Below are 72089 nucleotides of genomic sequence, written 5' to 3' on the forward strand. Positions count from 1 at the left end.
GTTTCCTTCCTCCTCCCACAAACATGTCGGAAGGTGGACTATGGTAAATTACCCCTAGGTGTCAATGAATGTATAATGAATGTATACTTGCTCCCAGTATTCCCAGGAGAGACTCTGAAACCACCATAATCCTAAGCAGGATAAAGCGTTTACTGAAGATAGATGAATGAATGAATGAATGAACAGTTTCTTTGTTGAAAAACACTTGTCACATCAACAGTGAACAAGGCAGCCACAAGTCAGTGGCTGCTGGAAAAATTAAAAGTAACAGCAACAAAACAGTGCAGTGGACTGAATAATGATACATATATGTATGCATAATTTTTTTTCTATTGCAGTTTATAACTTCTTTCCCTTTCTCCTGTTCCTATCAAAAAGTGCATAAATAACTGATTCATTCATGCATTTTGTCTGTAGCTTTAAGCAAGCTGGTTACTGTTGAGAGAAATGACATGAATTGACTGTCATATGAAATATTTTAAGCAATATCAATATATATAATTTACTATTTACCATGGCTGGTTGTAGTTGGTGTAGTAGTTTTGTATGTAGTAAGATTTGCAGATGTTGGTGTGGCTTTGGTGCTGAAGATGCTCTTTGCTGTAGTCATTGTAGTTGTTGTTGTGGTTGTAACTTGGGGAGTTCCTGGGAATGTAATAGAAACATTTTTAATTCATTATTATTTGAAATATATAAATTTAAATAAACAAGGTTGTTGGAGAAATTTGGCTACTGGGAGGGGGACATATTGATGCTAGTCAGATCGGGGAGGATAAGGATAGTGCTCTCTTGCAAAGATAGTCTGAAAAACTGTATTTAATTAATCCTTTCTCATGTCTTTTAACAGCATTAAATTTTAATCTGTTGGTCATAAATAACTGATTCATTTATGCATTTTGTCTGTAGCTTTAAGCAAGCTGGTTTCTGTTGAGAGAAATGACATGAATTGACTGTCATATGAAATATTTTAAGCAATATCAATATATAATTTACTATTTACCATGGTTGATTGTAGTTGGTGTAGTAGTTTTGTCTGTAGTAAGATTTGCAGATGTTGTTGTTGCTTTGGTGCTGAAGATGCTCTTTGCTGTAGTCATTGTAGTTGTTGTTGTGGTTGTAACTTGGGGAGTTCCTGGGAATGTATAGAAACATTTTTAATTCATTATTATTTGAAATATATAAATTTAAATAAACAAGGTTGTTGAAGTAATTTTGCCCCTGGGAGGGGGACATATTGATGCTAGGCAGATCAGGAAGGATAAGGATAGTGCTCTCTTGCAAAGATAGTGTGAAAAACTGTATTTAATTAAACATTTCTCATGTCTTTTAACAGCATTAAATTTTAATCTGTTGGTCATAAATAACTGATTCATTTATGCATTTTGTCTGTAGCTTTAAGCAAGCTGGTTTCTGGTGGGAGAAATGACATGAATTGACTGTCATATGAAATATTTTAAGCAATATCAATATATATAATTTACTATTTACCATGGCTGGTTGTAGTTGGTGTAGTAGTTTTGTATGTAGTAAGATTTGCAGATGTTGGTGTGGCTTTGGTGCTGAAGATGCTCTTTGCTGTAGTCATTGTAGGTGTTGTTGTGGTTGTAACTTGGGGAGTTCCTGGGAATGTAATAGAAACATTTTTAATTCATTATTATTTGAAATATATAAATTTAAATAAACAAGGTTGTTGGAGAAATTTGGCTACTGGGAGGGGGACATATTGATGCTAGTCAGATCAGGAAGGATAAGGATAGTGCTCTCTTGCAAAGATAGTGTGAAAAACTGTATTTAATTAATCATTTCTCATGTCTTTTAACAGCATTAAATTTTAATCTGTTGGTCATAAATAACTGATTCATTTATGCATTTTGTCTGTAGCTTTAAGCAAGCTGGTTTCTGTTGAGAGAAATGACATGAATTGACTGTCATATGAAATATTTTAAGCAATATCAATATATAATTTACTATTTACCATGGTTGATTGTAGTTGGTGTAGTAGTTTTGTCTGTAGTAAGATTTGCAGATGTTGTTGTTGCTTTGGTGCTGAAGATGCTCTTTGCTGTAGTCATTGTAGTTGTTGTTGTGGTTGTAACTTGGGGAGTTCCTGGGAATATAATAGAAACATTTTTTAATTCATTATTATTTGAAATGTATAAATTTAAATAAACAAGGTTGTTGGAGAAATTTGGCTACTGGGAGGGGAACACATTGATGCTAGTCAGATCGGGGAGGATAAGGATAGTGCTCTCTTGCAAAGACAGTGTGAAAACTGTATTTAATTAAACATTTCTCATGTCGTTTAACAGCACTAATTATTAATCTGTCACAATAAAGGACAGCACAGTGGCACAGCGGGTATCATTGCTGCCTCACAGCTCCAGTGTTTGGGTGCTTGGGCTACTGCCTGTGAGTAATTTTGCATGTTTTCCATACATCTGCAAGGGTTTCCTCTGTATTCTCTGGTTTCCTGCTGCCTCCTAAAACATGCAGGTATGTGGATTAGCTATGCCAAACTGCCCCTACGTGTCAATCAGTGTATAAATGTGTGTCCACATGGTACCCACATGGAATTGCTCCCAATATTCCCAGGATAGGCTCCAGATCCACCACAACACTGACCAGGATAAAGCGGTTGAATGGATGAATTGATGAATGAATGAATGAATGAATGAATAGTCATAAATACATTAAAAAAAAAAAACACTACCACCACCAGCATCAACAACGGCAGAACAAAAACAACTGGAACAGTGCTGAAAAACACTGCAATCTTCTCAAAAATAGGATAGCAAAACATTATGGTGTTATCTGACACAGGCATGCAAAGGAAACATCTGATTTTTATGTTCTGTATGAAAGTTTGGTATAGTGACATGATATGCCTTTATAATCCCTCAACACTTGCAGAACCCTCTAAAACTACCAAATGTCCCATCAGCAGTAGACAGGGCAACTTCAAGTCAGTGGCTGCTGGAAAACAACAAAACATGGCAGCAGGTGAAATAATATGATACATATACTGTATGTATAATTTCTTTCACTATTGAATATTAAAACTTCTCTTTCTTTATCCCTTTTGTATCAAAAACCCCATAAATTACTGACTCATTTATGTATCATGACCCATGTAGAAGCTTTAAAACTATCCTACATTAACTTCTTAGCAAATCTTCACACAATTCTGAAGTCTAGCCCGAATTACCGGCTTTGCATATATACTGTAGATGTTTAAAGTAATATTTTAACATTTTTTTCAACCAAACTCTATTCCCTGCATATACACTATATCATACATGGGATGTACTGGAACACATTTAAACAGGAAGCTGTGTAGTTCTTATACTCCATTAATAAGGATCTTAGGAAGTTGTTCAGGTGTAACCTATTCAGCTTTTTAACAGAGAAGGTATACAATAAAGTGTAATTCTTCTTCTTTATGCTTTTCTGTTGCTTTGTGGTATTTATTCAGTCAGACCCACAGGATTATATTGTTTACAAATACACAATTTCTTCTCCCTGAAAAAGCAGTCTCATCTCTGAAAGAATAAAGGATACACATGAGCTAAGCTGGAGCACTTTTTTAATATTACTCAGTGTGACCACAAGAGGATGGGTTTTCAGGTACTTAATCTCACGTTTAATGCAGGTTTGACTGTAGTCTGGGCAGCAGTCCCCAAACTTCACACAGGCCTCATCACAGAAACAACCTCTATTGCAGAGATTATTCATCCCCTTGCAGCATAGTACTGTGGGTTCTGAGCATCTAGCTGTAACACACACAATTATAAACAGAATTTATTATTAATTAGGAGCAGAAGTTTAAGGGTTTAAGGGAAAAATTGGGACAAGGCCCATGTCTCTGTTACTAAAGTAACAGTTTGTGCATACAGAAAATCTTACCCTAAGTAAAAGTAAATGAAAGCTTATGCCAGTTAGCATGACATAATGCTAACAGCCATACTGTTTCATTCACCAGATTAATTTTTTTCATTACCTGATTAAGTTTGATGATGGCCAATCCCAATGCACAATTTTAACGGTTTTTGGATTACAATGTAGCTGCATTTCATATCTGGAATTGCAGTCAATTCCACTGAATGAAACAGCAAATGACATTACTGGCAAGTGCAAGAAGCATTTTTTCATGCCGTCACCCAAAAGGCAAAACAATTTAGAAAGGAAGCTTTGAAGTTTAGGGTTAGGGTTAGAAACCTAGGGTTAGGGTTAGGGTTAGGGTAATTATCGTTAATTAAGAGTGAGGCACTTTTCATGAAGAAAACACATAAGGAACAATTCATATTGTTCTTCATATGTAACTGTTTTTGTTCCATGTGATTTCCTCTTGGTCCTACGTCATAGCATAATACAATGAGTGTCATTGATGGAAACAGGTGTTTAGCTTAGATTACTCACATTATTGTGTAGCATTGTGTTTCATCTGTGTAATCTAAGGAATCTGACACCATAGATTAACATGTCTCTATTCAAATGTCAAGAGTCAGGTATCATCTTTCCATGTTTTTTGTCTCCTGACACTTATTTTCTGTTAAATTCAGCTGAAATACTGTATGAAATATTTGTTAATAGTTTATTTTGAATAGAGTTTACTATTTATTTGAACACTTTTTACATTATGCTTGAACTGTTCAAGATTCTTAATGTGAATGTTTATCCTTATCTAGAAAATCTAGTAAGTGTACATAGTGCTTTATAACAGTGTTATGAATGTCAAATTTATTACTTTACTTTGAGGGCCTGAAAATCATTAATTCACCTAACAAAGATGAAAATTGTGAAATTGTATTGGAATAGTGCTTGGTAGCAGTGGATTGTTCATAGACAGTGTCTCAAAGGTTCTAGAATGTCATGTTAATAAAGACAAACAAATAACTTTAAAGAATAAAAAAAATTAAAGATTATTACATCTCAAATAATAACCATAGAATGATCATTGAGATGACTTCTCCTCATGTGAAGACAAAGTCATAACATAAACTTACATAGATCCCACAACAGTACCCAATACAACCATTATATAGCCAATTACGTAGGTAAAAATAAAGTACTAAATTAAGTGTTACCAAATATTTACCCAGTCAGCAATGTAGCATAGTGTTAAAATTGAACGGATAAGCACATGGCAGGATTAATGTCTCACAACTTAACAGTTTTTAAATTGTCATTATGTCAACTGTGCATATAATATTGCAGTCAATATGCACTGATGTAGTTAGCACGTGATTATTTAATATAAAATAATAACTATAGTTGTGGTCATACATTTACATACACCTTGTAGAATCTGCAAAATGTTAATAATAAAAAAAAGAAAGGAGAGGGATCACAGAAATTGCATTTTTGGTTTTTATTTAGTACTGCCCTGAATAAGCTATTTCACATAACGGATGTTTACATATAGTCCCTAAGACAAAATAATAACTGAATTTACACAAATGAACCGGTTCATCAGTTTACACATGCTTGATTCTTAATACTGTGTATTGTTACCTGGATGATCAACGACTGTTCTTTTGTTTTGTGACAGTTGTTCATGAGTTCCTTGTTTATCCTGCCCACTAAACTGCTCACCAAATTTTGAACAGGATGATCAGTGTAAATTGTTATTATTTTGTCTTCTGGGAAACATGTAAATATCTTATGTAGCTTATAAATGCAGTACTAAATGAAAAAAAATAATGAATAACAAAATAATAACAATTTACACTGATCAACCTGTTCAAAAGTTTAAATCCTCCTGGCTCTTAATGTAGTGTGTTGCCCTCTTGAGCACAAGTGAATGTTTGCACCTTTAGAAATAGTTGTGTATAAGTTACTCAATTGTCCTCAGTGTGAATAGATGGATCTCATCATCATATAGCCACTGTTGGAAAGGGGTCAAATATGCAGAAGATGCTGGAAAAGCAAAGAATGTGCAGGACCTGGAGGATTTTTCTGAAGAACAGTGGGCAGTTTAACTGCTCAGGACAAACAAGGGACTCATAAACAACTATCACAAAACATAAAAACAGTCACTGATCATCCAGGTTACAACACAAAGTATTAAGAATCAAGTGTAACTTTTGAACTGGTTCATTTGTGTAAATTCAGTTAACATTTTGTCTTGTGGACTATAGGTAAAAATATTTTAATTGAAATAGCTTATTCAGGGCAGTACTAAATGAAAAACAAAATGCAATTTTTATGATCCTTCTTTTTTTTTTTAAATTATCAACATTTTGCAGATTCTGCAAGGTGTATGTAAATCTATGACCACAACTTCACAAACAGGGTTTCTCAATTACAGTTATGGAAAGCTTAATAATTAGGTCATGAATTGGATCATGAATGAATAATCTTAAAGATATTAAAGTATTAATTCATATCACTTACCTATAGTTTACACAGGCTATAATGCCATGTTAACATAGCACACACTTCTTTTTTCAAAGCACTTTTTATATGTATAAATAGTCAGACTTTACCTGATGCCTGGTGTTCTTGTTCTCTAAACAAAAGCAGCAGGAGTATCTCAAAGCGTATCATTCTCATCCTTCTGACCAGCAACCCAAACTAGGTATATGTGTATTTAGTGTGTGTGTGTGATGTACAGAGTTTAGGGCATCATGAGTAACAAACACTTTATTCTTCCCCATGTTTCCCAATTCCTCATCATCAGCATATGCTGTTTTGAGGGTGGATCCAGTTTCCTGCCAGCTCGCTATGCCGGTTCTACCAAAAGTTTGTCAGACGCCTAATGATTATTGAGTCACATTATGTCTGTAATGTTAACCCACAACAATGCAAGAAATGTTGAAGTACATATGAATGAGGAAATCCCTTGCTAGTAGTAAAACTGTGATGAAATCCCCAATGGCACATTCAGCTAAAGTGCAGAATAATCATAAATGTTTTTGTTGTAATAGGCAAACATTACCCTTCAAAAATCATAATGTGAGATATGAGGTTGTATCTCACATTTATGATCTTTGGATTGGCCTTGGTTCTGTTCTGTTAACAAGGTCTTATCATTTATGGTGTGTGTGTATATAGGGACTGTATATTTAGAAATAAATACCCTGTATTTCTGGAGACCCGGTGTAAAAAACAATGACCTACAGTACATATTTTGAGCCCATTTATCTTGCAAAAACCTAGCAATTAACTGGTGAGATGACTTAACTATTTTTGAACAGGGAAATCAACAAACTGTGTTAAACTCTGGCCTCCAGGACTTATAGAATACATTAGTGTAACATTAATAGGCCAGAAAAATGTTTGGCTAACGTATGCATGCTGCCAACTTTAATAGGGGCAGTAGTTAGTCATTTGATCTCTAGTTATTTGTCATTTATTAATTGTCCATTTAGTAATAAATTTTTAAACTGCCATAGTTTGTATCTTACACATGACATTTATGATCATTGGAAAGGCTTCACATGTGTCCTACTAATAATTAGGTGATACCATTTACGGTGTATGAAGGTACTTTGAACCCTAGCAATATATCTAGCAAACAGGGAACAGGGAAGTCACCAAGCTGTGCTGAACTCTTGGCCTCCATGACTTTTATTGCACAGGACGTTTGTCATATTTTAGTTTATTGTCAATCAGCCAAAACATTTAAGAAAAGTGTTTGGCTAGCATGAATGCATGCTGCCAACTTTTATAAGTGCAGCAGCTCTTTGAAGATGAACTAGAATTAATAATCTTAAATATATTATTGTATTAATTCATATAACTTATCTATAGTCTACATAGGATATAATGTTATGTTAGCATAGCTCATACATCTGTTTTGGAAAAAATGCTTCCAGAACAATTTTTTTATGTATAAATAGTCAGACGTTACCTGATGTCTGGTGTGCTTGTAGTGTGCAGCAGGAGTATCTAAAAACATATCATTCTCATCTTCCTGACCAGCAACCCAAACTAGGTACATGTGTATTTAGTGCATGTGAGATGTACAGAGTTTAGGGCATCATGAGTAACAAACACTTTATTCTTCATGCTGCCAACTTTTATAAGCACAGCAGTTTTTGATCTCAAGTTATTTGATAGATTTGATTAAATTTTGTCACATTTATTAGCTGTCCATTTAGCAATGTGAACAAAGGTCAAACTGAACTCCATGTCCTTGCTCTTTTTTCCTTTAAGCTCTAAGAGTCTATGCTCGATACCATCTGTATTATGGACAGTATACATTGAAGAAACATAATAATCCAATATGCTGGCACATTTCATTCCTAATACAATTAAAATGTACCATTCTTCAGGGTGGGAAGCACAGTGGTGCAATGGGTAGCATCCCATCCCTTTGTCCCATCATAAATTCTCCTGCCTTGTGCCCAGTTTTCCTATACAAAAGCACCTCATCCTTAAAAGAATTTGAGTTGACCATATTTTAATCTCAACTCTTTTAAGACTGACGTTTGTGACACTCTGAATGTGATAAACATGAATTGGTAAGTCTAATATGCTTACACTGCAATTGCTCGTCATAGAGTTTCTTCAGTTGCTATTTTTAATCACATTCTTAAGAAAAACGTTTCCTTAATTTCCAAACAGTTTTGAAGTATATTAGTCGTTAGCCCTTTTTTCCCTGGCTGTGATGTGGCGAGATTATTTTATGTATTTTGGACTCTTTTATCTGCCTTTTTTGTGAGTTCTCTTTGGTGGAGTCTACTCTGCTATCACCTGGCCCAGGATTTATGTTCCTTTGTGGATGTGGATTATTATTTGGAGAAAGACACTTATGAGCTCAGTCTTAATATTGGTCTGCTGCGACGTAAGTGCTACATTCATCGGAGTTCAGGACACGGGTATGTTCATTCATTGTCTTCTGCTATCTCTGTTCCGGTGTTTTGACGTTAAACTGAAAGACTGTCTTCTGCTGGTATCTTAATAACTTGTCATCGCTGCCCCGCTTGGAGAATTCTTTGTCTCCAGGGCCTTCAAGTTTGGGTAAACTGGTGCTATTCAATGCATGCTCTGTAAATAACAAGGCTTTGTCTTTATCAGATATCATCACAGAAAAAAAATTGACTTTTTTGTCTTAACTGAAACTTGGCACAAACAAAATGACTCACTGGTAGGGATGGGGGTATTATTGTGATACATAATTCGAAATACAGTATCAGCCTTGTGTCCGTATTGAGGTTTACTTCGTTTGAATGTCTCGTTTTAAGTGAGTTTACTGATCTGTTGTCTATGTTGTGTTCCAAGTTCAAGAGAATTCTTATTTTGGGGGATTTGGGGGACCAAAATAACTCAGTTACTTTCTGTCATTACTGAAATGTTTCAATCTTTTTCAGGCTGTCAGTGGTCCTACTCACAACATAGGGCACACATTAGATTTGGTCATTACAAATTATTCTTCTGTGTCTCAGCTATTATCTGTTGATATTGGACTGATCATTTAACTGTTTTTTTCAACTGACTCGCTCAGTCATTTCCTCTTCTCGTACTGTAAATTTTCAGTAGTAGAAATCCTCATTGAGCTGTTTTTCCTTTTCTGAGCCTCTTGATGACAAAATTTCTCTGATAAATGATGTTCTGGTTTCTAATTTGGAATCTTATTCTACTCTTAAATCTCGAAATATTTCCTCATCATGCTCTGCTCCGTGGTATAATGGCAATCTAGGCTCTATGAAGGAGTGTAAGTGGCGTCTTTCTGGCTTGAATATTTTTTATCAAGCATGGTAAGTTTGCTTATCTGAATAAAGAGCAGCAACTGAATCTGGCAGATCTGTTTATTTTTCTCAAATTATTCATGATAATCAAAGCAATCCTAGACATCTCTTTCTGACCATAAATAGATGACTTAAGGTTGACTGTACCACCACCTTGCCTGTCTCACAACAATTCAACAATTGAAAAAAACGATTTTCTTGATTCTTTTAGTTCTAAAATTGATAATATTCATAACTCATCCTTATTACTCCAAATTCCTCTTCTGTTTCTTCTTTCAGTTTGTCCAGTTTCTCTGGTGCCCCTCTCTTAAATTTCTCTCAACTTGATTCTGTTTTACTCAGTAAAGAGGTGTCAGGTATGAAAGCTACTACTAGCATACTCTACCCTCTTCACACTAGCTTATTTAAATTTTGTCAGGTATGAAAGCTACTACTAGCATACTCTACCCTCTTCACACTAGCTTATTTAAATTTTGTCAGGTATGAAAGCTACTACTAGCATACTCTACCCTCTTCACACTAGCTTATTTAAATCTTGTCAGGTATGAAAGCTACTACTAGCATACTCTACCCTCTTCACACTAGCTTATTTAAATCTTGTCAGGTATGAAAGCTACTACTAGCATACTCTACCCTCTTCACACTAGCTTATTTAAATCTTGTCAGGTATGAAAGCTACTACTAGCATACTCGATCCTCTTCCAGCTTTTCTTAGCAAAATAAATGATTCCCTGTGTACTGGTGTTGTGCCAGCAGCATTTAGAATTGCTGCTGTTACGCCAGTCCTAAAAAATCAAAATGTTGATTTGGACAACTTGGATAATCTTCATCCTGTCTCTACTCTACCTATCTCTACCTTTCCTTGTAAAAAATCCTGAAGCGTGTCGTTGCTTCTCAATTACGCAAACACCTTACTGTTAACAATCTTTTTGAGGCTTTTCAGTCTGGTTTTTGTAACGTTCATTGTACAGAAGCCACTCCGGTTAAAGTCACTAATGGTTTGTTAATAACATCCGATTCTGGCTCTTTCTGGTCTTATTTTGCTTGATCTAAGTGTAGCTTTCGATACTGTTGATCATAATCTCTTACTTTCAAGACTTGAAACTGTCTTTGGTGTCACCGAGATTGCCTTAAGCTGGTTTAAATCTTATCTCACTGCTCATAAGCAGTTTCTCTCCATTTCTCTCCAGTTTTAGGTCTAAGATTAGTCCTGTCTGCTTTGATGTCCCCCAAGGTTCAATTTTGGCCCCTTTACTTTTTAGAATTTATATTTTTCCTCTTGGCCACCTTTTAAAATCCCCTGGTTTACATTTTTATGTGGATGACACAAATTTATATCCACTCAAAAAATGGTCGAAATGTGGCAGTTCCCTCCATATTAGATCATGGATGTATCATAGTTTTCTCTATATGAACAGTAATAAGACTCTCTAAAGCGAGCCTTTTAACTCTATCAATTGATGGTTCAGTTTTGGAGTTTCAAACGAAATCGAAAAAAAAAAAAAAAAGAAAAAATCTAGGCGTTATATTTGATGCAGGCTTGACTTTCTATCCACATGTGCAGAATACTGACGAATTATCTTTTTTTCATCTCAGAAATATTGAAAGACTTCGTCCTATGTTATCTTTCACTGTGGCTGAAAAACAGATTAATACTTTCGTTTTCTCCCCCATCGATTTCTGTAAGACACTTCTTGTGGGGATATAAAAATGTTCACACTAAACAAATTACAATATGTTTAAAACTCAGCAGCTAGAATTCTGACTAGCGAAAGGACAAGTGATCACATTACGCTGATTCTTGAATCCTTACACTGACTTCCTGTCAGATTTCGAGTTGATTTTAAAATTCTCATGCTTACGTATAAAGCTCTGCATGGACTAGCTCCCCAGTATTTGTCTGAGCTCTTAACACAATACACCCCAAAACGTAACCTTTTTCTTCTCAGTCAAGTCTTTTAGTTGTCCCTCAGACTCGTTTACGATCCATAGGTGATAGGGCTTTCTCTTCTCATGCTCCTAAACTATGGATTTCACTTCTAGCTGATATCAGACACACACAGACATTAGGTATTTTTAAATCTTATCTTAAAACATACTTTTTTAGGTTTGTCTTTACTTGACTGTTGAATTAATTTGAGTGTTGATATGTATGCTTATTTTTTATGACTAGTATTTATACATGATTGTGTTTTTTATGTAAAGCACCTTGAGAAGCTACTTTTAAGAAGGCACTATGTAAAATAAAGTTTTTTATTATTATTATTACTGTTATTGTTATTGTTATTATGTCCATCAAGAAACACATGTCAGTGTCACTATCTCCTATGCCACTACTAACTATGATCTGCTCAGTGGAGTTCCTGAAGTTATCACTCACCTTCTAATCAGGCTGTAAAGCCAGTCGTATAATGACCTTATGATGCAATAGATACAGTATAACCCTAATGAAACTCCTATTATGTACTATTAAATACAGTGTGTAAGCATATAACTAACTATTCTGAATTTAGACTACTAACTATGATAACACCACTGGCACGATATTAACATTAATAAGCCACACTAAATTAAATACAACTAAAACTATTTTATATGGCTACATGTGTCTTTAGGTATAGGTAACCAAAAACAGGTTCATGATTAGCTAAGGGCTAATTCACACTAGCCAACATTCAATGGAGTCAACTAGCTTAGCTCTCGTAACTAGTTAGCGCTTATCATAGTTTCCATAATAGTTTGCTTATAAATACATATTTGGACACAAATTACAAAGATACCATTTAGCTAATTGTTTACATCAGAGTGTCTATTGGACTAAATAGGATTGCTATTGCTTTTAATGACTGCCATTTATGCTCTGCATTTTCCACATATACTCCAGTAGCGTTAGCACTGTATGGAGTATGGAACAGTAACACATGATTCACATATTGTCTTTTTACCATATTCAAATAATGTTTTCCTGATAACTGTATCCAGTCACGTATTTATTGAAAATTATAACGTAATCACATTATAATTCACTGTAGATTCCATGCTATGCTCGCGGCTAATGGCGGCCATGTTTGTTGCTGTTTCTCAGCCGCACTCCCATGGTGCCTTGCGAGGTAGCTTTAGCATTTAGCTTACAACTTATCCCAGAAAGAGCTCTCTCTCTCTCTCTCTCTTTTGGCAGCTTTTATTAAAAGTTGCTCCTCTTTTTTTTTTTGACTTCAACATCAACGATTGTGCCAGTGCTTGCGTTTTCAGATGTTTCAGAGTGGACGAGCAGTTTCTGGAAAACCTTTGAAAACACCAGCGTAGATGCATCAGCAATGAACGAATGAACACTTCAGGGTCAGAAGGATTGTAGCGTAATATTCGACAATACCATCTTTTTGCATATGGTATAGGCATGTTTTCTATATGTACACACACATGCCAAATACCAAGTGACACTGCCCTCTAGTGAAGATTCTGTGTGTTGTACCACTGATAATTAAACAAATAAAAATAATTTTTTAAAAATGAATTATCTACCATGTCTGTTTAAATATTATTGACTTTATGGCTTGTCCCAACTAATCAGTCATCTCTTTTAACTAATTAAAATCTTGATTAAACTGGCTGCTTCAGCTTGTAAAAAGTCTAGTGCCATCTGATCTTGTGGTCTTTGAGATACCAGTTCCATCAACCTTCAATGTTTTGCTCTGGCAGTTTCCACAGTCTCTCTTGGTGGTCTTTGGATCTTTTCTTTTGGCTGTGTCTCAATCACTTAGCTGCCACCTTTTCGTTGTTGTGCTTGGTCACACTTTTGGGCTGTCATTCCTTGAATACCACCTATCTGGCAAATGTTCTCTTTCCCAGTTCCCAGCTGCTGTCCTGCTGTGGTTTCAGAATGGGTTCCCCTTGGTTTCCAAAATAATCACAAATTATTTTTAAGTCATGTTCATGTGAGCCAGGGCTTCAACTCAACCTACAGTATATGTTGGTAAACAAGCAATATAAATGGCCAAGGAAAGCACAAGACCTTTTTGTTCTTTCAGTCTGACAAACCTTGTATGAAATGGTCATACAGCCAATCAGCTCTCAATGCTCAATGCTCAATCAGCCCTAGTCTCCCAGGAAAAAAAAGTTCACATGCAACTTATTTGCAGCACCTTCTATATGATGAATATTAAGGTTCTGTCAAGTATATGATGCATAGCAATGTATCACAATTTACTCAAATGCTCTGTATGCCATGTTCTGTAGCAGAGTAATTTAATCATGCCCACCACTACCACTACTTGGTTTCAATAAGACCTATATGTATAAATAATTTAACTTCTTTTTTAAAACATATTTTAGGGCTGGCTTAGGGGTTAACACATTTACCTTGCACCTCTGGAGTTGGGGGCTTGAGTCCTGCCTCCACCCTGTGGTGCACGGAGTTTGCATGCTCTCCCTTTGCTTGGGGGGTTTCTTCCCACAGTCCAAAGACACGCGTTGTAGGCTGATTGGCATTTCCACACTGTCCGTAGTGTGTAAATGTGTGCATGATTGTGCCCTGCCATAGGTTGGGACCTTATCCATGTCATACCCTGGCTTGTGCACCAAGTTCCCTTGGATATGCTCCAGGCCCAGAGGAAACCCCCGAAGCACAGGGAGTACATGCAAACTCCACACACACAGGCGGAGGCAGGAACAAGCTAACTAGGCTGATTGAAATCCGTAATGTCAAATCACAGACAAAAATGTCCCTTGCATACAATAATGACTTTTTGTTTTCTCTTATTTTATATTAAATTTAACATGAAAATAAATAAATCTATTAAAGTCACTTTGGACCTAGTGATGTCAAACCCAGTATTGAAAGATAGAGAAAAATGTCCATGGTAACTACAATCTTTATTCCCCTACTATCTTTATTCCCCTAAGTAAAAATTATTATAATAATAATAATAATTACTGGAAGTAGTAAAAGTGCAAATACTCATATTAAATTTAAAGTTACGGTACAACTTTAAATTCAAATTGCTAGTTTTGAAGTAGGTAATCAAAACTATAAAATGTAATCTATAAGAAAGAATTGCAGATGGGAAAGAAGTCTGCACCTCAATCTCACACTGCTTTTGGTTACTGGCAGTTAATTAGTGCACATTACAACAAGAAACCAAGGAACATGAGCAAATAGTATCTAAATATAAGGAACTATTGAAAGCTATTACTCTATATGCCTGAATTATCTAACTTCCACACTAATAGCAGTCATGATACAAATTGGCTAAGTAAATGCAGATTGTAAATAGATACCAAGTCACATGCACTGTTTGTACATTGAAGGAGACATTGTGAATGCATGCATGTGTACGAACATAAAATAGACAAATAAAATGTAGCAGTTTATGTAGAAATGTAGAAAGGAATATATCAAGCAATCATTCACCATCTGTTAGAGTTTATATTTTATTCAACTGCTTAAAAAGTACTGAATAGAAAGTACAGACTTCCCTTTGAAATGTAGTGAGTAAAAGTAAAAAAAAATTATCACGTGAAAGAAAAACTCATATAAAGTGCAGTTACTTGAACAGAGGTACAGTAACAAAATAATTGTACTTTGTTAGATAATCTAACAGCAAAACAATCATAGATTCATCAATATCAGTGATTAGTTAGGCAAGACTGGTAACTTAAGCCAAATGTCCAGATTGTTAGGAGACTGAGAGAGATGGTATGTTATGGCTCAGGTGCTGAAGTTTGTGAAAGGATGGCAAACTGCGACTGTAGTGGTTTATTTAAGAGGCAGTGAAGTTGCAGATCTGTTGCTGACCGTAGAGATTACTGTTGAGTAACGTCAGGTATAGGTGAACCAACCAAATGTTTCATTAAATCTAGATGGAAAAAAATGATCAATAATACATTTACTACTTATTTAAAATATATTTTATACTAGTAATAATTGTCAAATTTTAATATAATTCAGATGCAAACTCATTTAATTTACAATAGTGACGAGCATGCTCAAAATACAACAATTGACAAATAATGTAAGTAAAAAAAAAAAAAATATATATATATATATATATATATATATATATATATATATATATATATATATATATATATATAATTAAGCAATGGAAACAAACCAAGAAACTAAACAAGCAAAAATAATTCTTGAAATTTTTTTTATCTAATTTTATTTATTTGAATATGAAGGTATCAGTACATGTCAGAATGTGTTAGTTATTAAACAGTAATTGTTTTAATAACATCAAAAATGTCAGCAACTTGCTGTTTTTATAAGCCTTGTACTAGACTTGACAGTTTATAGGAGAAAAATACCTGCACAGGTTCCTCTGTGGAAAAAGATGTCATCCACAGCCACATCTGACCTAGCATTGTGTCCTCGGCGTCCTTCAAATAAAATCTAAAAGCAAAACAAATTTGTAGGTTCATTGATCTCACATGATATGTAACATGTAAAGATTTTTCAGTTAGCTGGATATGTTGCCAATTGTAAGTAATAACATTCCTGAACAGACTGACCCTGAATTTGTCTTGGGGCTTGATGTCCACAAGAGCCTGATGCCAGACGTTCCCCTGGTCTTCTCTCGTTCTCCAGACCTCCTGGGCCACATTCCCATGCAACAGGTATACACTCAGACCCATAGTCCAGCTGGAGCCGTATATATGGTACCAGAACTGCAGACACTGGGGTTGCACATCAGAGCATTCCTCACTGAGGAGACGTGCTGTGTCTCCATGAGTGGCGCTGTCACCCTCAATGTACAGGTAGTAACCAGCTGGTGATGGAGAGGTGGAAGAAGAATATGGGTTACAGATATTGATACTGAATGTATCATGCTTTTTTATATTATAGTCCAAATACAATAGTGTTCCACATGAAATGGTAAACAAATACCACTTTATACCTCTCAAAATTTATGCAAAATGTACACTATAACGATTTGGGGAAACAGTCCCAACTCTGATCAAGTATCTTTTAAAATTTCAATATCATTTAATAATTTGAAGTTATTAAATAAATAAATGAGAATGCTTACTTCCTGTTGTGTGATCAGATGAGGGGCCAGTCATTGCTGTAGAAGTGGGACCTCTGTGTCTCGTCCAGTCAAAAACGTCAGTCGCCAACTGACTCCATGTGCACAGGTTGTTGTCAAAATTGCAGTCGAATGTGCACACAGGTGAGAATGCAGATTTTGTAGTGGGGCTGGTGACTGTAGGGATTAGTGTCGGCTTTCCAGGTGCAGGTGAAATAGTCTGATGGTTTACTAAATCTATAGTGCAAAAAATTATAGCATGAATCAAAATAATAATAATAAGTGTTATTATCGCACTGCAAAAAATGACATTTTAGCAAGGGAACGTATATTGAATATAGTGATATTCATGTAGTATTTCCTATTATATTGATACAGTACACCAAATATAATATGATTGAGGCTATTTCTAGATTTTTTTTTGGCTACGTTCAAGCTTTAAATTTCTTATTCTATTGGCAGATATTTTTGCTTGTTTCAGAAATAAATGCTTAAAAGGGACAAAATTGTTTGTAAATACAACAAAATTATTTAAAGCTTGAAATTAGTGAAAATAAGTTTAATTAACTTAAATTTGGTTTATTGTAATCATACAACACAAAAATAGATAAATTAACTAAGTAAATTAATAAATAACTTTCAAAATATTTTCACTTGCTAAGATGCCATTTTTTTAGGGTAGTCAGCTTTATCTTCACTATCAAATTTTGAGTCAGTGTTGTCATATCATACTAATGTAATGTAATTTAATTTAAACTGGTGAAACATTGCAGGTTGAAAATAATTAACACTTAGATGAAAAGAGCAAAAATAAATAACTAATTAGAAAGTCTGGTTCCATTTTTTACATATTTTTAAACATTTAATAAAGTAAATCTAGAAACTTAACATTGCTTTGCTTTGTCCTTCTGGTGGAACCTGTAAAGATTCTACATAGAACCATGCTAAATCAGGTTTCCCACATAGATAACATTACACATAAAATCTTTTTAGAAACTTAGGATCACTAACCAATCAAAAAAACCCTTGGAGAACTCTTTTTCTAAGAGTCCAGTTATTGCAATTTTATTATCATCTTCTCCAAACTAACATAAAAGTGAAAAACACTTTAAGTGAAATGGTGTTTATAAGAAGCTTTTACTCAGATTAACCCCAAACGTGAACATTGATATAGTTTATATAAATAAAAAAGCACCTGCACAGGGTCCTCTGTGTATAGAGACGTCATCCAGGGCCACATCTGACGTAACACTGGCTCCTCTGCGTCCTTCAAATAAAATCTAAAAATAAGACAAATTGTCATGTTTACTGATGTCAGAGCTTGTTAACCAGACAAAACTAATCAGTTATCTGGATTAAGTTAACAATATGTAACATAAGTTAACAATAGGTCCCTTGTCTCTTCTTGTAAGGGACAGCCTTGACATTTTCCTTAACTTTGCAATCTACAATAATAATTTATTCATAATATTTCCAGTATGGACTGTTAAAAAAATTGTCTATTTGAAAGATACAAAAAACATTAATATAAACAAGCACAAACATGGCAATTAATTTATTCATTGTCTCTTTGTGGACATCTGGGACTTGTATCCTAATTTATATTTTTATTTGTGAAATCTCGAGTCTTAAATTACTCTCCATGCCTCTTACATTTCAGAATGTAAACATTTTAATATGGGATGTTTTAGGACCATAAATAATAGTAGCGCAGCATTTTATTTTCCTAAGCACCTTTAATATTGTTTATTACTGTTGTTTATTGATGTACTCTGTTTTAATTATATTAATGGATAGACAAAGAGACACAGTACCTGAATACAAACAAATACCAGAGTTGTAATTAATACCATTTTTGAACAGACTGACCCTGAATTTGCCACGGGGTGTGATGTCTACTATAGCCTGATGCCAGACGTTCCCCTGGTTTTCTCTCGTTCTCCAGACCTCCTGGGCCACATTCCCATGCAACAGGTATACACTCAGACCCATAGTCCAGCTGGAGCCGTACATATGGTACCAGAACTGCAGACACTGGGGTTGCACATCAAAGCATTCCTCACTGAGGAGACGTGCTGTGTCTCCATGAGTGGCACTGTCACCCTCAATGTACAGGTAGTAACCAGCTGGTGATGGAGAGGTGGAAGAAGAATATGGGTTAGAGATATGGATACTGAATTTATTATGCTTTTTTATATTATAGTCCAAATACAATAGTGTTCCACATGAAATGGTAAATAAATGCCACTTTATACCTCTCAAAATTTATGCAAAATGTACACTACAATGATCTGGGGAAACAGTCCGAAACTCTCTTCAAGTATTTGTTTCAAATTTCAATATCATTTAATAATTTGAAGTTATTAAATAAATAAATGAGGATGCTTACTTCCTGTTGTGTGATCAGATGAGGGGCCAGTCATTGCTGTAGAAGTGGGACCGCTGTGTCTCGTCCAGTCAAAAACGTCAGTCGCCAACTGACTCCATGTGCACAGGTTGTTGTCAAAATTGCAGTCGAATGTGCACACAGGTGAGAATGCAGATTTTGTAGTGGGGCTGGTGACTGTAGGGATTAGTGTCGGCTTTCCAGGTGCAGGTGAAATAGTCTGATGGTTTACTAAATCTATAGTGCACAAAAATGATGATAGCAGGAATCAAAATAATAGTAAGAACTTTTATTATGACACTGCAAAATGACATTTTGGCAAGGGAAAGTATCTTGAATAAAGTCATATTCATATAGTGTTTCCTATGATTACAGTAATCCAAATATAAGATTATTAATTTATTTCTAGACATTTTTTTTAAAATAATTTTAAGCTTTAAATTGTCAGATATTTTTGCTTATTTTTAAAAATACTGTACAGTAAATGCTTAAAATGAACAAAACTGTCTCTCATTACAAGACTATTTCAAGATTGAAATTAGTAAAAAATGTCTAGAAATATGTTTAATAATCTAATATTTGGTTTATTATAATCATATAACACAAAAAATTAGATAAATGTAACTATTTCCAAGATATTTTCACTTGCTGTCATTTTTTGAAAGTTTATTTCACCTTACCTTCACTATCAATTATTTTGCGTCAGTTTCATTTTATCATATCATACTAATTCCATGTAATTTAATTTAAACTGGTGTCACAATTCATGTTGAAAATAATGATTTAACAAACATTGTTAGATGATGACAGCAAAAATAAATAACTAATTAGAAAATGTGATTCCATTTTTTATATTTTCTTTTAAAAACATTTAATAAAGTAAAACTAGAAACTCTGAAGAACCATTGGAGAACTCTTTTTCTAAGAGTGCAGTTATTGCAAATTTATTGTCATCTTCTCCAAAACTAACATTAAGTGACTTGGTGTTTATATGAAGCCTTTACTGGATTTGACCCCAATCTTGAACACTGATATGGTTTATCTAAATAAAAAAGCACCTGCACAGGGTCCTCTGTGTATAGAGACGTCATCCAGAGCCACATCTGACGTAACACTGGCTCCTCTGCGTCCTTCAAATAAAATCTAAAAATAAGACAAATTTTCAGGTTTACTGATGTCAGAGCTTGTTAACCAGACAAAACTAATCAGTTATCTGGATTAAGGTAACAATATGCAAAATGTCCCTTGTCTCTTCTTGTAAAGGAAAGTCTTGACATTTCTTAACTCTTCAATCTTCATTAATAATATATTCATAATATTTTCAGTATAGAGTGTTACAAAACATTTTCATTCCAGAGATAGAACAAACATTAATATAAACATGTACAAACATTGCAATTAATATGTTGTTAAACTGACCCTGAATTTGTCATGAGGCCTGATGTCCACTAGAGCCTGATGCCAGACGTTCCCCTGGTTTTCTCTCTTTCTCCAGACCTCCTGGGCCACATTCCCATGCAATAAGTAGACAGTCAGACCCATAGTCCAGCTGGAGCCGTACATATGGTACCAGAACTGCAGACACTGGGGTTGCACATCATAGCATTCCTCACTGAGGAGACGTGCTGTGTCTCCATGAGTGGCGCTGTCACCCTCAATGTACAGGTAGTAACCAGCTGATGATAGTGACATGGAGAAAGAGGGGGAGGGACAGATATAAATTTTAGGTTTGGCATGAGTTCACTGTGTTAAATGCAAAATAAAATAACTTCTGAATATACACAGCTTGCTTCTGACTAACAGTTGTGTCCCACTTTGCTTGTTAGCAAAGTAAACTACTATTAGCACTATACAAAAAGTAAATTAGGATGCTAACTTCCTGTTGTGTGATCAGAGGAGGGACCAGTCATTGATGTAGGGGTGGAGCCTCGTTGTCTCGTCCAATCAAAAACATCAGCCAATAACTGGGTCCATGTGCACAAATTGTAGTCAAAATTGCAGTTCATTCTGCAACCAGATGAGAAATTAGATTTCACTGGTGCAGGGTCGTTTCTATGAACAGGGGCGACTACGGTGGTTTTTGTAGGTGGCTGTGGAGGTGTAGCTCCACTGATGACCGTAGAGATTACGTTTGACATCTCGGGTACAGGTGAACCAATCAGATCTTTCAGTAAACCTGTATAGCAAAAATATCATTAATAGAAATAATAATTATAATAATACGATCTGTAGTCATTGTATATTTTGTCTTTATAAATCTTATCAATGACGTCATAGAATTTTAAAAGCTGTTGAATTCCAACATAAGTATAATGAAGAAAATAATTTAACACCATTAATATTAAAAACAAAGAGTATTAACAATAATGCAACAAAAAAAATGTTCTTCAATTGTTGAGATTTGGATGAAGAAATCTGTTATTTTAATTAACAGAAAACTTTAAGTGACTTGCTGTTCATGTGGAGCTTTTACTTGTTGGACCTCTAACCCTGAAACTTGATGTAGTTTATAGTACAAACAAAAGCACCTGCACAGGGTCCTCTCTGTAAAGAGACGTCGTCCAGAGCAACATCTGACCTAGAATTGGCTCCTCTGCGTCCTTCAAATAAAATCTACAAGCAAATCACAATTGTTAGTTTCATTAATGCCAGATGTTTTTCACCAGGCAGCGCTTCTCAGCTACTCGGAGGACTTAAGTGATAAATAAAGACTTTTTAATTCATTCATTGTCTCTTTGTGGACATCTAGGACTTGTATCTGAATTTATATTTTTAATTTGTGAAATCTTGATTCTTAAATTATTCTCCATGCCTCTTACATTTCAGAATGTAAACATTTTAGTACAGTATGTTTCAGAACCATAAATAATAGTAGCGCAGCATTTTATTTTCTTAAACACCTTTAATATTGTTTATTACTGTTGTTTATTGATGTTCTCTGTTTTAATTATATTAATGTATAGTCTAAGAGACACAGTACGTGAATACAAACAAATACCAGAGTTGTAATTAATAACATTTCTGAACAGACTGACCCTGAATTTGCCACGGGGTGTGATGTCCACTAGAGCCTGATGCCAGACGTTCCCCTGGTTTTCTCTTGTTCTCCAGACCTCCTGGGCCACATTCCCATGCAACAGGTATACACTCAGACCCATAGTCCAGCTGGAGCCGTACATATGGTACCAGAACTGCAGACACTGGGGTTGCACATCAGAGCATTCCTCACTGAGGAGACGTGCTGTGTCTCCATGAGTGGCGCTGTCACCCTCAATGTACAGGTAGTAACCAGCTGGTGATGGAGAGGCGGAAGAAGAATATGGGTTACAGATATGGATACTGAATTTATTATGCTTTTTTATATTATAATCCAAATACAATAGTGTTCCACATGAAATGGTAAATAAATGCCACTTTATACCTCTCAAAATTTAGGCAAAATGTACACTATAATGATTTGGGGAAACAGTCCGAAACTCTCTTCAAGTATTTGTTTCAAATTTCAATATCATTTAATAATTTGAAGTTATTAAATAAATAAATGAGGATGCTTACTTCCTGTTGTGTGATCAGATGAGGGGCCAGTCATTGCTGTAGAAGTGGGACCGCTGTGTCTCGTCCAGTCAAAAACGTCAGTCGCCAACTGACTCCATGTGCACAGGTTGTTGTCAAAATTGCAGTCGAATGTGCACACAGGTGAGAATGCAGATTTTGTAGTGGGGCTGGTGACTGTAGGGATTAGTGTCGGCTTTCCAGGTGCAGGTGAAATAGTCTGATGGTTTACTAAATCTATAGTGCACAAAAATGATGATAGCAGGAATCAAAATAATAGTAAGAACTTTTATTATGACACTGCAAAATGACATTTTAGCAAGGGAAAGTATCTTGAATAAAGTCATATTCATATAGTGTTTCCTATGATTACAGTAATCCAAATATAAGATTATTAATTTATTTCTAGACATTTTTTTAAAAATAATTTTAAGCTTTAAATTGTCAGATATTTTTGCTTATTTTTAAAAATACTGTACAGTAAATGCTTAAAATGAACAAAACTGTCTCTCATTACAAGACTATTTCAAGATTGAAATTAGTAAAAAATGTCTAGAAATATGTTTAATAATCTAATATTTGGTTTATTATAATCATATAACACAAAAAATTAGATAAATGTAACTATTTCCAAGATATTTTCACTTGCTGTCATTTTTTGAAAGTTTATTTCACCTTACCTTCACTATCAATTATTTTGCGTCAGTTTCATTTTATCATATCATACTAATTCCATGTAATTTAATTTAAACTGGTGTCACAATTCATGTTGAAAATAATGATTTAACAAACACTGTTAGATGATAACAAAATAAATAACTAATTAGAAAATGTGATTCCATTTTTTTATATTTTCTTTTAAAAACATTTAATAAGATAAAACTAGAAACTCTGAAGAACCATTGGAGAACTCTTTTTCTAAGAGTGCAGTTATTGCAAATTTATTAACATCTTCTCAAAACTAACGTGAAAACTTTAAGTGACTTGGTGTTTATATGAAGCCTTTACTGGATTTGACCCCAATATTGAACACTGATATGGTTTATCTAAATAAAAAAGCACCTGCACAGGGTCCTCTGTGTATAGAGACGTCATCCAGAGCCACATCTGACGTAACACTGGCTCCTCTGCGTCCTTCAAATAAAATCTAAAAATGAGACAAATTTTCAGGTTTACTGATGTCAGAGCTTGTTAACCAGACAAAACTAATCAGTTATCTGGATTAAGGTAACAATATGTAAAATGTCCCTTGTATCTTTTTGTAAGGGAAAGTCTTGACATTTCTTAACTCTTCAATCTTCATTAATAATATATTCATAATATTTTCAGTATAGAGTGTTACAAAACATTTTCATTCCAGAGATAGAACAAACATTAATATAAACATGTACAAACATTGCAATTAATATGTTGCTAAACTGACCCTGAATTTGTCATGAGGCCTGATGTCCACTAGAGCCTGATGCCAGACGTTCCCCTGGTTTTCTCTCTTTCTCCAGACCTCCTGGGCCACATTCCCATGCAATAAGTAGACAGTCAGACCCATAGTCCAGCTGGAGCCGTACATATGGTACCAGAACTGCAGACACTGGGGTTGCACATCAGAGCATTCCTCACTGAGGAGACGTGCTGTGTCTCCATGAGTGGCGCTGTCACCCTCAATGTACAGGTAGTAACCAGCTGATGATAGTGACATGGAGAAAGAGGGGGAGGGACAGATATAAATTTTAGGTTTGGCATGAGTTGACTGTGTTAAATGCAAAATAAAATAACTTTTGAATATACACAACGTGCTTCTGACTAACAGTTGTGTCCCACTTTGCTTGTTAGCAAAGTAAACTACTATTAGCACTATACAAAAAGTAAATTATTATGCTAACTTCCTGTTGTGTGATCAGAGGAGGGACCAGTCATTGATGTAGGGGTGGAGCCTCGTTGTCTCGTCCAATCAAAAACATCAGCCAATAACTGGGTCCATGTGCACAAATTGTAGTCAAAATTGCAGTTCATTCTGCAACCAGATGAGAAATTAGATTTCACTGGTGCAGGGTCGTTTCTATGAACAGGGGCGACTACGGTGGTTTTTGTAGGTGGCTGTGGAGGTGTAGCTCCACTGATGACTGTAGAAATTACGTTTGACATCTCGGGTACAGGTGAACCAATCAGATCTTTCAGTAAACCTGTATAGCAAAAATATCATTAATAGAAATAATAATTATAATAATATGATCTGTAGTCATTGTATATTTTGTCTTTATAAACCTTATCAATGACGTCATAGAATTTTAAAAGCTGTTGAATTCCAACATAAGTATAATGAAGAAAATAATTTAACACCATTAATATTAAAAACAAAGAGTATTAACAATAATGCAACAAAAAAAATGTTCTTCCATTGTTGAGATTTGGATGAAGAAATCTGTTATTTTAATTAACAGAAAACTTTAAGTGACTTGCTGTTCATGTGGAGCTTTTACTTGTTGGACCTCTAACCCTGAAACTTGATGTAGTTTATAGTACAAACAAAAGCACCTGCACAGGGTCCTCTGTGTAAAGAGACGTCGTCCAAAGCAACATCTGACCTAGAATTGGCTCCTCTGCGTCCTTCAAATAAAATCTACAAGCAAATCACAATTGTTAGTTTCATTAGATTCTTAAATTATTCTCCATGCCTCTTACATTTCAGAATGTAAACATTTTAGTACAGTATGTTTCAGAACCATAATAATGTCAGAGCTTGTTAACCAGACAAAACTAATCAGTTATCTGGATTAAGTTAACAATATATAAAATGTCTCTTGTCTCTTTTTATAAGGGACAACCTTGACATTTACCTTAAATCTGCAATCTTCATTAATAACGTATTCATATTTTCAGCATATACTGTTATGAAAATGTTAATTCAAGAGTTAGAACAAATATTAATACAAACATGCACAAACATTGCACGTAAAATATTATTAAACTGACCCTGAATTTGTCATGGGGCCTGATGTCCACTAGAGCCTGATGCCAGGCATTCCCCTGGTTTTCTCTCTTTCTCCAGACCTCCTGGGCCACATTCCCATACAATAAGTAGACAGTCAGACCCATAGTCCAGCTGGAGCCGTACATATGGTACCAGAACTGCAGACACTGGGGTTGCACATCAGGGCATTCCTGACTGAGGAGACGTGCTGTGTCTCCATGAGTGGCACTGTCACCCTCAATGTACAGGTAGTAACCAGCTGGTGATGGAGAAGTGGAAGAAGAATATGGGTTAGAGATATTGATACTGAATGTATCATGCTTTTTTATAGTATAGTCCAAAAACAATAATGTTCTCTATAAAAGAGAAAGAGGGGGAGGGACAGATATAATTTTTTTTGGTAACGATTTGCATATGTGCTAATTTCAATGATCCTCAGTTACATTAAAAGTAAATTAGGAAGCTTACTTCCTGTTGTGTGATCAGACAAGGGCCCAGTCATTGATGTAGGGGTGGGACCACTGTGTCTTGTCCAATCGAAAACATCAGTCAACAGTTGATTCCATGTGCAAAGATTGTTGTCAAAATTGCAGTTCATTTCGCACACTGTCAAAATAGTAAATTCATTATTGAAACAATTTCACATACTACACATACAACATATAACAAAAATTTGAAACAGTAAAATCAAATGCCGATTCTCGTATTGAAAATTGTCAACACAGTGTATCAATGTACTGCCTAAGAACTAGAAAGACTATGCACCAGTTCCATAGTATTGTTAATTTCTAATTAAAAAATTTAAAAATTTTTTACATGTATTTTATATTGCCATTTCTCTGAAACACATTAGTTCAATGAATTGATTCTTTTTTAAAGAATGAGGATAGGTTTAGTTCAGACTTTACCTGGGGTAGTAATAGACAGGTCTCCACTGGTTGGTGATGGTTCCTCAGGTTCAGGCATCACGCTAACTTCTGCACATTTTCCATGTACTATGGTAACATCATCCCATGCCATATCTGATTGAGCATTTGAACCCCTAATGCCTTCCACAATAATCTGAAACAATTTATGTAAATGTATTTGATATGAATCTTCCCAGATACACATATATGAAAACATGAAACCTCTTTAGGATTAGATTCATGCCACATTACTTAAGTTGTTAAAAACATTGCTTAGGAGTTTAGTTGCATGTAATATTTATTTTATCATAATACTGTAAATAAATTGATCCAATTTACTAATTTTTATTAATAGGAAATTCTATCAGTTTCCTATTAACTAGGAACAGGAACGTAAATGGAAATGTCAACGATAGATATAAAATATCCATGGATTAAAAATCTATTGTCGTAACTCATTAATTATAGTTTTACATGCCTAGATTTTGCATGTCCTATATGTACCTGGAATGGTCCCATTGGGCTGATCTCAATTTGGGCTAGGTGCCAGCGGTTGCCCTGATTATTAGCTCTAGACCATATTTTGGTGGCATGATTCTCTTCTAGCAGGTAGACATTAAGCAACATGGATGTTGCCCAACCATACATGTGATACCAGAAGGTCATGCACTGGGTGCCCGAAGTATTGCATACTGGACTCATCATACGTGCTGAGTCACCATGGTAGACTCCATCACCCTCAATATACATATAAAAGCCACCTGAAGAGTAGTAAGCAAAAAAATATAACATAATGTAATTAAAGTTTTTTAAAGTGGCTTTAGATTATGCTTTTAATACTTTTATACAGGGAAAGGAAAGATTTCTTTCTTTACCTCGAAAACTATTTTACAAAAATCTTAAACAAGATTTTTGTTAACCATATACTATGCTTTTGCATTTAAATTTATGTCAGACACAAGCATTTTTAGACTGTTCTCTCACTTCCTGTAGTGTGGTCACTGGATGGGCCAGTGAAATTAGAGGGTGTTGATCCAGACCATCTTGTCCAATCAAAACTGTCCTGGATTAACTGTTCCCATCCACATTCATCCTGGTCAAAGTTGCAGCTCCATGAACAACCTGTGTAATCCAATCCATGACCAATTAGTTGCCATGCTGTTAACTCACAGAGAAATGGATGATAGTGTAGACAGACTCATGGCTTACTTGCACTGGAATTTGGGGTGGTGGGTGGTGATGGTGTTGAGGTGCCTGGTTCTGCTGTTGGTGGTGTGGTTGGAATATCTACAGGATAAAAGAGGATGATCAAATTCTGACACAAGAATTGTAATGTCATCATTATTTTAATTCCAAGCTACAAGATTCTTTTAACATTGTTATTTAATTCACTCAAGCTTACATCAAAATTGTCAGATAAAAATATATGGTCGATTTGTATTTAGCATACTTACCACAATTATGTAAATACTATAATCTTTGTAAATAATTCATTGCTTAATCAAACTGGAACAAAGATTTTATTTTAAAAAAAGGATTTATTTAAGGCTACACTCACCACAGACTGTGCCTTTCCACCAGTCTCCCAGAAACACCTCAGACACTTCACAGGCTGCCACATAATTTTGTAGAGATGTACATAGCTGGGTCTGATCCCCCCTTGAGGTGCAATAGTCTTGCACACAGCTGTTCACAAAGATCTGAGGGGGCACGAACCAGTGGCAGGCTTTGAAGTCATCTCCATACAGCTTACTACACTCCTGAAATCCCTTGCTCTCCAGCTCAGGTGAACATTCAGGTTTATTCTGAGAGCCGTTTATACAACTGGATCAAAGAATCAATAAAAGAGAATCTTGTTATTTAATCTTGTTAAAATTATTTTAATTTTACAGCCACTTTGCAGTAATTATATATCCAATATCTGTATTCAGACACATTGTATCCTGAGCCTCAATGTCTTTACAGATATAATCAGGCTTATTTTGAATAAATAGCTGCTTACGGCCAGTCCTTGTCAAGAGTATTCCAACTATTAGCAAAATCATGTGGATATGGGACTATATTGCCTCCAGGTGTCAAGAAGTCATCAAACTGACTTCCAGAGTAGGTTCCACAGAGTCCGCACATCCTGCCCTTGTGTCTCTCGTCTACTTGCACAAAGAGCCGGTCATTTCCATTGAACAGGAACCTCAAACCAAAGTTGGTTTCCACTATCACATATGGACCTGTTTGGGACACACTCACTGAGGTGCTATATGAAAAAGGAAGAGTGATTTGGCTTCCATTCACCTGCATAAAAAAGACAGAATATAGAAATAGTTTAATAGGCTATGGAGCTGTAGCAACATCTTATAAATTATGCATTTAAAATTAAGCTGCTAGTAGTTAATTAATGCAGTGACATTTTATCACAGAAGACAGAAAAGTTAGCAAATGATCATCAAAAGATAAGCTGAAATCTCATTATGAATGAGTTCACTGTGATTTCCACAGTGTTCTTTCAATGCCAACATAATGCTATTACATTACGTTATAATTATTATTATACAACAGTTAGTTGAAGTCCACTTTTTGATTGGACAAGCGGTGTTCCAAGAGTGCTGATATTTAGTATAGCAGAACTGGTACATTTCACTGTTTGTGTCATTCCACTTATCTGTGTTCACAGAATAGAATTCCAAATCCAGCAATAGTTAGTGACATTGAAAGTGTTACTCCACTTACAATGGGCTGTCACTCTGTGCATTACATGGCCACACACAATGTACTTTCTAGCTGTGATGTCTTTGGGAACTATTTCGTTGATGGAGAAAAATTTAAACAAAATATTTGGCCATATTGTGTCTGAAATGTCAGTTAATATTAGTTTCTGAAGTTAGTTTATTGATCTGTTGTATAAAAACAATATCCCACACACAACTGTGCTGTTGTACTGAATATCGGCATGGCTGTGATTACTATGACCTGGTGCCTATAACAGTGCTGATATTCAGCTCATGCAACTAGATAATTCTATACAAAAAAAAAAGGGATATACTTTAGAGATAATAGTGTAACAGTAGTTATATAATTATGCAATATCGCACAAGCAAGTGTGCTATTGCTTAATTATATAACTACTGTTACATTATTATCTATAAAGTATATCCATTTTTGGTGTGTCACAGTGTGTAGAATGATCTAGTTGCATGAAAAAGAGTGCTGTTGTAACCGCAAATAACACATTCATTCTAAACTCATGTTGTCATACACATCTGATAGACAATTCTTTAAATTCAGTGGATAGTAATGTCATTTAGCTGTCATCCAGGCTCTCTGTCCTATGATGAAAAAGGCAAAACAGAAAACACATTTTTTTTTATCTAATCTTGTCATGATTAAAAATCAATATTACTCATACCATGGACTTGTCAACCATGATGTCCCTCCCACAGCAATGCATTATGCCTGGTGTCTGTCCTTTTTCTAGTTTCTAGTTTCTTTTTCTACTTTGTGTCATTCATCTGATTAATGCTGTTAATTTTGCAGTTACTGTTTATTTTCTGTATGATTGGTGTGTATTTACAGGTGTAAATATTGTACTTCACTGTTGTTTTTGACAAATTTAGTTCTTGGTTCTACAATTCTTAATATTACATTATAGCCTAATTCACATGCCACATGCTGGTAACTTTTCTAATAACATAACAAAAATAGCAGTACTCACATAAACCAGCTTGTTCTTTCTGATTGCAAGGTGAAAGCCATCCACCTCCAGAACCACAGAGTTCAGAGATGAAGATGAATAGTTTCTCAGCCCCTCATTCCGCGCTGTTAGTGTGAACTGAATTGCACCAGCGCTACATGTTTTAGCAATGGTGTAGTTGCAGGTTCCCTGGAATGAATAGGCCTTGCCATCGAAGGTGATGTAATGGGGATCACCATAGACACTGCAGGTCACTCGGCTGGAGGGGAAGCATCCTATGGCCCCATTCTCAACTTTACACACTTCATGGGCTAGGCAGGAAGTAGCTGAGCACTGAATATTGCCATGGCCTGCACATGTGCACAGACTTTCACAGTCACCCTCCATAAATGTCTCTCCTCTCTGAATGTTACACAAATGGAAAAGTTGTAACTGCAGTGTTAAAAAAGCAGTCATAACCGCTATAGTATATTCATTATACATGATTTATTTACGATTGTACATGGCTTAAATTGTGCCGTCAAAAAATGTGTGATTTTCGTTCATTTAAGTTCATGCTAGTGCCATATGTGGTACTTGTGTGCTTATCTATTCCTGATGTTTCTCCATATTCACCTCATAGTGCTGTTCATCCACCCAGCACCCACAGTCTTCCACAGGTACACACTTTCCTCCACTTAGCAGGAAACCATCATCACAATCACATCTTTCTTGACAACTTCCACAATCCTCTGCAGCATCTAGGTCAGAACAAGTTGCAGGGCAATCTCTGGAGCAGGCATTAAAGTGGCTGTTAGACCCACAGGCCAGAGCTAGAATAGAACAATTTGAAACCTATGAGTTTTACTGCCATGTTTTGTTTTTTAACTAATATCAGGTTAGGGTTCCTCAACAATTGCATGTCACTAGTAGCAACAAAGTGCATTTAATATATGAAATGGTGTAATTCAGGACTCATCGTTTGACAGAATCATACATTGGGATAATTAGGGATGTTTAAATGGTATGATATTAACTCAATAATTTAAAAAAAATTTAATATATTTATTTATTATTTTTATTTCCAAGCTAAAAATAGGTGTTTTCTTTGTGATGAAGAGGAAGGAAAATATTGAGACATACAACAGTGAGTTGCATTTCTCCAGCCAGTCACAGAAATTCCAGCCTCACTGCAGGACTTTTCAACTGCCTGCAGGACATCACAGAAGGCTTTATGATCTCCTTTAGTAGTACACATCTGAGATATACAGCTCCAGAAGAGGCTTGAAGTGTCAAGAGAAGAAGAGCACTTAGAGAAGGGACCATTTTGGGACAGCAGAACTCCGCAGTACATATTGCTTTCATATTCCAGCTTCTCAGATTCTGAGCACATGCTTGGTACAATGGCCTCTTGGCAGAGGGAATTGGCACTCTTCCACTTCTGCCCCAGAATCTGGGTGTCCTTGACCAGAGATCTGCCTGACATGTTCTTATCATCATCCATTACATTGTTAAAGTTGCCACACATGCCACAGAGTTTGTCTGAGTACTGGATTGGTATGGTTACCTGAAGGGCACCAGATGTGGCAAAAGAAATGGACAGATTGAAGTTTGTCTGAAGCACCACAGCTGGTCCATGGGCACTGATTTTTATTGTGTCTTTATCTAGACTCAGGGGGAGATTCCTCCAAATACCATTTACCTAAAAAAGACAGTAAAGGCAAATTATCTGGTTATTTTTAATTAGGCCACTAGCCTTTAGGAATACTAAACAATACAGACCACTAAACTTGTCTAATAGCCATGTCCATAGAAACAATTTATGACTCATATTGAATAAAATGTCTTTTGTTTTACCTTTTAATGTGATAGCATTTTAAATATACTGTACAATAATAATTATTATTTGTGAAGGTCCACAAATCTCTTAATCACTTAGTTACGAACATTAGTAATATGGTTTAATGGAAGCCCACCATTTCAGGCATTTATTCCAGCCAACAACAGAGCAGCCCATTATACCAAAACATTCTGTTCATTCTTGGGGAGACCTCAGTAGTCCTCAGTAATTAAGTAAGGTTAGGTTGTCAAAGGATACAGCAAATAACTGCATTCCTCCCTGAGTACCATAGTGGTTAGCTGTCCATATAAAAATAGTAAATTCACTCACCATGATTTTTCTTTTCTTTTTTCTCAGCAGAGTCACTCTTAGACTTTGTACGTTCAGATTCACCTGCTGGATTTGGAATTTAGATGATTTGCCTATTTGCTCATTCTTCGCCTCCACTGCAAAGTCCGGAAGCAATCCAGCCTCATCGCACACCTCTGTCAGTACATGGATACAATGACCCATGAAACAGGATTTGACCCCATCAAATGTGGTGTATCGCAGGTCACTCGTTACTTTGCAGGTGCCAGATGCGAATGAGTCACTTGACTGTTTGGACTGAACAGTCTTACTGCAGGGTTGACCATCCCCACAGGCAATTTGGGCACAGGTCAGCTGACTTTCAATACAGGTGCACTGAGTGGATTCATCTGTCCAGAACTGAGTGCCTGGATGGCATTGAGAGTCTGTGGAAGAAACAGTGAAAACAATGGCTTAGCATTATATACAGTTTTCAGTATATATAGTATAAACAACTTCTCTTGGTGGTAAAATTTAGATATTGTAAATGAGCAACAAAACTATTATCTGTGGGTTTAACCATTTGAATAGCTGTTGCATTGTTCTTTATTAGAAATATTAGATTTTCTTTGAATTCTGAGTATATTGTAATAGTCTGGTCCTAATAATAAATTTACAATTAATAGAGTAGAAGATTGCTGCCATGATTACCTGTGCTCACTTCCTCATTGCATAGGATTATAGTGAACTAAATGGGGGGTGGGGGTCCTGCATATGTTAACGGGTGATTAGTATAACCACAGATCCACTCACCACACAGTCCCCGCTGTACTCCAATCCTATCAAAGACAGTTTCTTCCATTCCTTGTTTATGCCTAAGTTCAAAAATAATCTGTAGGCAAAAACAAACATTTTAAAAAGTATATGTAATTTACATTATAACACTGTGACCAGGCTTAAACTTAGCAAAATCAACCATGATTTTTCTGTTTGTCCCATTATAAAAAATACTTTCTGTTTTTTTTAACAGAAACTCTGTTCTAGAATAAACTCTTAAATATTCTGAGGCAACGCAGAATATTAATACTTCACAAAATAAACCTATTAGAAATTTTTCCTTTTCATAAAGCTAGCAAATAACTTAAAATGCTCTGTGCAATAGTGAGGGTTTAAAAAAAATAATTCATTGTACCTTCACAGAAATCTCTGAGTAACTCAGCGGAATGAGCACCTGCCTCCAGGTGTGGACTTCAGTGTGCAGAGAACTCCATATTTGTGTTAGGAGATCATTATCACTTAGCAGGACTCTCAGTTCTGAGCTTTCATGCCCTGGTTTGTAATACCAGAATTCAAGACACGAGTCTCCAGAGAGATACAGAACCTCACTCTTTAACCAAGATTCAGGGCTCATTGGATCTCTTGAGAGGTAGAATTTCTCTGAAGTGTGAACAGAACAGTGAAGTGAACAGAATGAACAATGTTTGTTAGATAACTATAATGATTTCTGTGTTTCTGTCAAATAAGACTCATTATTGTATCTTTTTATTTGAACATTTTTCAAAGTAGCACTGTTTCCTTTTCATTTTCTGTTTGGATATAATTATAAATAATAATTTATAAATTGAATTATAAAGTAAAGTATTGGAAATATTTTGTTTTGGATTTAACCCTAACCTGATATGTAAAACGTAGCACCATAAATATTTTACCGTATTACAGTGGTATTTTAAAATTTAGGATTTTTACAATTTGATTTACACAACATTGGAAGGCGGGAAAAAATTGCCCACTCTATTTGGCAATATTTCACAAGCTCTGCCAGATTTGAACCATGTGAACAGCAATTTTTTTCATCTTGCCACAGGTTTTCAATCAGATTGATGTTTGGTTTTTGACTACCACATTCAGGTTTTTGGTTTTGAACCACACCAGTACAAGTACGCTTGGCAGTATGCTTGTGGTTGTTTTCCTGTTGTAAGGTGAACCTCCAACACTGGGATTTCCTTGTATTGACCAGTTTTCCAGTCCCAGCTGATGAAAGTCATCTCCACATAGGGTGTATCGCAATGCAATCTGTATCTGACCATGGCCTAGACTTGTTCTGCATGTGCATAATGTTCTGCAGAATATTATGATATATAATACCTGGACTTCTACAGTTCCTCAGCTACATCATACGAGTTCATATTCATACGAGTTCACCACATAATTGGCTTCTGTCAGCTGCCTCTATGATTAAGGACTTGCTCATAGCCATCATGGCCCATTCAGACCGTGCAAACCTCATGTAATAACAAAACAAAATTGTTCCCTTATCGAAACTTCCGTCATACTCCCAAGCAACACAGAAAGCTCTCCTGTGTTTACTCCTGTGTTTACCAGGTAAACTGTCTATCCTGCAAAGAATCCAACTCAAGTGGTGTTCAGTTGACAGTTCTCTCACTCTCTTTACCTGAGTTTCCAAACCATATCTGTGGCATATGCACAAATAACAGAGTTTTACTTCCTGAGACCGAATAATTATGACTGCAAGGCCCTCATCGAGGGACTGCTCGGTATTCCACACCTGTGGTGGGCCCACAAAATGGCTCCATGTTGCCATTTTAGGGTGAACCCAACCGAATTACGTGGGTGGCCACCACATGAGCAACTACATGAACTATATTCATAAACATTTCCTAATTTTCAAATTTGGAATGACTATTTATAATTTCTTAATTATCAATGATCCAATAATATAGTATACACACAAAAGCAACAACATGTGTCATTTATAAACAGTTATTATTTTAATCAGAATGACTAATAATATGTTCTTCACTATTAAATGATAATACTGTATATACACATTAACAATGACATGAATTTTTTTATAAACATTTCATTGCCAAATTCTGAATACCTAACGATTTGTTCATATCTATTAATCATGTGGAAGTTATTACCTAATCTATTAATCACTCCATGTGATTAATAGATTGGGTAATAACCAGATTCTAAAAGCAACTTTCTAAGCTCATTAAATTATATGAAGTAGTTGCTAACATGTTAGTGTCATGCAGTGTGTCTTGATCTGCACAGTGAGTATGGAAATATATAGCATTTGTCAAAAGTTTTTCTGCAAAGAAATTTTACCATGTCCTGCTTGGCTTCTGATTAACCCCTGTGCACTCCAGTCACAGAATGGAGACTGATCACTATCAAAATCACACTTTGTAATATAATCTGAAACAAATACAAGCAGTGGAGAAAAAAATTAAAAGATGAAGAGAAGAACAAATCAGGACTGACTTTTTTCCTGTTAAAAAATTCACCAAGTCAGCGATACTACAGTGAACTTAAGACAGATATCAGACAGCAAAAAACAAAGTATAAAGGTTGAATTCTAACCTGCATTTGGCCCCCAGTCAGGAAGATTAATTGAAGGCTTACTGTGGAAATATATATATATGTATATATATAAATACACACACATACGTATATATATAATTATCAATGTTTAATAATTATTATTAAATTATTGTATATCATATATAAATAATTATATATAACATGATATAACATTATCATATATAAAAGAATCATACCTTAATGAAGCTTCAGTGATCATCACAAATATGCAGATTATTAACAGAAGGCAAAGCCACTTATGCCTTGCCATTATATCCCTTTTTAGAAGTTTACTGCCTCTACCTTAAGAATCAGCAGTGGTAGTTGTGGTTTTCTGCTATCTTACTCTTACTGTTGTGTTTGGTAGTCTTTCAAAGCAATTTATCCTGTCAACTGAGAGAGAGGTGTGTTGGGGCAAGGCTTAAGAACCAAGGAGGATCCTGAAGGCGACATGGATTGGCCAATTCTGACGACATGGATTGGCCAATACTTACGGTAAAAAAGGAATGATCACACTGGTAATTGTTTCTCTGAACTCTTATCTGCATGTCATGTATTGTAATTAGGCTCATGTCTACACTGGCAAAAGGGTAGTTTATAACACCTCTGGTTATGATCATGCTGTTAAGTTCTTATCAGACTATGACTCATGTTTGTGCACTCAGGTTGATTTACATTAACTTATATTTGCTCTGAATGTGCTGCTGCTATGTTATTGTCATATTTTTCTGTGGATTCATTGACGTAAATTATCACCTGTATAATTTGTCTTATTGCATGACAGTTACTAGAGAATGTCTTTCAAATAGTTTTAAAGGTTATAAAACAATGCTAAAACACAGGACATATTTTTTTTCTTATTTTGGAGATGTCAATAAAACATGTTTAATACTTAACTCAGACGCCCATGTGCCAATAAACTGTGGAGGCAAATGCAATCTAAATGCAATCAGTAGATGCTTCGGGGGAACGAGAGAGTCAGTAACTATAATCATGGCTATATAGTGTTGTCTAGCTCACTTTCACTGTAAGCAGTAATGTTAATGCTGGTGGTGTTGACATCAGCAGCAGTCTCAATAGCATGCTTGCCACAATTACCATTTCATTATTCTTAGTAACAGTGCTTGCTTCTCTACTTCTCTATTGGTTAAAAATAGAGTTGATATTGCTGGTACATCTCCATTTCTATCTTTTGTTTTTAAACTTAGCAACTCGGTTACTCCACTTTCATTCCATTTTCAAATTTTCCAGGCATTACACAAATATAATAGCTAAGGAGAAGATGCCTAGATATCCATGTTCCATGACTGGTCTAGAGGTCATAATTAGAAAAATGAAAACCAATTTTTAATGAATTAAATTTTTTTAAAAATTTTTTAATGAATCAAATGTACAGCAGGTATGGTTGGTTAGAAAAATTGGTTTAAAAAATAATAAACTGTTCACTTGAAAACAATAGGCTACACCTAGAGGCCCTTGGACTTAGATTTACATTTGCATTTATGGCATTTGACAGACGCCCTTATCCAGAGCGACTTACAAAAGTTCTTTGAAGTCTCTATCAATAAATACATTCTGATACTGGTTTGCGGAGGTAATATAGTAACAAGCTAACCTAAGAATTTTAGGAAGAGGTAAGTTTTTAGACGTCATTTGAAGACTGCCAATGACTGAGCTGTTCGGACATCTAGGTGAAGTTAATTCCACCACCTAGGTGCCAGAACAGAGAAGAGTCATGAGGAAATCCATGAAGATGGATGCACATGCAGAACTCCTTTATTTCAGGAACCACAAGGAAACAGACACAGGGACAGGAAATACCAGGATATAACTGAACTAAACTAAGAAAACAAACCTAGAAAATACTTAAACTATCAAAACAGACTATGCATAGTACAAACCATAACAAATACAATTTAAAAAAAAAAAAAAAAAGAACATGAAACACATGAGCATAGTTAATACAGGAAATCAGGGAGACAACAGAAGAAGTAGTCCTGTGAGACAGCCAGGGTGCCCTCTAGCGGCCCAAGATGGAAGTGCCCCTGGATACCATGACGGGACTTAATATGACATTACTGGTTTAAATTGCACCTATACAATAAGTGATTTTAAATGAGGATGTTTTTCACCACTTTTTTTGAAAGAGATTTGGTGAGTAGTGCAAGCATTATGAAGCATTGGAATTCAGTCATCATGGCAATTAAAAAAACTAGAATTTGGAATTAATTGGCTGATGTTATTTTATTACAAACATTGGATATTAAAAGGTTGATCTAGATTTTACAAAAATAGTGGAAATAGCACAATTCCTGGGTTTCATTCCTTTCCAAAAGCAAAATTCTATACCCAATCCAGAAGTTTAATTTGGTTGGATTTGGAATAAAAACTCTCTGGGTGAGTAAGATAGTATTTTTCTGCTTGCTATTTAAAGAATGTGGGTGTGGGAGCTCACGTATGTATATATGTGTTATATATGAATTGGGCATTTAGTGCTCTCTTCCAAGCATGTTTGGCTGCCCAGCTACATTATCCTTAGCATTTATTATTTTTGCTACAGAAATATGAGAAATACCTGAAAGCTATGCTTTTCTGCTTTTTCAGCTAAACTAGATCAAATGGGAATTAAATTTGGAATCTGGAAATGTATTTCGTAGTATATTAGCTATCCAGGCAATTCTTAACATATGTTTTGCTTTAAGTGATGTCTATGTTATTTTATTATAGATTGTTTATTAATATAATCGCACCCTTTTCACCCAAGTCAATGGTGTGTTTTTTTATGCTACTGAAGTAGGGTTATACATAACCAATATGTTATTTCACTATCTTTGTGTGATTGCATAAACAATCCATTTGACTTTCCACAAATGGAAAATAGAAATTCTTCTTCTGAACTCAGGTCTTTACACACTATCTACCACTCTTATCCTTACCTGCCTTAGGGTTGATTGTTATTTTGTTTTTGTGTAATAGTAAAAGATAAAGTTACCAGTTATTCTCAGAAAGACAGCTTTATATCTAGGATGTTCTGCAGTTTGCTAAGGTTTAATTGAAACAAAATGTATACAGTAACAAACAAGATTCTAAGTGTGGTATTTATTTATTAAGTGAACAGGAAAAAGGACATGCATTTTAAACACTTAATTTTGGTAATGATAAATTACAGATCTGTGATGGACTGGCATCCAGGGTGTATTCCTGACTCATACCAATTGTACCTGGGATAGGCTCAACCATGACCCAGACAGGAAGTGGATTGAAAATGAATGACTATCTAAATAAATTACAGGTTCATGTCTGTGGACAGTACCACTTCACGTGTCAGATTTTGCTACACTATAGTTTTGTTTTGTTTTTTTATCATTGTGTCGAAGCAAGCTAAAGAAAATGACATTGAACATTTGTACAATCAGGATAAATAAAATACTTACATTACCAGAATCTTGGTATCATTTGGATACCAAAATTATACTGTGATAACTCTGGTTGATGGGGTGGAGAATGAGGACACAGGTAACAGGGGAGCCAAGATGTTTTTATTAATATGCACTTTTCAGCACTATTCTGTTTGGCTCACATATGCGAGCATGCACACACTCTTACCCACACAAAATAAAACAAAATAAAAATGAACTAAAATAAATGAGCTAAAATAAATCCCACTGTTGGGGAATTTCAGCTCAGGTCAAATCATGGCAGATATGGTCAGCTACGTCTCTCTACGGCACCTGACCACCTACTGATGAGTAAAAAAAAAAAAAAAAAAAAAACATATGTAAATAGGCTGCCATAAACCACACACAGGTGTAGATAATCATTCTTTACCTGCTCCTTCTCCATGACGGCCTTCTAATTCACAGAGTATACATAATTACAGAAAAGTCACACGAATTTCTCATGTGACTAATCATTTTACAGATGGTGTTTTTTTTAGATACTTCACATATTAGGTTACATTTCACACACTTTTCCACATGTAGTTTTATTCTTCACAAGTGATTTTTCCCACACAGTTCATTTATTTTGAAAAAAAAAAAAAGATTACATGTGGTATTTGTATGTGACGATGTTGGATGTTGTTCATTTGTTTCAGAAAGTTGTATGTTTAACTGAAACATTATATTTGAGAGAGACAGAGAGAAAGAGAGCGAAAGAGTCAGAGAGAGGGGTGTTATACTTTTCAAGACATTTGTAAGTTTATTTTACTAAGATATTACTTATTAAAATATTACTTTAGCAAGACCTTTTCATCTTTTCAATAATTACCAATATTAAAAGATTTTCAGTTTGATGAGGTATTTTCTACTGGGTGGTGGCATAAAAATAAAGACCTTTCAGTTTAAGTCAAATTGGCAAGTTATTTTACCAGTGACAGATACTGATTATACTATACAAGTTGATTTGTATTTCATCATTTCACTGGAAGTTGTGAGCAGTTAGATTAATGAAGGAATGGATAAATGACTGCATATGTAGTGCTTCTTTAGACATGCTTATAATGAACTCATGTGAGTTGGAAATAGGGAACACATAGCAGTGCCATTCACAATGGATTATCAGGCTCACCTTGTGATCCAAGGCTGATAAGACGAGAAGAGTTATAAAATAACATAGCCAATAAAGATTGGTATGCAAAAATTTCTTAGCTGTAGTCTGGTTTATACCGTAAGAACTCAGGAAGTGTTTCGGCTCAGGTCATTCCGCTTTTAGTGACATTTATATGACCGGAAACCTGAATTAGTGTCGTAAGACAAAGATAAAAATGCACTGATGTTGATAAGTAGAATGTATATGGTAAAAGCACCTATATCAAATGAAATTATATGTTTAACCTGCTCTCCACAGAATGCACTGTAAGCTGCAAATGAAAGGATAATTTGCCCCAAATACTGACATGGGTGGCAGTGAATGGAAACTAACATGACCCAAAAGTCTAGCAGAAAGTAAAGCTTGATGAATTTCTATTTTAATTTCCTTTCATTGTTAGAAAAAGGCTAGTATTTTTGCCAGATTATATGAGTTTATTGTTTCTTAATGCAATATGCAATACAAATAAAAACTCAACCAGTTTTAATAAATATGTTTACTTTTTGACATTCATTATAGGATGGAAGTCATCATCTACTCCCATGGTTCATTTGAATAACTTGTTTATATATTTGTTCATAATGAGAAGTACTTCAGTAGGTTCATCTGTCATAATATTATGTAGCAGATAGATTATTGACCTTCACATGAGATGTGATATTCCATTCCATAGTCAATAATTCTCCCTGCACTGAAAAAAGACAGCTGTTTGACATTATTATTATTATTATTATTATTATTATTATTATCAAGTCGATGCTGGTATCTGTTTTGTTCCTCCTACTTTGAGGTTCAGCTTGCTACAAAAGGTTATTTGGGCATCAAATAAAAATATAAGTGGGATCTGGGGAAGTGTTTGATTTTAATTGTCTTGTCTAACATCCCAGAAGGATAAGACCACCTCAGTCTGGTTGCTACCAGTGTTTTACAGAGGGCCTAAATGCTGCAATTGTGCATCTTTCTGAGTTCAGACTTTACTGGCCTCAGGCATTTATTTCAGCTTGTAAGCACAAAAATAATATTAGGTGCAGTTCAGCAGGTCTGTGTCTGACAGTATGTCTTTTTTCTGTCAGTAAGATTGTCTAGCTTAATGCCAAACCAATCCATTTGTGTGGCACCAGTCCAGAGGCATGTGGTGGTTATATTAGAGGGGAGGGCTAACATCTATCAATAGCTCGACAATTAAACTATTTGGATTAATAATAATAATAATAATAATAATAATAATAATTTACGGTTTCACTCTCAAACACAAAAAATTTGTAACCATTTTTTTCAAACAAACAAACAAAAAAAAAAATCTAAACTCACGTTTCTGTCATCTGTCCTTTTGTGCAATTTGTAGTTTGATTAAAAAATGTGTGCTCAGTTTGTCAACTTAATTCCTCCTCCAAACACATTTTATTGAATAATAATTTAATAATAATTCACTTCATTCACATTTCATTACACTTGAGACTTAGTCTTTAACATGCCTACATTTAATAGAAGCGTCAATCAAGCGAACTGAACGATTAAATGCCCATATGTAGATTAAAACTCTATTTTAAATTTAAAAGGGCATGTCACTCTGTGTAATCATCTGACACAACTGTCAGTGACTGGCTGTGTGTATCCACAGTGCTGGGCTTGTTAGCCCACAGCGTCACTTCGTACCATTCTGTGTGTTTTTCTTATGACCGCTGGTGGTGCTGTTGCTCTCGATCTTAGAAAACTCCTAAATAATCATCTTTTAAAACATTTGTTAACTGCAAATAAGATGACATGGATGCCAAAAATTAAACTTGATAATGATTTTTCTTTTTAAATTTGAAAGATTGGAGGCTTAGGCCTGCTAGCCCATTGAAATGAGCCACCATGCACCAGACACATTTTACAAAGTTAATTCCACTTTAGTGCCACTTTAGCATCCCTTCAAACTGTTCCAAGTTTAAGCAATAACACAGCAATAAACAAAGTGTATGAGTATGGAAGGGAGAAAAAAGAAAAGAGACAAAGAACTGATACAGCCTATGGCTTCCCCATTCCCATCCACCTGTCCGTCTTCAGAGATAGGATGATCTTGTGACTGGATCTTTTTGGATGGCTAAAGCAGCAGTAGGGAGTATTCAGTTCAAAGTATGCCTCCTCTCTTGATCCCTCTTTCTCTTTGTGTCTCGACCTCTTTCTCAGGATGGGAAGGACATGGTGCTCAGTTCTTGAAGCAAGGACTGGGCAGGATTTAGCAGATCCGAAAGACACCCCGTTGCCTTCTCCCATATACACTCATACTGCACACACCTTCACATTTTTACACAAACAGAAACCCTTCACACCCTTTTAAACCCTCTTACTTTCTCAATGCCTCTTACAAACCAACAAGCTACATTTGACTGGGGCTTGGGCATCATACAAGGCAAGGATATTCAGGCAAAATTCTTCCAACAACAATTTCAACAGAGGGGTACTAAACCAAGAGTGTTTAACAGCTTGCTTGGTGCAGTTATGTGAGTAATTGAATACAATAGGTCTATGAACCCGTGATTCAAATGGCAAATTAAATGCAAAAGGAGAATAATTTAAAATGAGCGAAAACTCAAATCACAAAATCTGTCTTCTAATTCATCACTATGACATTTAAAGATGATGGCATTCCTGACAGAACATTCACTAAAATATATTTATATATTTATGCATTTACATATGTGTGAACTGTACTTGTATAGTTGTCTAAGTTGTGGGGATGAAATGTCCCAACTATATCAAAATTGACTGGTTTGTCTGAAAGCCCTGCTCATCACCAATTTGCTGACCCTCAGTTGTGAGTGTATGCTTTAGTGCTTGATCCATAATTGTTTATTTGTTTTGTGATAAAATGCATTCCTAAAAAGGTCTAGATATACATCTAGAGCAGGGGTGTCCAATCTTATCCGGAAAGGGCCGGTGTGAGTGCAGGTTTTCATTCCAGCCAAACAGAAGCCACAGTTGATGATAGTCTTTTGAAAGTCAGGATCAGCTGATTAAACAGGTGGAATCACATGTGGCTCCTGCTTGATTGGAATGAAAACCTGCACACACACTGGCCATTTGCGGATAAGATTTAGAGGTTTAAACTGATTGTGTCAGTTTAATGCTGAAATAGAATCAGATTGCTTTAATCCACATTCAAATCAATCAAATTATCCAATCTAATCAAACACATCAATCATTACAGAAAAAAAAGCCTTCTCTAGGGTCTAAATTACTTTGGTCACAGCAGCAATGCTATATGAACTGAAAGACCACTGTGCTGTTTATGTTTTCATATAAATGTAATTATTAATTTACTTTAATTTTTGTATGTGAGACTACAAAAATTTGTTCTTTGGTCCTGTATTTTCATTTGTAGTTTTCACAGTGCTTGTGCAAGTCTTGCTTGTGCAAGGGTGGATTCAACAGTGAGAAAATAAAGTTAAAGCACCCTTTAGAGACTCTCTACATTTTATTCATCAATGTCAAGGGCGGCTCTAGTGAAAACTTGTCACCACACCTAAACCTTTTGTCACATCTTATATCACCATCTGTGCCTGTAAACAGATACGAGAACATCCAACCTTGCATCAAGCAGCCAACTCAGCCTGTACCCTGCTCCCACGCAAGATCAGAAACTGACAGCACATTTAATGTGCTAATGTTACAGACACTTTGGTAGATAAGAGACAGTAAACATTTACTATACCTATAATATACAGGATTGAAGTTTACCAGTTTCAAAGTTTAACTGTCATGATCATGATGTAATAAGCTACATCTGAGTCCTTAAATTTACTTTGGAATATTTCACAGCTAGGAAGCCTCAGAACTACCAAATTAAGAGCTCAAAGATATATGGGTTTTCAGATAAATGGAAAATATTCCTAAGGTTCAAAAATGGGAAATTTTTAGAGCTTAAAATTCAAGGTTTTGATATGCATAAGAGTTGCAAGGTCTAAGAGTATGGTAAAGCATTTGACTTGTCCTTTGTCCTTTGTGGTATTATTTTTGTTTTTGAAAATCTGGAATGCTGCTTACTAATATTTAACCCCTGACACAAGATGCATTAGCCAAACAAAATGTAATTTCTTATGAAGGAAACAGGCAACCCCATAGACACACAACAGGTCAGGTCAAGTTCCTGTGAAAGAAGTTTAACAGAGAAGGGCCAGTTGATGTGTGATTAGGAAGCCATACAACATAAGAAGGTGTTTACTGTAACAAGGCATACAGAAACTAGGACAAGATTAAAAAAGTTTTGTTCAAGAGATTTAGGCTAGACAATGATGTAGTTTGCCAACACTATGAGGCCATTTTATGCAACCCTAATACTACCTCAGATGTCACTAAAAGAGTCACACTGGCTAAAATGATATGTGATTTTGTAAGTAAGCAGATAGAGTCTATTGATGAGGCCTACAATGACCAACTTGAGAGGGAGAGGGTCCACTCAAAAAATAAAGTATTGGCACTTGTTCATGTGTTCACAAAAAAAAATCAAGTTCATAATAATTGAATCTATACATTTTTACATTTGTTTTACAATATTTTTGTTGAGGGATCATAAACATACCAATCATTAAATCAACCAAAACCAATTGAAGGTAAATGAACACAGCTGGATTATGTTAATACATATCTCTCAAAATCTGCTGACAGACATTTTGACAAATAAGATTTGCTTGCTTCCTTGAATGAATGTCATGGTAAGAATTCTGTCTTAATCAGTTAATCAGTTAATGAATATCTTATTTTTTCAGATGTCTGAATTACTAATTTATTTCTAGCCTACCAATTTATTGTGCACTCCTTTTCTCAGACCTAGCTCTCCCTAACATGGGTAAATTAGAAAACTCAAATTTATTGTTATCTACACACTATCGTATATTAGCTTGTGCTTATTAGCTATTTATTATCGCATATAACATACAATGATCTTCAAGGTGATCTTAAGAGTTTTGATGGAGAGATACAGAACTTACTTCTCATGTCATATGAATGAATTCCAAACTTGGCTAGATCCAATGTTGTGCCATTCCAGCCTCAGCAAGAATCCACTTAAACACCAAAAATACAAGAAGCAGTTAGTCTAGCCCAAGCAATTGCAAACTCAATAACCATTAGGTAGTTTACCACCAATCCCTTAAAATTTAGATTGGAATATGTCCTTCAATGTGCTTATAGATCAAAAACCCCTCCTAGTCAGCAAGAAGATGCTTTATCTAAAAAGTACCTTGCTGGAGAGGCATGCAACGCTGTGGAATGATTCTATCAGAGGATGCATACCAGGGCATCTGGACAGTCCTACAAGAGAGAAATGGAAATCCATTTATTGTGGAAACCTTCAGACACAAGCTTGTGAAATGGCCCAACCTAAGTACAAATGACTTTTTAGAGTTTTGAGAGTTTGAAGGCAAGGCTATGTTGAGGTTATTCCTTATGTCAGATGATTGTTTTCCTAAATTATTGTATGGAAAATCACAAGCTGCTTAAAATTGACCAGAGTGGATTGTGTCCTGGTGGAGCCAAATTGTGGCAGAAAAGCTAGATTCATCAAGTAACTCTCTAAACTCTGCATGTTTCACAGAAACATTTGTTTCTTGCAAAAGGACATCTGGATAGCTTACAACAATTTTCACTACTGATAACCCCCAAGAGGTTACAGAGGAGAACTACAGCCCTCAAAACAAGTGCTTAAACCAGCAATACCACCTATGGAGTACAAGAAACCTCTGTGCCGTTTCTATCCACGGAGGCTACTCAGGTGCTTGACTACTGAAACTTGCTGCTGGCGTCTCTGCCGTTGTATGCCATCCAACCGTTGCAAGCAAACCAGAATGCAGATGGAACCCCCCAAGTTCTCCCATACCACCAAATTGCTACACTCTCTCTACTGGCTTCCTGTAGCTGCCTGCATCTTATTTAAAACACTGATATTTGACTACAAAGCCAAAAACAGATGAGTGCTTGTGTACCTTAAGGCTCTTATCACACCCTGTTCTGCACCCACTCCCTTCAAGCCTCTAAAATTCAAATTCCTCTAAAATCTATCTATCCATCTATCTATCTATCTATCTATCTTGGTCCAATGTTTCTGGGATAGGCTCCATGACCCTGACCAGAATAAAGTAGTTACTGAGGACAAATGAATGAATTAGACAACATATTTATTTAGGAGATATAGTGCCCAAATAAAGCTAACTCATTTTGAGAACCCATTTACATACCAACATGTAAATGTCCACCCTACAGTTTTGCTTTTTTCTCATAGAATGCGGAGTTAAAATTTTTGATGGGTTTTTATGACAGCCAGTGGACATACTAGTCAAATAAACTGTGCAATTTAACAGCTTTCCATTGGTCATTTGAATGTCGACTGCTATGGGTAGACAGAGAAGTAGAAAGTATAATTTGCAGACAGATTTCACGTGTATGTTCAAAGGAGGACAAACTGGCAGTGGTCACATCTGCATCACCAATCTCCCTCTGTTCAACCTGGATGCTACAATCATCTTCCCTCTTCTATCATCTTCCCTCTTTTGCAGCTTTTCATCATGTTTAGTTTCTTTGAAGTAAAACTCTCCAACCAAATCAAAAAGTTTCTCCATTGCTTTCTCAGTTGGACAAAAAACAGTGTTTGCTAAACGTTAGCCTATTACACTTCTAGCACAAAGCAAACATTTTCTGTCTAACTGCATAGGGATACCACTACATCTTCTGAAAATTAAAAGTAACCTTAGTTTTTTTTTACTAGTTGCTACAGTGTTTGAAAGTTGGTTAAAACTATGTCCTTAAGTCTATCAACTTGGTGGCCATCTTGCCAATGTTCCTGGGCAGTTAATTCTTAATCATGCAAAACTAAAAATTTTTTTTTAACTATATAAGAACAGCTTTGGTAAGGTGTTCCGTCATATCTCACCCTGAGACCTAAGACCTACTGTATATTATTAAGGTATAACGGTTGTAGTATTGAATTTGCATTACATAAGATATTTAAACATTTATTGACCGACCCTAACAAATCCTAGTATACAAAAAGTGAGTTTGGATTAAACAGATTTTCCATTCTTTTCTCAGGGAAAATTCTTCAATTTGAATTTCAAAATTTGAATTGAATTTGAAGGTCAAAATTTTTACCTATGCCACATACCTGTTTGATCAGTATTCTGTGTTAGACCTGGTCTTAAATGTCTCTCTCTAAGCACTCTCAAAAAATACCTCAGACCACGAAGTATAGCATACAAAAACATATAGATACAATTTCAACTATTACCATCATTTTTTGTGATACATTATTTCAGATCCTTCTTCTTCTTCTACTACTACTTCTTTTTCTTCTTCTTATAATAATAATAGTGTTTTATCTGGGCTTAGGACTGGCACTGAGAGTGCACTGTTTTGTGCAGCCCCAGTGGCTGGGATTGCTTCCCTGGCCAGGAACCAAACCCCAGCCCTGGCGGTAAGAGCACCAAGGCCTAACCACTGGTCCTCCAGGGACGAAAGGATCTCAAACTTACCTTAGATATAACCTAGGATTTTAGTTACGTTAGACTCTTTCCAAAAAGACTTTTGATTTTGTCATGTACATGATTTATTAAAACTGCTAGTCATAATATTAATTAACAGAATTAGTAAATGAGATGTTACCTAATTAACTTTCCTGTATTAATGGCTATTCATATATAACTCAGTTGACTGTTAATGTATAAACTTAATTATTTCCTGATGTGCTAAGGATTAGTGCATCTATTAATGCTTTTTGTTATGAAAGTATTAGTTAAGGATTAACATATTTCTTTTTGTGGAAGTTAAAGTAAAATTGTAACCATTTTGAAACACTTAGCCTTTTACAAAATGCCATGTCTCTAATTCTGATTCTTAAATAAAGAAATATCTTAATTAATTTAATAAAGTATTAGAAATCAGATCTAATTCACCAGCATTGCTAATGATAGTGAAAACAGTTCTTCCTTGGGACGAAAGGGCTTTGACCTAAGTTCCAGTAGACCAAAGATTCATGTAACAAATGGAAGCTTACTCTGGGTGTTTACTTATGTTTAACACCTTTAGCAAACAATCACTTCCTCCCATCTATCTCTTAACTCAAATGTAGCTATCAGCAGAAGTGTACTGTCAATATTATCTGTTGGGTTTTATGTATATGTATGTTATGTATGTTAATCTGGGTGGATTCTTTTGGCCTGCTTTATGGCTGCATGGGACTACACAGTGAGAAAGCCAGCCAGAAGGATTTAGATAGAGAAAGCACAAAAGACGGTTTATTATAGTGTTAGGATTGGTAATAATATGACTGCTGTTTTTATCAAGTACTCAAGAATCAGATATGATCTACATATGGGAAAACCCAGGGTTTAATTATGCTTGGTTAATACAGAACTGTTCCAGACAAGGAAAGAAATTTCCACAGGGCTTGTGTGTGTGTGTGTGTGTGTGTGTGTGTGTGTGTGTGTGTGGGTAGGTGGGTGGGTAGAAATGTAGCCTGCGTATGAGTGCCAGAAGTCATGTGAGAAAGTGAGATTGAAGGAGAGATAGCCAGAGGTGGGTCAGACAGATAGGGAATGCTTGAGGACATACACTTTTACACATGTCCCTGCTAGAACTGAGATCCAGTCAGAGGGTTCAACATAAATGTTTATGGCAAATGTATGTCATTATGTAAATATCAGGGAAGGAACACATGTATATATGGGTAGGTAGGGGTGTACATGAGAAGCTGTGTGTGTGTGTGTGTGTGTGAGTGTGTATGTGTGAGAGAGGGAGAGAGAGAGAGAGAGAGAGAGGGAGGGAGGGAGGGAGAGGAGCAGATCAGTAGTCAGGTGGAGTATGTGTAAGTTCGTGATATTTTACAGTGAGAGGGGCAGCAGGAGAGGAAGCTGCCATGCAGTGCAGCATTTGTTTGTGTATGTGTGTGTGTGTTTAGAGTTGGATACACACATGCTGGGCAGTGCTTTGAAGTGTAAATGACTTTCATAGGAATTGTGTGCATGTGGAGTTGGAGCTCACAGTGGATTTCATTACCGCTCACTGGTGACCCACAGTTTTCTGGGGCTCAGGTGCAAGCATTGAGAGGGCTTTTATGTTTTCAAACACAGGGGGGCGCTCTGCCTCTTTCCTTGAACTTCGCTCATGATCCGGACTGGCATGAGCGAGCAGAGCGCACTGAACTCCACAGAACAAAATGGACAGAATTGAAATACTTTGACAGCAGCAAAATTTGAGTCATTCTTCTTTTGGTTTAACCTTTCAAACTGGGTTCCAGGCTTTTAAAGGGAATTTTGAATGCACTGCTAGTCCAGACAGAGATACAAGGATGAATGCACAGAAAAATTTGCTGTGCCTGAAGACTCCTCTGCAGCATCCTGCGTGTTTCTCAATTAACTTCAAACCGTTCTCTATTACATGGTACGCTGGCCCACAAACACACAAAATTGGTGTGCTACTTTTCTCTTTAGCCTTTTTTTTTTAAATTGTTATGATGATGGCTCTGAAAGCTCAGCTTATGAATTTTTGTGTAGTTCAAAGCATGATTTTAACAGATTTAGAGTTAATCTAAATAGAGAGGTTAGTCACTGTATCACCTTTATGACTAAGCTTGAAAATCAGCTTGTCCTGATGAATGTATGCCAGTGTTATAACCAGGGGAGAAGAATACTTGAGAAATTGTACTTATTTTCCATACTTAAATATTATTGAAATTGATACTTAATCCTTCTAATTTACATTTGCAAAAAAAAAACTTTTTATTTTTATGTAGATCTGCTTGTTATTCATCTTGAAATTCTCTTTTTTAGCTCATCTAGCCAACAACTGTGCACTTTAGTCAATAGAATGGACTCCCACACATTTTATTTACATTTCAGTTCAAAGAATCCAATCAAATTCATTAACACAGAAAAATGCTGTCTAATTAATTGTAGTGCTGCCCCTGTACTGTTCTGTTCTGCGCAGTTTAGTTGCCTTCATTTGCTACAAAAACTATTTGGAAATACGAGCTCCTGAAATTTGAAACTCATTTTGATACACAAAACTGACTTTCTTTTACTTCCTTTTACCTTATAATCATTGTGGAGAGAAGGGTAGTTTCAGTGAATGATGATAGATAATATCTTCCTCTTTTTATTTCTTTTATTTCTCTCAATACTGCTTACTTTTAGCAGTCAGTGATTAGGCCACATGCCCTGGCTTACATTTGTAAGTGTTGATTGTATTATGTATATTTTTACCATAGGGGAAGATTAGGAGGATACCAGCGTATATCTTTAAAAAAATGCTTAAATCATGGCTCCTCCCTGTGTGCACAGAATAAAATTCTGAGTCTGCGTCCACCTGGGGTTAGGATTGATCTTTCATAATCTTTTATCCACTTTTTTTTTTAAGCTCTACATTTGGTATTGTTGGCAGGATCTCAAAAAATTGTATTATGTGTTCTACCAATTGACGGTTGTTTATGTGAGCTGAGTTACCAGAACGGTGTAGGTAGGCCCTTCTGACCTGGCATGAGTTGCTTACTGGCCTATAAGCAACATGATCTGACATCACACCCAGTTACATAATCACTACTCTTAAAGGGATAGTACTACTACATTTGGACTCCCTATTAAGCCAGTACTTATTAACGCTTCCTTTGGTAGATATCACAGCTTGCAACTGCATTTTAATTTTTTTTTCTATTATTATTTAATGAATTTTTACCCTCTCTTACTTGCAGAACGTTGCTACTTCTTAGATATTCTTGAGTTGTCTTGCATGTACAGCATGTTTAAGATCTACCTACACATATTCGATGATGTTCAAGTCAGGGGACTGTGAGGGCCATTCCAAAAACTTCAGCATGCATTTCCTGTAGTAGTTCATGGTGGATTTTGAAGTATGTTCTTGATCATAGTCCTGTTCTATGTCACATTTGCTTCCAGAATTTGCTGATATTTACTGGAATCCATTCTTCCCATTACCTATGCAATGATTCCTGTGCCTCTGGCTGTCACATAACCCCAAAATATAATAGGGCCACTATCATGCTTAATAGGAATAGGCAAGGTGTACTTTTCATCAAATGCCACTACTTTTTTCTTCAAACATAAAATTGGTGATTGTGGCTAAAAAGTTCAAGTTTCAATTCACTTGTACTTCTACTGCACGTTTTCAAAATGCATCTGGATAATCTTGCATATATCAGATGTTCATTTTTGTGATCAGGTCTCAAGTGAGGTTTCCTTCTAAAGACTTTTCCACATGTTTATGACAATAGAAATTTTCCTAATGTTACATGTGCCACAGTTAACTGCAAGAAAAATGGAATGTACTTTAATTACTGTCATATATTTCCCTTTTCATCACGCACTGCAACTCTCAAAAAAACGGTGCTGCTTCCAGGTTTTGTGTTTGTTGATGTGACCATGTGCATTTTGTTTTGGTTCATGTCTTGTCTTCACCCTTGTCCTGTCATTGGTTCTCTTCCCCATGTGTCGTCTCTCACCTGTTTTCAGTTCTTCCTTTAATTGTTTTCTGGTGCAAAGTCTCGTCAAATGTATTTGTGAGCCTTGTTTCTTGTTCCTGTATAGTTTGCCTGGTGTTTTGTTCTATGCTTGTTTTATTGGTTTATGATTATGGATTACCCTCCTGCTAATGATGCCTGCCTGTCAAAATTCAAGGCAGTGATCAACACACAATGATATTTGGATATGCCATAATAAACACACTGAGTTTATGCACTTGTATCCTGCCCCTCTATCATGCATGTTACAGAAGACTTCATTTACGAAGGACATAGCTACTTAGTGTGCATGGTACAAGAGCACTCATGCCTCTGAACATATGTCCAGAAAGCCAAGCTCCTTTCTTCTCAGGATGCCAGCATTGGATTCCACAGAATTTCTCCAAGAAATGCCAAAGGATATTCTTGCTCCCTATGAAGGAACTGAATTCTCCATAGATGGGTTCATGCAACACTGCGAATTCTATTCTGAAAGACTGACTTGAGCCTAAGCCAATGGGGTGTTGGCCCACAGGGTGGCCTCTCCAGCCATGCTCAAGCCAGAGGCAGACAGGGTGGTCTCTCCAGTTAAGCTTAAGCCCAAGGCCAACGGGGTGGCCTCTCCAGCCAAGGTCAAGGCTGAGGCCACCAGGGCAGCCTCTCCAGCCATGCTCATGCTTTAGGCCAACAAGGCAGCCTCCTAACCCTAGCTGAAGCCTGAAGCCAACAGCCATGCACAAGCCTGATGCCAATGTGGTGGCCTCCCATGCCAAGCTTAAGCCAGAGGCTGCTGGCATGTCCTCTCCAGTCAAGCTCATGCCCGAGGCCAAAGGGGTAGCCTTTCCAGCCAAGCTCAAGCCCGAGGCCAACAGGGGAGCCTCTCCAGCCAAACTCAAGCCCAAGGCCAACAGGATGGCCACTCCAGCCACGCTCATGGTGAACTCTCAAGCCAAACTCAAGCCTGAGGCTTACGAGGCGGCCTCCCAAGCCAAGCTCAAGCCAGAGGCTGACAGGGAGGCCTCTCCAGTCAATCTCAAGGCTGAGGCCAACAAACAAACAAGGCAGCCTCCCAAGCCAAGTTGAAGCCCGAAGCCTACAGCCACGCCCAAGCCTGAGGCCAACAGGGTGGCCTCCCAAGCCAAGCATAAGCCAGAGGCCACTGTGGCGGCTTCTCCAGCAAAGCCCAATACAGAGGCCTACAGGATGGCCACTCCAGCCACGCTCATGGTGAACTCTCAAGCCAAGATCAAGCCCGAGGCTGACAAGGCCTCTCATGCCTAGTCCTGTCCGCCTCCCTGCTTCTGCTGAACTTTACAGTTGCTGCCTAACTTATAGTAAACTACAAATACTCCATAATTACGACTAAATATGTGGGAAATAGGGACATCCATGGGCACATGAAGGAAATATTAGCGTGAGCCATTTATTTACTGATTTATGCTTAGTGTACTATTTGTGCTTTACTGTACATAGTCTTATATACAGAGCCCATATAATTTCCCATGTTGCACTGTGGTTCTGAAAGCATGTAATTTCTTTCCACTGTAAGTGTGCATGGGTCGATGACCATAAAAAATTATTTGACTTGAAGGAAAGTCTTCACAGAACGTGTATAATGACCATTTTCATCACTGTCCCATGAAGTGCAACTATGAAATAATCCATTCTTTCTGTTTCTAGCACATTGCAACATTGTGCTGTTTCCTTGATCTAGTCCAGTATGTAAGCACTGAGAAGGGATGAAACACTCGCAGAGTGAAATGGAGAGGCTGAAAAGGCCACAGTTTCTGCACAATCCAGAAAGTCTGTAACCTGAGAAAGGTCAGAACATTTTGAGCTTTTGTTCTGTCCTACTTCACAGCCGCACTGGTATTTAACACCCCAACCCGCCACATGAGAATAATGACTCTGCACTGGGCTGTGAACTGTGTGGGTAAAAAAAAAACACTTTAAATTTTTTAAGCAGAGGCTCATTGCTTATGGTAATAACTAGCATTCATAATCAGTGGACAGGGCTGCAACTTGCTGTGCATCATCATCTGTGACATATGTGATAAAGACATTTCAGGAGCATTGCCTATGTAAATGGCTGGGAATCAATGAAATTAGAAGCATACAACTGCAATTTAAATCATGTTAAAAATGTTACTGCTGCTTGCAAAACCACTTTACCATCTATGTTTTTTCATGATTGTGATGCATTCATTTGCTTGACTTTCTGTCTTGATGTTGCTCTTGGGTTAATTAAACAATTTCAAAAGTTAATGTAATGTAACATAATAAATTTACATTGTAATGTAAACATATTTCCATGAATTGGTGATGTCTGTGAGAGCATAAACCTGTGCTCCTATAAACCTGTAAAACTGTGCTCTTATAATCTGGAATCTTACTGGCAAATGTGATGATATTCCAAAATGACCATGTGTCAGTTCACTTGCAACAAAAAACTAGAATACAGTTATTTTAATGTTGTCAGAACATTATAATTATAATGTACTCTTAAATTATATGCTTTCTATTACTTAAAATCATCCATAAATTAAGATTATTCTTAATTTACATAATGCCACACACACACCATGTATTTGTTCTTATGTGATTGAAACATTGTAAAAACATGTTACATCATGACACACACACCAGTTAATACAAGGGCTCTACTTTCATGCCAAAACAAGTTCAATTTGGCAATTAGTGCCCACATGTTGCTATTTTGGTTGGCCACACACCAGTTAACTTAACCTGATTCATTATTATCCTGACATGACAAGTTAGAGCAAGCAAACACTCTGTTTACGTCTACATTTAAAACATAATCTGCTTCTTAAAATGATATGATTTAAAAATTTAAAATAAAAAAGATTATCACAATATATTATTAATTGTACATTATATGAATAAGAAGATGGCAAGTATTGAAATAAACACTTAACAAGAATGGCCATATTTGTAGGTGGAGGTGGAGGTGCCTTCTGGGAAATGGAGTCTGGTGCAGAATTAGGTGTTGACATGAATTAGGGGTTGAACTCACTCCAAAAGCAGAGTTCTTTCTGGGTTGGCCCCTGGGACGAGGCTTAGGTTTCTCAGGATGCTGGGCATTAAAGTCGCTGATCATGAGAGGGTCGAGGATGTCACGAGCTGAGATCCAGCACCTTTCATTGGACCATAGTCTTCCCAGTCAATCAGGTACTGAAGTTTCCCTTATCTCCAACGAGAGTCGGGAATGGCTTTGACTTGGTAGGCAGGTTGTGCTTTGGGGTCTCCAGGGGTTCTTTGGTGTGAGGGGAGGTACCTCTTCAGCCAAGGGACCTTGGATTGCGGGTTTGAGGCGTGACACATGGAATGATGTTGAGAATCTGCAGTTTCTGGGTAGCTCAAGTCGGTATGTGACACCATTGATGCATTGCAGACTCGATCTCCTGATTGATATTCTGGATTCTGGTTCTCAGTTGGTCAGAACCAGAACTCCTTATTGCTCTGGGCTACCTGTTCTAGATGCTGGTGAGTAGCCTCCCAGACTTTTTCACTCTGCCTGAACCCCTCTTTAACTGCAGGTGAGTCTGTGGGAACAGGGGAGGTTGGTAATGACAGATGCATTGGAGAGAGGTGAGCTTGGTGGCCAAATGCCAAAGTGAATACTTGGCCCTTGGACTGAAGCAGGTCCAATCTTCCTGATTGTTGGCACAAAAGGATCATAGAAATCTGCCTATTTCTTGGTTGGCTCGTTCCACTTGGCCGTTTGCCTGGGAATGATAGACAAAAGTGAGGCTGATGGTCACATCCAGCTTCTCCATGGAGTTTTTCCATACTTGAGAGGTGAATTGTGCTCCTCGGTCACTTACTATATCTTCCTTTTAGCCATAATATTGGAACACATGATTATACATGAGTTTTGCAGTTTCAAAGGCTGGAGGTAACTTGTGCAGTGTTATTAGACAAAGGGATTTGGAAAACTGATTGATAATTATCAGGATTATGGTTTTCCCTTGGGATGCGGGGAAATCACGATGTCTAGAGCAAGGTGTGACCATGGGCGATGTGGAGTAGATAGCGGCATTAACTTCCCTACTCAATTAAATTAAATTCAATTTTATTTGTATAGCGCTTTTAGCAATGGACATTGTCACAAAGCAGCTTTACAGAAATAAATGGTTTCAAAAATATATTGTGAATATGTGAATTTATCCCTAATGTGCAAGCCAGAGGACAATACTGTATGAGGAAGAAATCTTGAGAGGAACCAGACACAAAAGGGAACCCATCCTCATTTAGGTGCAATGGATAGTGCATTTATAAATAAATCCCTTCTATTATTGTGTACTATATGAACAAATAGTGGAAATGTGCAACCAGTAAATTCATCACAGTTTTCGCAAGAAGTCCGGTCGGTTAAAACCTATCCTCTGTCCACTGATGGAGTCCTGAGTACAAAGCTTCTCATGGCAGCTGCAGCCCCAAAGCCAGCACAGCAATCACAGTCCCAAGCCATCACAGTACAGCTCCCCATATGAGATCCCCAAGCCATCTCCACAGCCCCCAGCCACTGCAATCCAAATGGTTCTTCAGGCCGTCCATATGGTGCCACCCCGAGCAGCAGCGAGTGATCTCAACCGATGAGAACTTCAACCAGAAGTAGGGCATCAGGATGGGTCAGGCAGGTCCAGAGAGTAGAAGGGGTCAGGATCACTGGCATCTCAGAAGTAGCATGTGCAGCTCAACAGAGAGTGGGAGAGAGTGGGAGAGAGATGGAGAGAGAGGGCGAGATTGTTAGGTAAGCTTTTGTCGCCTAATGGTCAATGACAATGTACTTTGCGTGCAGTGTGCAACCAGGGTCTCTGGCAAGACTAGCTATGACAGCATAACTAAAAGGGAGAACCAGAAGGTAAAACAGACATGAGGGCACCCTGGGACATAAGGCTGCCAGCCACTCCACCGTTGACAAACCTGAGTGAACGCGTGAGAGTGGGGGGGCGACAGCATCCAAACGTCCCAGTTCACCACAACACTCTATGCCTGTGAACCCTCCAGACCTGCTCCGTTACCTAAGAAAAAAACTATTCACAAAAGGCTTGACTAAACAAATATGTTTTCAGCCTAGACTTAAACACTGAGACTGTGTCTGAGCCCCGAACACTAACTGGAAGGCTGTTCCATAACTGTGGGGCTTTGTAAGAGAAAGCTCTACCACCAGCTGTAGCCCTCACTATTCGAGGTACCAACAAATAGCTTGCACTTTTTGATCTAAGAAGGCGTGGCGGATAATAAAAGACCAAAAGTTCGCTTAGGTGCGACACCATTTAGTGCTTAATAGGTCAATAGTAGTATTTTATAATCAATACGAAATTTGATTGGGAGCCAATGCAGCATGGATAAGATAGGGGTGATGTGGACATATCTTCTGGTACTAGTAAGGACTCTCGCTGCTGCATTCTGGACTAACTGGAGCTTGTTTGTGCATCTACTAGAGCATCCAGACAGCAAGGCATTACAATAATCCAACCTAGAGATAACAAAAGCATGAGCTAATTTTTCTGCGTCATGTAGTGACAATATATTTCTTATTTTAGCAATATCTCTGAGATGAAAGAAAGTGATCCTAGTAATATTATATTCTCATATATCTACATGAGCTTCAAATGAAAGACTAGAGTCGATAATCACACCGAGGTCTTTTACTGCTAAACATGATAAAACAAAAAGGCCATCCAGAGTTATTATGTAACCAGAAAGCTTACTTCTAGCTGCATGTGGTCCTAGTACAAGTACTTCTGTCTTGTCAGAATTAAGTAAGAGAAAGTTAATAAGCATCCAGTTTCTAATGTCTTTCACACATTCTTCAACTTTATTAAGCTGGTGTTTGTCATCTGGCTGCCTGCTGGCAGAGTTCTTGGGACACTGGATAGTGCACACACAGTACCAGATGAAATACATTGGTGGATGTCAGTAAGCATGTGGGGCCACCGGTATTTATTAAGGAGAAGGTCGTGGGTTTTGTGGACACCTGGGTGTCCAGTGGCAGGTGATGTGTGGGCCCAGGTGATGAGTTTGGTCTGTAGATTAGGGTATACATAAGTTTTTACTTGGTGGCATGTGCTAGGATAGTGGAGGTGGTTTACACTGTTCATATCCTGATCTAGATCCCAGGTATGTGTACCCATGATGCATGAATCGGGGAGAATGGGTTTTCATGGTGTGGCTGGGTGTATAGAGGAAAGAGCATCTGCTTTACTATTCTTAGAACCTGGTCGCAATGAGATGGTAAACTGGAACTGGATGAAGAACAGTGCCCATCTAGCTTGGTGAGAGTCAAGTTGTTAAGAAGTTCTCAGATATTCAAGGTTCTTATGATCGGTGAATATGAGGAAGGGGTGTAGGGCGCCCTGGAGCCAGTGTCTGAGGTTGGGAGATGAAGTGAATGCTTCCTTTAGTTGTTTTAGGGCCTGATCCACCTCAGTTTCTTGGGACCCTTCTTTAGCAGAGTGGTTAGTGGGCTAGTGATTGAGCTAAAGCCCTGAAAGAAACATTGGTAGAAATTGGCGAAACCCAGGAATAATTGCAGATCCTTGCAAGTAGTGGGTCTTGGCCATTCCTTGACCACTGTGACTTTGCCCCGGCCCATGAAAACCCCTTAGGGATTAATGACATAGCCCAAGAATGAGATCTGATTGATGTGGAACTCACACTTTTCACCTTTGACATAGAGCTGATGGTCCTTTATTCTACAGAGTACTTGCTTCTCGTGGTCAACATGGGTTTCTTTGGATGGGGAATATATTAATATGTCATCAATATATGCAATGATGAATTTACTCAACATGTCTCTGGGCACATCATTGATTAAGCACTGGAACACCAAGGGGGTGCAAGAGAGCCCATATGGCATGACACAGTACTTGTAGTGGCTAAAGGCTTAAAGTGCCAAAGGCCATCTTCCATTCATCTCCCTCTCTGATGCATACAAGATTGTATGCACTGTGCAAGTCCAGTTTGGTGAATATTTTGGCTTCTCTGAGTTGCTCCTGGACGGAAGGGACTAGAAGCAGAGAATAACAATCCTTGATGATTTGGTTAAGCCAATGATAGTCAATACAGTTCTAAGTCTTCCTCCTTTCTTTTCCACAAAAAAGAACCCAGCTGAGGCTGGGGATTTAGAGGGCCAGCTTTAACACCATAGTCGTGTTTTGGAAATGTATTCTTGCATGGTGTTACGTTCCCTCTCTCCTTCCTGACCGTAGCTGGGAAGTTAGGGAATCTGCCTTGCTATAGGCTTGGTAACAACTTTCACAGTGTTCCTTGATTCTGACCGGTATATTAATCAGGACAAACACAGCATTGGTTGGAACGAAGTAAAATATACTTTATTTGAAAGTAGTGGTCATCACCATCACAGTGTACAAAATACTGTCTTCTCTTTGTAGCTAGCATACAGTAACAGAGTCTTGACTAACTTGACATAACTCCCACCACAGCAACAACACATCACATCCAAAGAGAAAAAAAAAACAACATGTGGCCATATCCATCCCATAATATCCCATCTTAAAGTTACAGGGCACATTTTACACTACCCCACTCTGGATGGTAGTTTATCTGTCAGTTTATCTGTTTACCAGTCCAGCACTTCTAAGTAGGCTAATTCACCTGAAACAAAATATTTCACACACACAAGAAAACTACATCCACCTATCCAGATGTAAATCATCTTTTTTTTTTAAATAAAGGTGTGTTGGGGTGGGTAGTGTAGTGTTCAGAGTTGGGGGTTGGCAGTTTTGAAAGGGAGTTAGTTGTCATCCATGCATGCCATTGACAGTTTTTGCAGAAGTCTTCTCACTTGTTCTTTTAAAGAAGCATTGTAAACCCACAAAGTGAACTCTATATTGTAAATATGAGTGGCCAGACTTTATGATTGTAGGCATAATCATAAAACTCTCCCCACTATAATAATTTTACATTACCACTTAACACATAATTTATTAAAAACAATAAAATAGAAAATGAACAGAAGTCTTTTTTCTGAACAGAACTCTACAGTCTCTCTCCTGGTCAGATAAGTATATTTCACTGCTTCACCCACTCACTGAACATGTTGGGTGATCTCCTGTGCCTTCTCCTGGTCGCAACACCACCTGGAATGGGATGCAAGAATGGTAAGGCTTTAAATTTTTGTGGTGTACATCATGGGGCCTTTCTGGTGTAGGATTTTAAGTTAATAGGCAGCAACAAAATCACAGAAACCTGGACCAGAAACTGAGGAGCCGAGTTAATTACCACCTGCCTAACTTCAGCTATCCTGGGAACAACAGAGCAAACATTAGGACATCCCTGACCAAGTGATGAATGCTCTCAGCCACAGAAACCTCTATCAAACTCATTGATTTAGGCCTTTGGCCAAAACCAGATGCCTCACCCAACAGGATGGTAAAGCTGATAACTTCAGGAAAAAGGGGGGGTGACTCACCCAAGGACCCTCATGGAATGAGACCTTTGTTCACCCAAGGAACACAAAGTTCACCACCATTCACACATTCCACAGAACCCAGCTTTAACAAATGCATCAGGTTATCTTACATCTCCTGAAAGGACAATGACTCTTAAATTGATGCACCATGGTTTGAAAAACGTGTTGCCTTCTTAATGTCATGCCTTATATATATCATGCCTATAGCCACCAGTTATTATGATGCTTTTGATCATTTAACAGGTACCATAATATTAATGAAAGTATCAATAACAGCAATTATGTAATGTCTGGTATGTCTATGATTTTTATTTAATTTCCTAAGGGTTGGGGTAACGTAAATTTGAGTACATTGAGTACAGTTATTATATCCATGTTACAAAATTCAAAACCAAAGTTCTAACTTTGCCTTGTGGAAAGTTTGTAAAGAACATAACTCAAAGACTAGTATGTTATTTAGTGTCAGAGGAGGAGAATGCAGTTTACACCCCACCCTGAGATCATGTCGATTGGAACAAGCACTTTGGGGTCAGCTCTGCTAGAAAGGGTTAAAACCCCCTGACACAAAGACATTTGGGGAGTTCTCTTCTATCAACATCTTCTGCAAGTTCTCGTCAACCAAGAGCTCCAGAAGTTTTAGCCCTGCAAAGGTTCCTGCAAAGCCTCCAACTCCCACCTTTACACTACTGGGAACCATATTTTCTCTCATCAAAGCTTCTTTGCAACCCACCTACGAGACTCCACTGGGTGCTTGTGTCACTCCATTCACCATCCTGATTGGTCTTCAGAGACACCATTCAAAAGCAACCAGACTGCTCATGAATCCCCATGAGACAATGCAAACGCAAGTACAGTACCTCCAGATTCTAGCTGAACTGGTGCTTTTAATACAAAGTTTAAAGCCCTTCTAAATGAAATGAAGGTTAAATTGATAAGTTGATGGTATGTTTAGTTCATGGTCTGAGAAACAGCATACAGTCCTAGAAACTTGGGAGTCCATTCATTCTCTGTTCAAAACTCTTCTCTGTTTGACCTTTGTGTGTGTGTGTTAGAATAGTATCTGTGTATTAGAATAATTTAATAAAGTCCCGTCTGATTTTAAATGCAAGCGTCTTGTGTCTCTTTGCTTATAATTTACTGCCTTAAATTGCCAATCTTTTTACTATGCTCTTAATATAGTGTTTCACTATGTTTAGAATATTATTGCCAGTGGCCATGGAATCTCAGGCACAATTAATAAATATACTAATTTCAGCTTATCCTGGACCAGTAATTAATTAGTCGTTGCAATATAAAGTTAGCAAAATTTCCCCCTCTGAGCTGATCTGCTAACTTCCTACATATTTTGGTGGAGAATGCAGGCAGTTTAACCTAAACAGCTAATTTCCTACATATTTTATGGAGGATAAGGGCAGCTTAAACTATACAGCTAATTTCCTACATGGGATTTTGTAGACCAAATCATCGTGCTGTCCAAGGATGAAGTAGAGACCCTTGTTCACCCAATCCCTTACTCTCTTTGTACCCTTCAACAATTCCTGAGAGCATCTCCTACTCTGTATTGGTTCTGGCAGACATTTTTGTCATATTGATTTTCAGCATGCTCCACTGAATTTCCCAGGGCTTCCCTAGCAATGTAGGGAAGCCCTGGATGCAGTCGCTCTGGGAGCTGCACAACTTATTGGGGTGGAGTCATCACCTCATCGTGATCTGGCGGTAGGCCGACCACCAGGTTGATTAGCTCAGTGACCTTGCAGCCCAGGAGCATCATGTTGGGTGTAAAACCAGTGGACCTGTGCTTTGTCAAACAATAAGCCATCAACATATACAGAATCATAAGATCCCAGTCTCAGTGGCATCCTTCAGCTGTGGAAGCCAAATGTTTTTGCAGTGTTGCTTTAAAGGGCTCCACTTGGCCATCAGACTGAGGTCAGAAAGTGGTGGGGTGTATCGTCAATCCCAAGGAGTTCACACATCTGCCAGAATACTTTGAAGTTAGAGGCTTAGTCACTATCTAATGTGTGGAGTGCACCACAACAACACCCTCAACCAGAGGTAAGTACATTGGCTACTGTAACAGCCTGGTCATTGGGAAAGGCATAGGCTTCAACCGACTTGCAGAAATAATCTTGGACCACCAAAATATACCAATTGTACCTCTCGGTCTCGTTCAAAGGTCCCATTAGGTAGATTGCAGTCCTTTCCATGGGTGCACTGACTTGCACAATCCCCATCGGAGCATGCAATGTTTTCCTAGCTCAGGCCGTGGCTGCACAGCTGGTGCATGTGCAGCACCACAATGTGACATCCTCCTTCATTCTGTACCAGTAGTATCTGGTCTGTAGACGGTACAGAGTCTGCTCTACTCTGAAGTGACCCCTGAATGGACAAACATGCATTTGTCTCATCACAACTGTTCAGAAATTGTGTGATAGCCGGATCTGGGGGTAAAGGACAGTCTCTTCAATGAAATAGAACCATCTCAGAAGAATCCCCCCTCTCAAATACAACCATATCCATTGAATCAAATATGTTTTGGTGGCTGTGCTGCATGACAACACTTCCTCCCATGAAGGACAACCTTTTCCTTCTTCAAGCCATTTTGTCACTGGTGTGAGATCAGCATTAGCCATTTGGGCTGCCCACAGCTCCTCCATAGTCCAGACTTAGAACAGGGTAGATTCACTCTCAGCCACACCAATTTGGTTGATGTTGGCCTGGTCCTGGGTGGAGTCTGCCTCCCCTACCCCCACTGAAATCCAATCCATGGAAGTGACTTCCACTACTTTTTCCTCCAGGCCATCACTCAGATTACGCTGCACCTCTTCATGGTGAAACTTTGCATTGCAGAGACTGTGGCTTGGCATTGTGCAGGGACAAGACTTAGGACAGGGTCTCCATAACAGGACACCAGTGTTGACATGCTGGTGTCCAAGGCAATGGATTACCTCAAAGTCATACTCTGCTAGCATTTCAAGCCACCTTGACCTTCTGGTTTGTTCATCCGCATTAACCAGAGTAGGCTGCTGTGCTCGGTGTGGACCAAGAACAGTCTGGCCAGCAGGTACTGTCTGAAGTGTGATGTGAATGCCACAACTGCAAGGAGCTCTCTCCTTGTCCTTGTCTTGACAGAAGAGCACTGATTTTGAAGTCACTGGCATCTGTGTTGATGATGAGATTGCCACTGTTGACAGGGTAATCCAAAACTGGTGCAGAGATCAGCTACCTTTTAAGCTCCTCGAGTGCTGCCTGACACTCTTCCATCCAGCTAAAATGGACATAATTCCTAGTTAGAGTGTGCAGTGGCTGGGCAACTGTGGCAAAGTCTTCCACATTTCGCCTGCAATATGAGCCTAATCCCACAAACTGGGAAACTTCTGAGACACTTCTGGGAGTAGTCCATGCCTGGATTTTCTGAATTTTTTGAGGATTAGTGGCTGCACCACGCTCAGAGACAACATGTCCCAGGTAAGTCACTTGCCTCCGGAAAAGGTAGCACTTGGAAGGCTTTAGTTTGATATTTGCCATGTGTAGTCAATCAAAAACGTGACCTAGACATTCCAGCATTTCAGCAGCATCGTGAATCAGGACGATAACATTGTCCAGATAGTCTAGGCAAGTCTCAAACTACAATCCAGCCAGGATGCCGTCCACAAGGTGCTGGAATGTTGCTGGCGCAAAGGCCAGAAGGCATAACATTTAATTCAAAAAACCTGTTACGACTACAGAAAACGGCTGTTTTGCGCACCAAGGGCATGAGTTCCACTCACCAATAGGCGGAGGCTAAGTTGAGCATGCCAAACCATTTGGCAGTGGAAAGCATGTAAAGGTGTCGTGAATATGAGGCAATGGATATGCATCTTTGACAGTGCACACATTCACAGCCTGGTAGTCCACACAAAATCTGTAGAGCTGATCTTTCTTTTGGACCATCACTATTGGCGAGGTCCAGCTTCTATTGCTCCGACAGGTGAGGTCACCATCAAGGCTCTCTTGCACTTGTCTGTCAGCCATCAGCTGTTTCTCACCTGCCATCTGGCATGGTAGTTGATTCACTGCTGGGCCTGGCATTAACTGGATGTCATGCTGGACAAAGTCAGTGTGACCCAGGTCAGTAGGCCCATGGAGAAAACATCACCATAGGCTCAGAGGAGTTGAGCCAGCCCACAACGTCCTTCCCTGTCCAAGGCAATGGAACTCTCAGCATACAACATCTGCAGGTGGCCTGGGACAGTTAGAGGCACGGTTCCTTTGGTCTTCCACGATGGGGGCCTGGGTGCACTGAGGCTGCATGTGTTTCAAAACATCTGAATACTGGAGAAACCCAACAATTGCTCTCTTCTTGAGAATAGTGGCTGTGGTTCCTGGGTTGAATACCCCTACCGGGATTTTGGATGTTCACTGTGCCTCCACCATGACTCTTGCCACAAATACACAGTACTTTTCGATGAAGCCTTTTGTGGGGCTTAACACCACTTCCCCTGTTACAGCTTCCCAGAAATGGGTGGCACCAGGCACAATGTACTCACATGCAGGCTCCAGAAGAGCAGTGCATGCTAATTGGACAGTGTGTACTTTTGGTCAGTGCTTGGGGATAAAGTAAGAGATCTGCTCAGCAAACAGTACTGTTATCTGCCTGCCAAAGTCCAAGCATGCCCATGAGTGCTCTAGGAATGGGTGGCCAAGGATGGCTTCAGTGCTCTCTGCTATATGAGCAACGATCAAGTTCACAATTATGGTATGGGTACTTGAATGGGTAGGTCCACCTCACCCAGGACAGGAACATTCACAGACCCAATGCCTTGCAGGGGCTGCACTGTTGATAAGCAGATTGGGGGTTTCATAGAACTGGGGTTGGCACTGAAGAAGTGCAAGGGCAGGGTGTTTCTCCTTGCACCACTGACTAATAGGGTGCAGTCCTCCATGTCATATAGGAGCATGCAAATGCACATTTCAGGCCCCTGCTTGTTCACACAGAGAACAGCAGCACCCTAGTCCCCAGAAGCGGTGGGGTTTGTCTGCTGTTTTGCTGGCTTGAATGGTGAAGGACAACTCTTGTGCATGTGTCCCACATCTGAGCAGTTGTGACATTTGATTTCCTCCCAGTTGATGTCCTTAGAATTCCCACTCGAAGGTTTCCACCACTTGCTGGGTTTTTGAGGTCTGTGTTCCTGCAAACAGTACTGTTATCTGCCTGCTCTACATGCTGTTCTATCATGCTCTCCCCCTCTCCTTCACTCTGTGGTTTGGCATGTTCCTGCACCATTGCTGATGTGGCCCTCCACTCTGTAGTGCACCTGCATGGAACTGATAACTGTTCTAGCTGCCCTGATCTTCCAATAGCCTCTGCACAATGTCTGCATCTTCCATTGTGTTAGTGAATACCTCCATACAGATGGCATCCTTTTCTGCTTCAGTGCAATTGGCATACACTGTGCTCACTTTCTCATAGATCTCATCCCTCAATACATGCAGTGGCTTACCTGCTTTTCGCACCTGTTGTCTCAGTTTTGCGAATTGCAGCCTCGTGCTATGCTGAGGGGCCGTACGCAGCCTCCACCTCCTCTACATCTGTCAAGAGGACCACCCTGTTGACCTGGTTCTTGTGCAGTACCACTGCTCCAGCTGGACCAGTTAGACAAAACCTGAGCTGAACTGCCATTGTCTTTTCTGACCAGTAATTTGCCCTTGCACAGCTTTCAAAGCAATAAATAAACTCTTTCGACAAGCCAAACCCATCAAACTGGCCTGACCTCAGTATGGGGATTCTCTCTTTATGTTTAAGGTATTCATCTTCACTGCTATCTCTTGTGGGGCTGTAAAGTACTCAAGGCAACCAGTCACATACCTTAGCCCATACTTGCCATTTGGTGGTGGATTTGTAACTCCTTCTGGTCCGGAGAAGTACAGATAGCACTGGAGCAGGATCTCTTTACATCGACCTGGGTTACCTGAATGCTTCTTGGGGTGAACGATGAGAGGGGAAGCCGATGGAGGGGTTGCCACTAGGTGCTGTTGGTGTGGTAAACAGCTGTGCGATTTTGGCATTGAGCATAGCTATGTGTTGCTGCTACCTGACTAGGCAGCCCTGAACCACTATCGCTTGCTGCCAGTCATATATTCCCACTGCCTTTATGTTTTAAAGTATACTGTCAGGCACCAGAGTCACCAGAGTCAGAGTGTAGTCACAAAGCATCTTTACAGAAACATGTAGATTTAGGATATAAATTTTAAATTTATACATTTATCCCTAATGAGCAAGTCAGAGGTGAGGGTGGCAAGGAAAAACTCTCTGAGATGACATGAGGAAGAAACCTTGAGACTCAAAAGGGAACCGATCTTCTGGTGATCTTATAGGAATTATAAATAATTCCCTTCTATAACTGTGTATTACATGGTCAAAAAGTGCAATTGTATAACCAGGAAATCCATTATAGTTTTAACAATGTAGTGTCTCGCAGCTGCAGCAGAGAGAACACAGACACAGATCAGGCAGGATTAGAGCAAAAAAGCATGTATTTATTGTTTTAGTGGAGTTTTGAAGAGTGAATGGTGGTGCTGGTGGAGAGAAAGTGAAGGTGGCTGGCTTTCTGAGCCATGGGCTCAGGAATGGGGCAGGAGAGTTGATTTCTGTGTGGTGGCGCAGGTAAGCAGTGGTGAGTGACAGCGGCTCAGAGTTGGGAAGCATCCTAGAAGCATGAATGTTGCAGATTTGCGGCAAGGTGCAGAGAGAGAGCGGCGTCTTTGGTGCTGTCGTCTGTTTCTAGAAAGAGAGAGAAATGGTTCAGCTTTTCCATGAAAATATAATGAGCTCACCTCTCTGTGTCCGCCATGCCTTTTTATAGTCTCCAGGCTTCTGTGTGAGGATGAGGAGCTGTCATTATTAGCCGCCAACCGTGCTTTGTTCTGCCACCCCACTTCATAGCCATGTTCTCCCGTGCTTTCCACAAGCATAGTGCTGGAGTGGTGCTGTCTGCTCAGCACCTGGGTGGCAACACCAAGAAGGCATGTACCTGTCATTTTGTTGCAGGCTGCAGTTTCAGCAGTCCCCAGCCGATGTGATACCCAGGTACTGTGCCTCCGTCAGCCCCAGATGACACTTTCGTGGGTTAGCTGTCAACCTAGCCTTCAGGAGCTCGCCCAGGACCTCCCTGAGGTGGTGTAGGTGGTCTGACCAGGTGGAGGAGTAAATTATAAAATGTCATCCTGGTACACCATCGTGAACTGCCAGTGGGAATGCAAGACAATGTCCATGAGGCTCCCGTCTGGCTTCAGGACCACCACAATGGGGCTGGACCAGGGTCTGGCATTTTCCTTGATGATGCTGTCCCTTAGCATCTAGCTAATTTCCTCCTCATTGGCCTTGCAGCGGGCCCCAGGGATGCTGTAGGGCCACTGTCATACCTTGACTCCCTTAGGGGTTTTTATCTCATGCTGGACCAGGTGGGTTGTCCCTGGGGTCGCCAAGAACACATCAGCAAACTGGTCCACAAGCTCCATCAGGTCTTGATGTTGTGAGGGGGTCAGCTCTTCCCCCATCCCCCTGGACCAAGGTATGCTCTGGCAGCTCTGGGGAGTTGGACAGCACTGGGACAGGTTTGATCCATTTTTTAACACCTGTCTTGAACTCCTGGGGTTGAGCTGAGTTGTAGACCCCAGGGTCTTTGGCCTGTGCTTCCTCCATGTGCTGCTGGACAATGGAGGTCACCCCGGCGGTCCGCTCCTGCATCTCCTGGATGTACTCGATGAGGGTGCAGTATGGGGAGGGCTGCTCCTCCCATGCTTCTTTGGCCACATCTAACAGCTCAAATGGGGTGAAACCCTTGGAAGCCTATGGTGTCACTATGACAGCAAATAGGATGTAGGGTAGGAGCATGTCCCAGTTCTTTCCTTCCTCATCTACCACTCATTAGAGCATCCTCTTGAGCGTCTGATTAAAATACTCAACCAGGCTTCTGGTTTGTGGATGGTACACCGATGTTTTGAGATGTTTAACCTGCATTGCTGGCAGAGATCAGACAAAGTCTAAAGACAAAGGGCATACCTTTGTGAGTCAGAAGGTCCTTTAGGATCCCCACATGGCTGAAGCGGAGGACAAGTTCCCTGGTGATGTTCTGGGAGGTGGCTTTCCGGAGGAGGACTGCCTCAGGGTAATGGGTGTCATAGTCCATTATGACAAGGATGTATTCGTGCCCCCTGGGCAGATTTTGGGGTGATGGGGCTGGGTTGGTCAGCAAGGGCTCATCCTGAGGTGAGGCATAGGTGGGGCGGCTCTTCAGAGTTCTGCTATCTCCGCTGTTGCATGGGTTTGTGCACTGCGTGAAGTTGTCCCTTCGCTGGCTGATGAAAGTTTCCTTCCCCTCTCTCTTCATCCAATTGCCAATGTGGCCACACTCCAGTGCTTTGAAGAAGCACTGATGACCCCATCTCTCTGGGGTCTTCGAGGACTCTCATCCTGACCACTTTCCACTCTTCAGGTGGCAGAGTCCTCAGGAATCTATCCATGGCCACTCTCTCAGCGACTTCGACTTCTACAGCAATCAATTTGTGATGTGGAGCAAGTATCTGGGCCTCCCCAGTCTCTTTTATGCCATCCTTTATGGGTGGCAACCCACTCAAATGTGTGGAGGTATGCTTTGGTGTCGTCTTCAGCTGTCATTTTAGAGAGGAGGCACTGGGCATCCCGGTGGGGGTCAGAGGCGATAGTCTCCAGCAGGTATCTCAGCATGGAGTCCATGGTGGGGGTCTGGTCTGCATTTATGCCCACAATCTACACCAGTGTAGCATCTCACAGCTGCGGCAGGCAGAACACAGACACAGGACAGGCAGGAGTGTGGAGGTCACAGATTGCGGTGTGGTGCGGAGGGGGAGCGGCGTCTTCGGTGCTATCGTGTGTTTCTGGAAAGAGAGAAATGGTTCAGCTTTTCAAATGAAAATATAATGCGCTCACCTCTCTGTGTCCAACACACCTTTTTATAGTCTCCAGGCTTCTGTGTGAGGGTGAGGAGCTGCCACTGTCATTATTAGCCATCACTGTCATTATTCGCCTTGCCTTGTAGCCATGTACGCCTGTGCTTTTCACAATATTGGTGCTGGAGTGGTGCTGTCTGCTCAGCACCCATGCAGCAGTTCTGTGAGGAGTGTGCAGTGTTTCATGCACCGCCACAACATGAAGTCTATTGTGTTGATATTTGCGGTGAATGCTTTTATTAAAAGGTACTGGCAGGTACAAACAAATACTAAACATAACACAAAGGTCAGAGTCAATAAACAGGCACAGGGTCAGGCAAGGTACAAATAGGTTATCAAAGAATGAGGCTAGGATCACAAAATGAGAAAACAAAAAATGGGTCAAAACCAGAAGTAGCAAACATGGATCAAAAGTCTTGGTATGTCAGATGTGTAATAGAACTGAACCAATACTTTGCCGCTGGTCACAAGAAAGAGATGGTTTGTATCTTTTGTAATCATAAAATTTGACAGGTCTAGGTCAAAGGTCATCATCAATCAAATGTCTGTTGACAGGTCTAGGTCAAAGAATGTTATGTCAGCGTTTAATGATGATAGAATCCTACTGAAAATCTAAATGTGGTTTGAACGTCAGATGTTAAAAATATATGTGTAGATGAATGTCAATCACACAGACACACAAACACATACACACTCTGCACAGATGTTAAATGTGTAAAGGACTGGCCCCCCAATACACCCACCCACACACATGAACACACACATAACTACCCTTTGTTTAAAATAATAAGGTCATCATGAATGTTATTTATAGTGGATATAAAAAGTCTACACATCCCAGTTAAAATGGCAGGTTTTTGTGATGTAAAAAAATGAAACCAAGTTAAATCATGTCAGAATGTATAAAAATTAAGTGAAAAACAGATCAGAAACATTTTAGGGTAAAATAGGAAAAACAAAAGATTTACAATAACCTGGTTGCATAAATGTGCACACTCCTAAACTAATATGTTGTTGAAGCAACTTTTGATTATATGACACCACTCACTTAGCAATATTTTCTCACTCTTTCTTGCAAAAACATTCTAGATCCATCAAATTGTAAGGGTGTCTCCTGTGCACAGCCCACTTCATGTCACAACATTGATTTTTAGGCTAGGTCATTCAAAAACATTGATCTTTTGGTTAAGCCATTCCTTTTTTGATTTGGATGTATGCCTTGGGTCATTGCCATGCTAAAAGAGGAAATTCCTTTTCATTTTCAGCTTACTAGAAGACCCCTGAAGGTTTTGCTCTAAAATCGACTGGTATTTGTAGCTATTCATGATTCCCTCCACCTTGATAAAAGCCCCCAGTTCTGGCTGAAGAAAAGCAGCCCTAAAGCTTGATGCTGCCTCCACCATGATTCATTGTGGGTATGGGGCTCTTTTGGTGATTTGCTTTTTTTTTTGCACCAAACATACCTTTTGGAATTATGGAATTATTATACCTTTTGGAATTGGTCTTATCAGACCATAACACATTTTGCCATAGTTTGGGGTGATTTAGTTTAGCTTGGATATTTTTTGTGAGAAAGGGCTTCCGTCTAGCTGCCCTACCCCATAGCCCAGACATGTGAAGAATATGAGAGATTGTTGTCACATGCAGAGAGTAATCAGTACTTGTCAGATATTCATGCAGCTACTTTAATGTTGCCATTGGTCTCTTGGCAACCTCCCTGATAATTGTTTGTCTTGTCCTTTTATACATTTGGAGGGACGTCCTGTTCTTGGTGATGTTGCTGTGGTGCTCCATTTTCTCCACTTGTTGATGATGGTCTTCACGGTGTACCATGATACATCTAAGGTTTTGGAAATAATTGTACCTCTCTCCTGATCAATACCTTTTGACAGTGGGACCATGTACAGGCTTTGTAAGCTCTTTGCAGACCATGGTTTCAGCAGTGATTTTTAAACCAAGAAGATGTGAAGAAAATCTTACAAAAACAGCTGATCTTTATTTGGGGTTAATCAGAATAATTTCATGATGACAGCTGTATGATAAATACTTTTGAACATGAGATTGAATGTGATTACTTCATTCTGAACACAGCCACATCCACAAAAATCCACATGAGCACTTATGCAACCAGCTTGTTGTAAGTTTTTTATTTTTCCTATTTTTCCCTAGAATGTTTCTGATTGCTTTTCACTTAATTGTCATACGTTGTAATTTCACATTGAGGGTGGAAAACGTTCTGACATGATTTATCTTAGTTTCATTTTTTTACATCACAAAAACCTTCCATTTTAACAGGGGTTTGTAGACTTTTTATATCCACTGTATGTTAAAAAACATATGTGTAAATGAATGCCTCCCCACTCACACACCACTTTCTATTCCCAAAAAGCATTGTTTCAATTAGACCCACAATCACATATTTTCTTTTGTCCAAATGGATAGAAAAAAAATATGCACACATATATTAGCTTTTTTAAAATTGGAGCTGTCCCATTCCATTGCCATAAACCATTGCTTTCTATACTTGTACACAAACTATCCTGTTTGGGGATGGGACGGGAATGTATTTCCCAGGAGAAAGGTTTGCGAAATGGCTTTCTGTGGGGTGGGGTGGGGTGTGGTGGGGGAATCCTGGGTGTTCTTTAGGTGTTGCTAATGTTCTTTTGGCCAAATCATTAGAAACAAATAAACATGTGCACACACATTATCTTCTTTAGCTAGGCTAGCCTGTCCCCACACAAACACTGAAAAAAGAAAAAACAATATGGCAGAAACTCCTTATAAAGATTAACCCTTCCAGAATTTTCACATTCTGGCAATCTGCCAAGTGATTTCACATCTTTGGAAATTCAGCAAAGGTTAAAAAA

General features: G+C 38.0%; 1 protein-coding gene across 1 annotated transcript; it reads right to left on the reverse strand.

Annotated features, from left to right (window-relative positions):
• Nucleotides 1-15098: 15098 nt before the first annotated feature.
• wu:fb63a08 (MAM and LDL-receptor class A domain-containing protein 2) lies at nucleotides 15099-36115 on the reverse strand. The gene is made up of 34 exons (XM_053227727.1): nucleotides 35914-36115; nucleotides 35717-35757; nucleotides 35462-35551; nucleotides 33519-33763; nucleotides 33140-33218; nucleotides 32369-32772; nucleotides 31342-31900; nucleotides 30835-31031; nucleotides 30241-30621; nucleotides 28537-28823; nucleotides 28093-28358; nucleotides 27744-27821; nucleotides 27519-27656; nucleotides 27039-27295; nucleotides 26535-26688; nucleotides 26095-26232; nucleotides 25629-25885; nucleotides 25191-25275; nucleotides 24539-24838; nucleotides 24082-24338; nucleotides 23721-23805; nucleotides 22662-22895; nucleotides 22142-22398; nucleotides 21635-21719; nucleotides 20983-21282; nucleotides 20526-20782; nucleotides 20165-20249; nucleotides 19110-19343; nucleotides 18590-18846; nucleotides 17916-18000; nucleotides 16724-16957; nucleotides 16206-16462; nucleotides 16002-16086; nucleotides 15099-15547 (listed from the first exon to the last, which is right to left on the reverse strand). The coding sequence occupies exons 1-34, from the start codon at nucleotides 35985-35987 to the stop codon at nucleotides 15495-15497; spliced, it is 6795 nt and encodes a 2264-aa protein (XP_053083702.1). The 5' UTR covers nucleotides 35988-36115; the 3' UTR covers nucleotides 15099-15494.
• Between the last annotated feature and the right edge of the window lie 35974 nt (nucleotides 36116-72089).

Source organism: Pangasianodon hypophthalmus, chromosome 21, assembly GCF_027358585.1.
Source record: "Pangasianodon hypophthalmus isolate fPanHyp1 chromosome 21, fPanHyp1.pri, whole genome shotgun sequence".
Taxonomy (NCBI): Eukaryota; Metazoa; Chordata; class Actinopteri; order Siluriformes; family Pangasiidae; genus Pangasianodon; species Pangasianodon hypophthalmus.

Coding starts and splice junctions, on each gene's coding strand:
- wu:fb63a08 (XM_053227727.1), bottom strand. CDS start 35,987: ATGGCAAGGCATAAGTGGCTTTGCCTTCTGTTAATAATCTGCATATTT. Junction 24,339..24,538: donor CTCTGATCACACAACAGGAA/GTTAGCATAATA, acceptor CACTATCATCAG/CTGGTTACTACCTGTACATT. Junction 16,463..16,723: donor ATCTGATCACACAACAGGAA/GTAAGCATTCTC, acceptor CTCCATCACCAG/CTGGTTACTACCTGTACATT.